The following is a 72089-nucleotide window of genomic DNA, read 5'->3' as shown; positions in this document are numbered from 1 at the left end:
AAGTATTCACTCAAATATTCTCATTCATCCATGTTCAATTATTCAATAGGTAATCTTGTTCTCCCACTTCCCATTTCATGTCATATTGCAGCATGCCTAATTTTTTATGGACTTAATCTGGTCATTGCTTGCAATCTTCTGCTGTGCCGCGAGTGTTGTTCATTCAGCAATGGGGAGTATGTGAAGACAGGTTTGGCTGAATTAGAACAGTGGTGCATCGAGGCAACTGAAGAGGTTAGCACGAAGCAACTAATTTTGACTCTTTACTTTTCTATTTTATGATCTTAACCTCAATCTATTGTGTGTGTACAGTACACTGGCTCGGCGTGGGAGGAACTAAAACATATCAGGCAGGCAGTTGGTTCCTGGTAACTTTCAGCTGTCATACATATTCAAATTCAATTCAATATGGATATTTATTGCGTTAGTGACCAACTCTCATTTGTTTGTTTCAGGTGATACATCAAAATCCCAAGAAGTCCCTTAATGAAATAACTAAGGAGCTTTGTCCTGTGAGTGCTTTCATAACTGTTATAAGAATATATATAAAAAAATATCTAATGACCCTTTTTAATAAAAAAATACAGAAGAAAACTTTCAATTGTATCAAAGTTCATACACACTATGCTTCTCAAAGTAGTCGGTATTGAAATTACATCAAGAAGTTGGACATAGATTATCTTTCTTGATATAATTTGATAGGTTTCCTGCCCAACTATTGAGAAAGACACATCAGTAAGGCCTTTTATCTATATATCATTTAAGATCAATGTTAGAATCTAGGAAGTTATCCACTATTCTATGAGGATGTTGTCCAGCTCCAAGTAATGACGTGCTTGCTTAGTATTTAACAGTCTATCTAGTGTGATAACTAGCTAATACTCATTTGTCTTATTGTCAGGGTGTTGCAAAAAGTTTGCACAAAGAGTGCCTTGCTAAAATGGAACCATCTAAGGCAGGTTTTAGTTTCTTAACCCTGTGTCCGCACCTTTTGGTATAGTTTGTAACTGTAGAAATTGAGTCATACCGCTAAGTAAAGAATAATCTGTTGTTAATTTGTAATGCAGTGTTTCTTTTCATCAGAAATTCTGAAAAACATAAACCATGTGTCAGCTTATGATTTTTGGCAGGTAAGCTCCCTCGGGAGACGTGTTTCCTTGTTATAAAATGTTTTTTTTTATGACAGACATTTGATGCAAATTATATTGTAATTAGATAATTATTATGTCCAATTACTGTTGTATACTACCAGTCTCAAAACGAGGTACACTGCATTTTTGTTTTAAATTCATTAATTTAATAATATATTATGGTCCTATCACATGTCATTCCATTGCTTTTGTCATTTATGTAATTTTGGGATAAAAATTGATTAGGATTATGTATTTATTAAGTTATTGAATGACCCCCTAGAAACACACATGATTATGGTCAATGTATTGTTACCATTACATTAAATGACCAATGCAAATGCAATTATATTGCTGCTAATAAGCCTCGTGGAGTTTAAAGTTGTACCTAGTCTAGTTCATCATAAGCCTCGTGTAGATGAAAGTTGTACCTAGTTTAGTTCATGATTTGTATAAATAACAATGTCTAATGGAATTTTATTTAGGAACTATAAACAATTTATGTAGCTTGTTCTTTTTGCTTAACTTAAATTTATTTGTATTTTTACCATTGCCTTGTTACATCCTTCTGTGTTATTGACTTGGTTGGCAATGCTTGCAGTGACTATTGCTACATTGAAAGATCTTGGATTCTTATGGTTTAGAGAATTTTATGTCATTCAGGTAATACTTATTACCTATTGGCTTTTACCACACGGTTATTTGAATTTCAAAGTTTATATTATGACCAAATATATGTAAATTGATATTTGTTTAGGTGTTGTTTAGAGAATAAAAAATAGTGGCTAGACCGGTTGGGTGAGTGGGCATTAACCTGAAAGGCTTAGATCAAAAATTAAGGAACAATTTAGATCGAGTGATGTGAAGTCTAGGTGAAGTGACTACATCGAATAATATGCTTGCATGATCCATTGGGGAATTATATTAATGACTTTTTTTTAACTTAATAAAAAGTATTAAGTTGTTGAGGGAATTATATTAATGACTTTTTTGTTAGCAGTGACAAGTCCATCAAAGCTGAGTTATGCACCATTCAACATGAAACTAGCCAACAAAAGAGCAATACTTCAAGTGGGATATTGGTTTCAACGGTCCAATTTTTCAAGCCAAGGTTGTTATTTTCCAAGGCTTCGCTTACATAAAATGGTCACCGTAAGCAACGTGTTAAGAATATCACATTACTAATATTATGGCTTCCCTCGAAACTTGTTAAGAATGGTGTGTTTGTAAGCAACGTGTTTTTGTGAATGGTGTGTTAGAATGTAAGCAACGTGTTTTTGTAAACTATGTAATTACTTGCTCTTCAATTCTGATTAAACAAAAACAGTTTTTTAAGAATTCAGTCCACAAATATGTAATTGCTCACCCTTAGTTGTTTATTATGTTGATTCTACTATTTGTCAATAATGATGTATTTTAGTAATTGTAATCATAGATTGATGTATTTTGATGTATACCGTTAGGGGAGCATATAAAAATTAGATTTATTTTTTTTATTTTAGAAGTACATTACCTGCGGATTTAGCTGCAAATTATAAATTCCTGGGGATTTATCTGGGAACTTACCAGCGGAATTTACTGCGGATTTATCTGCGGATTTTTCTGCGGAATTGCCTGCGGAACTTCCTGCCGAAAATATTACCCACGAAGGTTTTAGCTGGGGACGAAAATCCGCAGGAAAAACCGCAGCAAACATGTTTCCTGCGGAAATTTAGCCTAAATCCGCAGGTAAATCCGCAGGAAAATAGAGTATTTCTAGTAGTGGTTAAAAACAAAAACTTATTATATATTAAGTGAATGATCTAATGCATCTCGCGAAATCCAATTAAATCATTAATCAATATTTAATATTCAATAATAATTGACCAATATATAATTAATTAATTATTAAATGTATCAAAATATATTGAATTCATTAATTAATTATTTTAACAATTTTCCACGAGTTTTACTAGTTCTACCATATTTATAATGGAAGAAAAGTCCATCATAATTTTCATACAGTACTCATGATTCTGTAGATGTGCTCTTCTACATTGCCCAAGTCAATCTTTAATATTTTAAACTTAGAAATTGACTTGCCATTTGTCTTAAATATGTCATCAACTATCATTTAATTATTAATTTTTGGTTTAATAGTCAGATGGCTGAAATTTCATCTCTTAAATATGAATAACTTGAATGTCGCCCTTGCATTAAATATCCATGCTGAACTTTTAAAATATAAATTGAATTCATCTAACAGTTGATATAAAAAACTATAGAAACATAGTTTAAAAATGTAATAATATTTTATTTATTAAATTATTAATAAAATATAAAAATAATAATAACGGATGTATCTGACAATTAATTTCCATATATTATTAAAAATATTTTTTTTTAATTTCTTTTTTTTTTCTGATCATAAGACATAATAATATTTAAAAGGAGGAAAAATTCTTGCATGGACACGACCCTAAATTGATATTCTTAAAAACAATCAATAATAAGAAAGAATTTTTTAATTTATTTCAATTTTATTTTTTAATTAAATTTATGAGGTGGTTGAGATTATAAAAGAGAGATAAAATTCAATATTTATTTTTTGATTAATTAAAATTTTGTGATTAATTGTGTAAAACAATTTCTTAAATAATTTTCTAAAAAGGAGAATGATAAAAAATAGAAACCAACAATCTTATTATACTTCATCTCTCTTTCATGCACCACTATAGGTGAAACAGATAAGGACAACAATTTTCAATTTTGTAAAGAAAGGATATCGAAATAATGGATGACAACATATTAAGGTTATATTAAATATAAGTCATGTAAAGATGAAAGATTCACCCCTTTCATCTATGAGATGGTGGTGCTGACTTAGTGCTTCCTTTCTCTTTTTCTTTACTACACAATTAAACAATTCAAGCATAGCTGATAGAAGTTAGTTGATTGCTTAGTTAATATATCAATGTTAAAATAATGAAATAAAATAAAAAATCAAATCAAATCAAATTAAATTAAATTAAGATTTTTTAAATAATTAAACAAATAAATAATATAATTATGGGCGTTCGTAATGCAGTTTAGATCGATTTTGAGACAAAAACTTCTTTAATATAAAGAAAATTTTCCTTGTAGTTTAATTCGGTTTTGGATGATTAATTAAGAAAATTTAATTCAAACTAATATAATTTTTTGCAATTTAATTTAAATTAATTTTTAAATATTTAAATTATAAATTATAGTTTATTTATTAATATTAATATTATAAAAAGTTGAAGAGTGATATTCTTACTCCAAGAGTAAGTTATCAAGACTTACTCCCCATCATGACCATTGATTCTTCTCAATTTAATGGTTAAAATTAATAAGTATTATTTTTATCTCCACATTTAATTACTTATTAATTTTTGTTCAGGATTGGGCCGAACAGGCCCAGCTTTTCCTTCTAGCCGAGCAGGCTCAAAGCATTTGGGCCCATTTACTTGGTAGCCGTTACGAATTGCCCAAGCACGAAGACCACGCGTCACGCTTCAGCGAAGGATCCGGTCAACCTCCTCCGAATCCTGCGCCACGCTCATCCAGGACGTGGGTCACCTGCTGACTCAGCCCTAGCACAAGGGTGTTCTGGCAGTTTCCTAGCACGTGGACCTCCAACTGGATTTGGCCCAATTAGGAAACCTTGGCCCAGCGCTGGGGGCTATAAATACCCTCTTTCACCAGAGGGTCAGGTATCATATTCTTCACTCTCTAAACCTTCATTCTCTGATAGCTACTGACTTTAGCATCGGAGAACCTTGCAGGTACCCCCCCATCTTGCTCTTCAAGCCAGATTCTGCCGCCTTGACGATTCTTCTGATCAGGTACGATCAGTGGCGCCGTCTGTGGGAATCTTGCTCCCCCTTCTTTAACAAACAAAGATCAAAGCTAATCCATTCACAATCGTCATGGCTGACAACAACAACAATATCCCAAACCCTGATCCCTTCCTCCTGCAACAGCTGATCGAGGAGTCTACCCGCGAGGGGACAAATCGTCACCGGCGGGAAGGACAACAACATACTCCTGTCGCGCAGAGAAGGCCGAGGCATGAGACCTCACAACCCAGGAGGCAGCAAATCCAGAACATCCAGCAGATACACAGGCTCCAACAAGTTCAGAACGTCGAACAAGTTCCACCCGAGGGACACGTTCAGAACGGGGAAGACGAGCAGGCTCAACCCCAGAATGGACCTGAACAGGCCCAGAACGTGAACGAAACTGACGCCAGGGACGGACATGTTGCCTCCTCGTTCACCCATACCACCGACAGCCGAAGGGTCCATTATAAAGACGACCAAGAGGAGCAGGTCAACATTCTCGAGGACGCGGACCCCACAGCCGTCTTCCTACTCAAAGAACTGCAGAGGACCAACCGCCTCATCCACCTTCAGGGTGACCGCATCCACGAGCTGGAAAGGAAGCGACGATACCGTTCCCCCCCACGGAGGCACTATCGATCGCGTTCCTATTCCTCATCGCGCTCACCACCGAGGAGACATCGCAGACGCTCCCCGTCTTCTTCTCGCTCGCCGCCCAGGAGGAGCCGTCGCCAAAGGTCGTATTCCCGCTCTCCACCAAGAAAGAGCAGGAAAAATCAGAGACCTGAAACCACTGAAGCTAGGAGCCTCTCACCCGAGCAGGACCGCCGAGGCCCCTCCAAGGCTGTGTTGAAACCTCGCGAGCATTCTCCTCCAAAGGACAACTGCAAAGTTTCGGGAAAAACACAGACAAAGCCCAGGCGAGGCAGACATTCGACCTCCGCTGGACCAAGTGACGAGGAAGATTTCCGCAGTCCCTTGTCCGAAGACATCCGAAGAGTTCGTCTTCCACGAGGAATGGAAAAACCACCCGTCTTGGACCAATACGATGGAACCACTGACCCCGATGACCATATTCGGAGCATCGAAGCTGTCATGGACTATCATGTCGTCCGGGGATCCATCAAATGCCGCATCTTTCCGACCACCCTCAGGAAAGGAGCGATGACATAGTACAGGAATCTTCCTCCCAGCTCCATCCACTCCTGGACCGAGCTCAAAGAGCTCTTTCTGAGCCATTTCACAGCATCCCGTCGGCAACCGAAATCAGAGGCAAACCTCGAAGCAGTAATCCGAGGAACCAATGAGCCTCTCCGAGACTACCTCGACAGGTTCAACAAAGAAGTCGTCCAAGTACAGACGACAGATTACATGAAGAGGTACCTCCTAGAGCGAGGGATCCTCCCCAGAAGTGACTTCAAGAAGGCCACCAAAATCGATAAGGTGCACACTATGAACGCCCTCCTCCATAAAGCTCAAGCCTTCATCGCTTTCGAAGAAGGAGAGTCTGCTGCCATTAAAGCCTCGCGAGGCAATGATGCCGCTCGCAGCTCGAACTACGAAAACTCAGGTTCGAGACGGGGACATGAAAAAAGGAAAGACGACAGATCCCACGACGCGAAAGAGCGCCGAGGAACAGCTGGTCGCTTCAACGAATACACTCCTCTGAATGCTTCACGGGAGAAAATTCTGGCCGAATGCAAAAGCACCGACTTCAAGAATTCCAGCATCAGGCCCCTGAAGTCAAACCCCGCGAGGCCAGGAACTGACAAATCCAAATACTGCAAGTACCACAAGAGTCACGGGCATCTGACCGAGGAATGCATTCATCTTAAGGATGCCATTGAGACACTCATCAAGGAAGGTCGCCTTTCGAAGTACACAAAGAAAGGGGAACCTTCCCGGAGGGACGACCAACGAAATTCTGACGAGGGTAACTCACCGGATAACAGGCCTCTGCAAGTAGCCCTGTCAGTCACCCGTTCTGAAGACTTCGTGCCTTCAATCGGAATAACCACCGCAATTAGCTAGTGGGAAAGATTCCCGACCTCCATGGTCGTGTCTAATGGCGGGGATCCCGGTTCTCTCACCATCTGTTCAGTGAAAATAAAGTTCGATGAACTACTCAGCGCCAACACCGACCTTGGCCCTACTCTGCGTAAGTTCAGAGGAAAATCAGACCCAATCAGTTTCTACTTGGAGGAGATGCCCGGCGGAGCTCCGAACGCCACAATTCCCCTACTCGTGCGGGCAAGAATGGAAAATTTTAACGTCCGACGAGTCCTGGTCGACGAAGACAGCTCGGTCGACATCATGTACTCTCACCTCTTCCGGACACTCCAGCTGGACGACTCACATCTCACTTCTTATGTGGGTTCTGATCTCCAAGGCTTCAACGGAGCCACCACCAAACCTTGGCGTTACGTCGAGCTGATCGTCACCTTCGGGGAAGGGGAAGCTTCCAGACAAGTCAAGACCAGGTTTTTGGTGATCGACTGCATCATCGGACGCTCCACTCTGGCCGAGCTCACCGCCGTACCCTCCACTGTGCACCTAAAGATGAAATTCTACACGAGAACAGGACGAGTGGCCACAATCAACACCGACATTGAAGCTGCCAGAAGAATCTTCGACGCCTCCGTAAAAGGGCTACAACTGATCGCCCCTCCAGAAGATCAACATCAGACGACCAACTTCAGCTCAGTCGACCTCGACGCACGCTTTACAGAAGAAGAGCTGAAGATGGGCGAAGAGACACGACCGAAGACAGCTCACCCCGTCCGACCTGTCCTGGATGGGGACTTCGAGCTTGTCCCGCTGGGCGACAACCCCGACAAAGCGGTGAAGATCGGTAAGGGCATCCAAGACCTACCGAGGAAGCAGCTCGTGGCTTGCCTTCAAGCCAACGCCGACCTGTTCGCTTGGAGCGCAACAGAAATGCCCGAACTCGACCCCGAGGTCGCCTGCCACCATCTCTCCATTGATCCAGCCGCGAAGGCAGTAGTTCAACGTAGGCGTCGGCAGTCTCCCGAGAAAGCGGAGGCTGCCGAGAAAGCTGTAAAAGACCTCTTAGAGGCAAATTTTATTTCCGAGGCCAAGTATTCAACTTGGCTCTCAAACGTTGTACTAGTTCATGACCATGGCGAGGAGCGACAAACAGTGCACGACGTTCATGACCGAGTCGGGCAACTATTACTACAACGTAATGCCCTTCGGACTCAAATACGCCGGAGCCACGTACCAACGGATGATGAACAAGGTGTTCCGAGGAGAGATCGGCGATACTCTCGAGGTATACATGGACGATATGATCGTCAAATCTCGAGAAGACACCGATCACACCACCCATCTCGAGCGGGTATTCGAGCAGGCCAGATCCTGCAAGATGCGCTTCAATCCAGAGAAATGCACCTTCGACGTCCGAGCAGGCAAATTCCTCGGTTTCTATTTGACCAAACGAGGAATAGATGCCAACCCGGATAAATGCCGATCATTCTTAGAACTCCCCACTCCTAACAATAAAAAATCCATCCAAGTCTTAAACGGGATGCTCACGGCACTATCCTGTTTCGTCGCGAAATCCGCCCAACACGCTCTCCAATTCTTTAAGTTATTACGAAAAGAAGCGACCTTTGAATGGTCCGAGGAATGCGAGCATGCACTATCACATCTCAAGAAAGTGCTCTCCAAACCACCCGTCCTCTCTCGACCCGATGACAACGAGCCGTTATATCTTTACCTGGCCGTTTCAAACGAGGCAGTCAGCGCGGCTTTGATTCGAGAGATTGAAGACGGGCAGAAACCCGTATATTTCACCAGCAAAGCCCTACAAGGCCCGAGGTGCGATACCAGCAGATCGAGAAAGTCGCCCTGGCCCTAGTGATAGCAGCCAGAAGGCTGAGATACTACTTCCTCGCCCATACCATCGTTGTTCGAACAGACCAGCCTATCAAGCAACTCCTCAGCCGACCAGACATGGCCGGGAGAATGTTAAGGTAGTCCCTCGAGCTTTCCGAGTTCGACATACAGTATGAAAGCAGGAGGGCATTAAAGGCTCAGGCGCTGGCAGATTTTGTAGCCGAGATGACCTTGATGACCAACTCCCCGGCCCCCGCTGAGAACAAGTGGACCATCTACGTAGATGGCGCCTCAAGCAGCTCGGGGAGCGGGGCCGACATTATCTTGGATAACGACGAGGGACTCATCATCGAAGTATCCTTGGTCCTATCTTTCAACACGTCGAACAACCAGGCCAAATACGAAGCTCTCCTAGCGGGCTTGCGGCTCGCCGAAGATGTGGGCGCGCGGGAGGTCAAAATCTACACCGACTCCCAACTCGTCGCATCCCATATCAGCGGCGATTACCAAGCCAAAAATGACGTGCTCGCTGAGTACCTCACGCTCGTCAAGGATAAGATGAAAAATTCGTTAAGGCAGAAGTCGAGCATATCCCCCGAGAACACAACTCACGAGCCGACGTCTTATCCAAACTCGCGAGCACAAGAAAGAAAGGCGGAAACAAGTCGGTGATCCAGGAAATCCTATCAAGGCCAAGCATAGACAAGGGCGCACAACCCCTACCAGTGCTCGCTATCGGCGATGACAACTGCTGGATGACCCCGGTGTATAACTTTCTCACGAAAGACGAACTCCCAACCGATGCAAAAGAGGCTTCAGCAATCAAAAGACGAGCCTTCTCGTATACTATCATCGAGAACAAACTCTACCGACGAGGTTATTCCATTCCGCTCCTCAAATGTGTTGATGTTTCGCAAGCTCTCGAGATTCTTCAAGAGCTCCACGAGGGAATCAGCGGACAACATCTAGGCGGCCGGTCACTCGCGAGAAAGGCCCTCAGGGCCGGGTATTACTGGCCGACCATGCAGCAGGATGCCAGGGAACACGTCCAGAAATGCGACAAATGCCAACGTCACGCCGACATGCACTTAGCTCCCCCGAACAAGCTTAAATCTTTATCCTCACCCTGGCCCTTCTCCACCTGGGGAATGGACCTCCTCGGACCCTTCCCGATCGGTTCATACCAAAATAAATACCTGGTGGTCACCGTCGACTACTTCACTAAGTGGATAGAAGCCGAAGCGCTCGCTAAGATCACGTCCCAAAACGTTCTCCGTTTTTATAAGAGGAACATACTCGCTCGGTTCGGGGTGCCACAGGCGATTATAACCGACAACGGCACCCAATTCACGGACAGAAAGTTCTAAGAGTTTGTGGCCAAACTCGGAACGAAACAACACTTCACTTCGGTCGAACACCCCTAAACGAACAGGCAAGCTGAAGCTGCCAACTGAGTCATCCTCCGGGGACTAAAGAGGAGGTTGGGCGAGTCAAAGAAAGCTTGGGTCGAAGAACTACACAGTGTACTTTGGGCGTACAGGACGACCCCCCATTCGAGCATAGGCGAAACCCCGTTTAGGTTAACCTACGGCCCCGAAGTCGTGATCCCCGTGGAGATCCGAGAACCTTCTCGTCGGACCGAGTCACCTCTCGAGGAAGAGCTCAACGACGAAGCCATGAGGGAAGAACTCGACATGGTCGAGGAAATCCGAGCAGGATCTTCCCTCCGAGAAGCAAAGTTGAAACAACAGATAGCTTTACGCGATAACGCCAAAGTTATCAAGCGCGAATTCGAAGTTGGTGCCCTAGTGCTCCGCAGAAACATGAAAGACTCGCACGAGGGCAAACTAGCCCCGAACTGGGAAGGCCCATACCGAGTTTACGATAAAACCGAAAACGGCGCTTATTATCTCGAGAACCTTCTCGGCGAAAAACTTGCTCGACCTTGGAACGCCGAAAACTCAGACGCTATTACAGTTAGATACAACCTAACGCTCCCGGCCACTCGTAACGAACACGAGGGGAAACCGGATACGGACTCGCGCCATGGTGTAGGTGCGAATGCTCCACGACAGCAACAGTCGAAATTCCTTATCAGAAGGCGAGACCGACTACACAGCGAGTTTTACGACCAGACCCGCCGTGGTAGTACCTGCATGGCAGAACCCCAGCTCACGATGGGACCGTTCACACCGCGAGCACTTGGCCCCGACCGCGGTCTCGTGCTCGCTAATGGCGCACACCTGCTCTATGAACTCGGACCGTACACCACACGCCCAGGCAATAAACCTCGGCCGAGCACAAACATAAATATTCGACAATGAACATTGAATCAGCATAAATAAGCATTAAATCAAAGCATAAAATGCGGAATAGTATTAAAAACCGGCCAAACTGGCCGGGGATATCCAAATATTACAAAAATTACGGGTGCGCAGACCCCAAAAAATTATCCGGGCATCGCCCAACTAACAATACCTTGGTTCGCAGGCCACAAATATACTGGCACGCAAGCCAAAAAAGGAAAAGAAACTGATCAAACGTCGCTGTTGTCTTCGCCCGGGACATCCTGTTTGTCTTCCCAGTCCTCAAACTCGGGATTTGACTCGATACGCCCGTCCACGACTTTGTTGTAAGGACCGATTCCCTTCGTCACCAAGCGCGGGTTGAGAACTTTCAGTCGATCCACCGCGACCCTGAATCCAACCCCCAAGGTAGCAACACAGTCGATCTCCAGCTCCCTCACCTTGCCCAGGAGCTGAGAGCGGGTCACCAAAGCCTTTTCGTCTTCATCTTCCTTGGCAGCAGGGAGGTGAGACTTCTCCAGTTCAGCGACCCGATCACGCATCCTTTTCTCCTTGGCTTCCAAGGCCCTGACTCTGTCCTGCGCCTTGCAGAGGTCTTCAACAATGCCGTTTTGGATCTCATACTTGTCCTTATAATTCTCAAACTCGTGCTCCAGCTTGTCATACTTGGTCTGCAGAGCATCGTAATCCTTCTGAGGACAGACCCTTTGAGCATGGAGGGCCAAAGCCAAGGCGGCCACCCTCATCATCCCCTCCAGATCCTCAGACAAGTCCTTGTCCCGAGACGCCCTATCCCGTCTGACTATGTGCCTCACCTCCTCGCGCTCGAGCAGCACATGCTTCTTCCAGAAGAGTCCCCTATGCAAAGTTTAAGAGGGCAGGACTACGTCTTCATCAGAGGGGTTGTCGTTGATGAGAGGACGAACTTCTGGAGTCCCTTCGTTCTTTGTTTTTTTCCCGGCCAGGGAACCACCCAAAGTCGTCCCGACCGACGAAGGGGAGCCACCATCAGGAGCGCCCGCGGCAGCCGCCCTGACCTCCTCGACCCGTGTCCGCTTCACGGTCACCTTGGTAGCCGTTTTGTTCTTCCCTCTCATCTTCACGACCTTGTCATGCAAGTCGGCCATTTGTCCTGCAAAATAAAAGGAGTTAGTACCGAAGAGGTATTATCTAAACATGAAATAATTATCTCACCAAGTAAAATCATCGCGTCCCTATAACCCCCACACTCAAGGACAGCTTTGGTGTTGATATACCGAGGCTCCAGCATAGGACCTCCATCTTCTTCTAATAAAGGGTCCCCGTTGGGATAGGTGCATACTGCCAGCCTGAACCCATCTACGAAGGAAACGAGCTGCTGATACCCCCCCGTATCGCGCTCGTTAAGATCCTCATCCCGGAAGATATAGTAGTCAGTCCCACGCTCGAAGTGATCATATTGCCACTCCAACGGGAACCAAGCAGCTGGACCCATCTTTTTCACTCCGTCCTGGATATACTCTCGGATCTCGAACAAATGATCCTCGGCCTCAAGAGTGAGAGGTTTAACCATAAAGTATCGACCCTTGAAGTGCTTGATTGAGTCCTGATATATGGCGAACAGCTTCTTCGGCTGCTTGAAGGACACCCAACTCCATTTGTCGTCCGAGTCATGCAACCTCTGCAGATGAAACACCCTGAAGAATAGGGGCAGAGTTGCCTCGACCTCCAAAAATCCGCACACGATTTCAAAGGCCCTTAGAATAGCAAAAGTGTTGGGGTGAAGCTGGGACGGACACAAACGCAGCCACCCGAAAACGCTCCGCTGTAGATGAGTGAAAGGGAGCCTGAGTCCGACCTCCTTGAAAACGAACTCATACATAGTGTAATACGGTGAACTGACTTTTATAATCGAAATGTCGCGGTTAAGCAAGAGTCGCCACCGACTTTTATTTTATCCAAACAAATTCAGAAAGGCTAAAAGAAACAGAAAAAAACCTTTTAAAGAAATCTAAGTTCGGGGGGTAATTTATGCAAAGGGAAGGTGTAAGGCACCCTTCGCATCCATGGTTTTCCATGGGCTCTTAATTGCTTTGCTTGCTCGTTTGTCTTTAGAAAAAGTAGATGAAAGAAAAAAAGTGGATTTTAGCTCGTAAATGAGCGTAGCCAGTTTTTGAAGAATTGTGAGAAAGAATATGAAAATTGAGCATTGCAAGGCAATTAGGGGCAATTACCTTAAACTCAGATGATAGGTCTCTTTTTAGCCTTTCAGAATGAAAGGGTCAATCCTTGCCATAAGAGGGCAGGAAGCCTTTCGTTTGGAGGTTGAAGGGTCGTCGAGATATCATTCGCCCAAAGACTGACCCATGCCATAGAGAGACAGGTAGTCTAAAGGGAATGATCAGAATAGCCTTTGTTTGTAGGCAACCAGAAGATACCTCATCCTTATTCGTGGGCAACTTCCGAGGGTCGAGCTCATGACCTTTTATCGAGGCAACATGGCTGAGGTATCCTCGTATTCGAGGGACTGGCTATTCTGCACAAAATACGAGGCAACAAGGCAACAGGCAACAGGCAACATGCAACAGAGAGGGTTACCTAAAAGCGTGCGTGTGTGCACCAATCACGTGATTATATTCAATTATATTATCTTGTAAATTAGCGATTCTAAATTCAATTCATGGTTGTCACTCCCTATTTTACTAACCACGCAGATAATATAAGGCAAGAACAACAATAATATGGGGGAGGGGACAATGAAGCCAGCGGATCCCTTAATCAGGGTTTGACACAAGTAATAATAAAGCAGGAAAATATAAGGTTAGGGTTTAGGGTTACCAAACTCGTAGCTTTGGCGATCAACAAACCCTGAAAATGCAAACAAAAATATGGTGAGTGTATGGCTAATTCGAAGGTGAACAAGATTAACCCTAAAATAAAGAATAGATAAATTTAAAATAATAACATAAACAAAGGTACTTAGTTCTGATTTGATCTGATATGGTTGATAGGGCGCCTTTTAAGGTTAACCCTGAAAAGAAACAAGGCAGAGAAAAATGAAGGCGAAACAAACCCTTATATAAAATAAACCAAATAGGAAGTTAAATTAAATTAAGTAGAATACTTAACTTTGGGTTTTTGAATCAGGCGCGTAGTCGGAATTAATCATATTGCTAACCCTGAAAAGGCACAGAAAAGAAATAATCAGTGTAGGGCATGATTTTCGTAAACCCTGATTAGGGTACGAAATTAAATAAGAGAATATAGATGATTTAATTAATTATTGGTCTCACGACCTAATTAATTAAATCGGGAAAAGAAAATTAAATTGAATGTAAAAATATTTTTTCGGAATTTTTTTTGTGTTGAAACAAAATAAATATGAATTTTCAAAGTATTTTAATAATTAAATTAAGTTAAATAACTATTATTATGTTTATATATTAATGGTGTAAAAAAATAAATATTATAAATATTTAAAATAAAATAAATAAAGTGTAGATATTAATTAAAAGTTAAAAAATAAAAACTTATAATAGTTTTAATACTATTAAGAAAGAAAGAAAAAAAGAATTAAAATGCTATATATACATATATAAGAATTTAAAATAAAATAGAAAAGGATTATGTAATTAAAAGTAAAAAAAATTGGAAACTTAGCTGGTCGATCCTGTGTGGCGCACGCGTGAATTCATGGTGCACCTGCGTTGTCTGTAGCGTCGGATGGGACTTTAACGAGATCTAGTAGCTGAGATGGCGAAGGTACACGCTAACGCGTGTTGCGTGTTGCACTGGATCAATCTGCACACCTACCCCAATGCGTGCGCGAAATCATTTGAAAATGGCCAATCAGGTGACGACAACGCGTCATCTTCTCCAATGGATTTCTGCAGATGCGCTATTACAGCGCTTTTCTTTCCCACGCTATAAAAAGTGATACTTTTAACACCTGCGAAAATAGCGAACAGGCCAAAACATGCAAAGAAATTTTTCGCGATAGTCTCATTGTATTCGTATGATCCTCGCGAACCTATCTATGGCATTAATTCGGTCAAAAAACTCCTGCCCCCAAAAGCCCTAAAAGATCTTAAAAAACCCTAACATGGCATCTCTTTCAAGATAGCATAATAACGTGAATAACTTTCCAGAATCCATTAGCACACCATATAAAACACATATATGCAAATAAAAACAGTTAATGATGCGTGAATGAGCGTAATCGAACAGTTTTAAGTTTATACAAACCGTGATGAATTGGGGCTGATTCTGAGCGTGTGATTTGTTGTGAATGATCGAGACACCTTCAGAATTGTTCGGTGAGTGTGTTGGAATGCTTTAGACTCTTTGAAATGCCTCCAATTCCAAAAACCGATTTGAATTTCTTCTTCAAGATTGGTGCTCGAATTAGGGTTCTTGTGGCTGCTGAGTTCGTAACCCTTGCATCTGAATGGCTTTGCTACTTATAGGAGACTATTTTAGGTCAACAAAATCCCATCAAATCTTGATAATTGTTGTTTGGAAAATTTGATTGAAATATGCCATAAAATCTTTCAAATTTTGCCTTAATTGAATCAATCTATTCCCTTTTACCAACTGTACGAAAATTGATTGATTTTGGAGAATATTTGCTGATCAAAATAGATCCAAAACACATCTTCTATAAAATATTTGATTTTTTAGTAATTTACTTGATTTTAATCATTTTTAAATGAATTAAAAATTCATAATAAATCACATAAATCAAATAATTTCGTGGGAAATAGATTTTGGGTCTTTGTATACTTGGGAATCAAGATTGAACCAAAATAATTTGGGCCCATTTGCAAAAAAACTTCAAATTCTTTTAAATTTTTCCCTCCAAAATAGTCCATCTTTGACAAATCCTATCTCTCTCATTTTTTGAGGTATGGAAGTGTTATAAGACTTTTTAGAAACCTTAGAGTATCCTCTAACCAGTGTCTTTGGTCTCATATCAAAATCATTTTCCATGCTCCTTGTGTGTCCTTTTGAAAAAAGTGACTTTTTGTTGACTTTTGAAAATGACCTATAATGTTTTAGCCCATATCTCTCAAATGAAGCATTTTTAGACATGGCATGTGAGAGACAAAATTGTAGAGAATCAAATTTCCTTCAAAATGTGCTTTGGATGGAAAATTTCTGATATTCCATGTGAGAGTTATGGCTGGTCAAAGTTCAGTTGACTTTTCTTGTACAAAACCCTAATTTAGAAACTTTTTGATTTGTTGATTTTTGTTCTTTCCTTGATGAACCATGATCCATTTTTGATCAAATGGTGAATGATACTTCAATATGAGGATCTTGACAAAAAATCAGGAGTTTTGACTTTGCTTTGACCACAGTTGACTTTTTTAGGTTAAACAGTCGACTGTTGTCTTTTTGAGCTTTTGAATGACCAAAACTTTGAGATAGGCCTTGATACTTGTCATGGAGGTAATGTGGGATATGTTGAGCCATGTGAGATACCTTGGAGCCATTGATTCACTGATTCCCTTTTGAATTAACCAAACCCTAGTTCAGAGCCTTTGTACAGGAGAAAGTGTCTAGGAACTTCATGTATTGATTTGAATTTGTGCAAGAGAAATGGTATGGGCAAATTTTGGGGTATGACAGCTGCCCCTGTTCAATTATCTTAAACCTGAAGATGTAGAGTGGGTTGAGTGCCAGTCGGTATCTGAAGGTGGAAGATGATTGAACACTAGAATACCAAGAAATTTTCCCTAGCTGAATTTAGGGACTTTTGTCAGAGATGGGCTTTAAAGATGCCACCTAGATGTTGGGACTGAAGTGTTTGAGAAGTAGTTGTTTAGAGATGGGCTTAAAGATGCCATCTGACTTGATAAGCTCGAGAGTTAGAATGTGTCATACGTTAGACTGTTTCTAGTTTGCATCCGTAGATGTCTGGAAGGTCGTGCGTTAGGCTGAAGATAAATCGTGTGTTAGACTAATCTTGATTGCATCCTCAGATGTCTGGAAAAACTGTGCGTTAGGTTGGAGAATAAGTCGTGCGTCAGACTATTGAGATTGCATCCGTAGATGTCTGGAAAACCGTGCGTTAGGTCGAAGAATAAATCGTGCGTTAGACTATCTTCAATTGCATCCTCAGATGTCTGGAAAACCGTGCGTTAGGTTGATGGATAAGTCATGCGTTAGACTACCCAATTTGCATCCGTAGATGTCTGGAAGACCGTGCGTTAGGTCGAAGAATAAATCGTGCCTTAGACTATTCTCAGTTGCATCCTCAGATGTCTGGAAAACCATGCGTTAGGTTGATGGATAAGTCGTGCGTTAGACTAATCCGATTTGCATCCGCAGATGTCTGGAGTGCCGTGCGTTAGGCTTTGAATAAGATTCGAATCTTTGTAATGTACCTGTCAGATAATATTCACTTGGTAACAATGTAAGTTTTATGCAATGTTTATGATGTATGTAATGAATGAGATGGAGTTCTCAAAATAAATGGAACGCTTTGTATGTTATGTATGAATTATAACCGCCTGCAATGTATGAATATGCGTGTGATGTATATGATGCATGACTGATGTTGTTCTGAGAAAATAAATCTCTGTATCATTGTGATTTGATCTTGTTTTGAGGAGATGTAGCCGGGGATTTATGACTTCTGCTTGGGGATGAATAGTAATTTGATGGATCCTGACTGGGGATGAAAGATATTAGTAAGCCATGTTGGAGAAGAACAAAGTGTCGGCGGTGTTGAAGATGTCAACTCTGTTGGGGAGCCGTGTATTGGTCGGGACGAGTATGTTTGAAGATATCTTCTTGAAGGATTGCTCTGTGGGGATATGATCTTGTGAACTTGGCTTTGTGGGGAGACATAGGTGTCTTGACAGTTGCCCCCGGTATTATAGCACTTGTCATTCCTGGATTTGTATTGATTAGAACATGCCAATGAGTATTGATCGAAGATATCAAACTGGACTTGCATAGATTTGCCCCAAGAATTTTGGAAAGATTCTCCTCGCGAGGACTTCATGAGATATGCCCTATGGGTGACATGCCCCTAGTAATAAACTTAGGACGATACCTCTGACTGTTTTTGCTTTTAAGATTCTCGTAGTCTTGACTTGATTTCCCCAGATTGATCGGGAAATAGTTTGAAACCCACTTGGGATGTACGCCTCTTGACTTTTTGGCATTTGAGAGATTCTTGACCGGATTACCCCAGATTGATTGGGCAAAGCGTGTCGTGCCCCTTGTATATGTAGGAGACATTGCTTCTCGGAGTAATCTTGTCTGTCGGGATAGCTTTCAGTCATTAGTTGTACCCTATGCAAGTTCTTTCTGATGCTAACATTTGAAATTATGTAGCAGAATACGTTTAATAATGAATTCATGAGATGCAATGCATACGTTTGTCTTGATTTTTTTGTTGAAAAACATTAAAACAGGAGATGCAAAAGGGTGATATTTGTAAAAACGTGATATTTGTAACAATGTGATGTTTGTAAAAACTTGATATCAACTCAGCATTAGTGGTAAACCTTAAGGAGTCGGGATACCTTTGTTGTGTCAGTATGCTTTCGAACTAACCATGCTTCAATTAGGACTTTCAAGGGTTGTAACGTGGCTTGGTTCACGGTTTAAGAAACAAAAGATAAAGGCTCAAAATTTATTTGTACCCATCCCAATCTTCGTGATGTTCTTCGATCCTATGCTCAGTTAATTCGACTTATGCATTCAGGTTCCAAGAGACTTTTGGATTTGCACCTTTGATACTGATGATGGTTCACAAGCAAAGAGAGCTTAGGAGATGGCAGTCACTTCTTCCTTTTGGTAGTCACAACATTGTGTTGTTCAGGAAGTTCTTGACTTTTCTTTTTTCATCTTTTTGATATCCCTAACTTTTGCCTGAACTGTCTATTTTGAGATCACAGTCAGCGGGACGCCTTGATTTTTGCCTAAGTCTTCTTTTTGATTTTTTTGACTTAGCAGGCTTTTCATTGTATGTATGTTTTTCATCATTTTTTTTGAAAGATATTGACTGCCTTACTTAATGATTGATGGACCATCATTGGCTTTTGATTGACATCTTCAACACTTCCTTGATGTGTGTGGATGAACGCTTGTGATTGAAACCTTTGTTGAAAGGCGTATTGAATGATTCTCCTAAAATAGAATGCACAGCTAAATTAACTGAGAACTACCTTGCCCTAGGTTATGATCAAGGGTTTTAATTAGTACAAGAAAGAAACTTCTACTTCTTCGGCTCAAAGGGGTTGACGAGGGATTATCATCCTTATATCTCCATTGTTTAGGGATTGAAACAACGCCTGTACATCATCAGCATAGTCTGTTCAAAAGCATACTGTATGAGGTTGCGGTATCGTTTTCGTCATCCTCCCTCAAAAGGCTTACAGCTTAGCAGGAGTTGAATATCACAAAACATATGCAGAGTAAAGACATAATTAAAATGAGTGATAACGAAATAATTTATTCAAGACAAACATATGCAATGCACTGATAATGATTATTAAAACAGATAATGTCTATCATAATTCCAATGTTTAAACAAACAGGAAAAGAAATCGCAAATGAAAGTAAATCTAATGATCCAAAAAGTTCATCCTTCTAAACATTAATCGATCTTGTGGTGACCAGGAATGAAAGCAGTGATCACTACAAGAGTCTGGGGATGAGGGAATTCAATTTCACCAGCATCGATCATTTCTTGAATCTTGTTTCTCAATGTCCAGCAATTGTCAGTGTCATGTCCAGGACTATTAGAGTGATATGCACACCTTGCATTAGGATTATAACGAGAAGAAAAAGTACTAGGGTTCCTCGGAGGGTCCTTCAAAGTAATCAACTCTAACTTCAACAAGTGTCGTAACGCCTGAGCCAGTGTCATATTGATCTTTGTGAATTGACGCCTTGGTGCATCTGACTTGCATCTTTGTTGCGAAACTGGTGTAGAGATCAGAATTGTCCCTACAGATTGGTTGGGTTCATTGTGACCTTTCCGATTGTTCCCAGCATTAGCCCTATGAAGTTCCTCAAGTGAGTTGAAATCAGTGATCTTATCATCAATGAGGTCTTGGATTTTATTCTTCAATAGCCAACAATCATCAGTGTCATGTCCGATGCTGTCGGAATGGTAAGCACATCTTGCATTAGGATTATACTGATGAGACAAAGTGTTAGGATTCCGAGGAGGATCCCTCAAAGTCATTAGCCCTTTCCTCAGCATCTGTTGCAACGCTTCAGCCAAAGTCATGTTGATCTTTGTGAATTGTCTTTTAGGCGCGTTATGCTTACGTTGTGGTTGTGATGCTGATGTGGAGATCAGAGCTTCCCCAACTTGTTGGTTACGCATAGTATTAGCCATGTAAGGCCCCCCAATTGAATTGAAGTCAATGATCTTGTCGTCAATTAAGTCTTGGATCTTATGCTTCAATGGTCCACAATCCTCTGTGTCAGGGCCAGGACTATTCGAATGATAAGCACATCTCGCATGGTACTTATACCCAGGAGTAGGATTTGTAGGGATTGAATAGGAAGGTAATAAGGTTATCAAGTTCTGGTGAGCAGTTGTTGCAGAACTTGAGACATCGGCATGTGCAACGGAGTGAATGATTGCTCGGGTTTGGATTTCCATTTACCTTGACCATCTTGTTGCCTATGTTGATCCTTCTCCTTCTCAATCAGAAGTGCCTTTAATTCTTCTTGCCCTTTGGACAAATTTAGGATCAAGGCTTGAAATTCAGCATTCTGAGCTTGGAGATTCTTGACGGATTGTTCGAGATCCATCTTTCTTACTGAAATAAACAGCGGAAAGATGAGGTGTTTTGCTTTTATGAAAACGTATAATGTGTTGTTTATGAATGAATGATTATGCATATGCAATGTTTTCAAGGAATTAAAAGGACTTTTAACACACATTAAAAGAAAGAAAAAGAAAACACATTATTTATTAAATAGCATAAAAACTCATAATGTCATAATTCTTTAGTTACATCAATTTTGAAAAAAGAAAATAGATAATAAATAAAAGCCTAAACTCCAGGATTCTTGTCTTCTTGACGACGCCTCCTTTTCAGAACTCTGACTTCTTCTTTGTGTGCCTTGATCATTTCTTCTCTTTCTTGAACGAGCCTAGAAATTTCATTTTCCCATGAGTTAATTTGATCTGGGGAAACAAAATCTTCAATTTTCCATTTACGAGAAAAATAGTCAAGTAAAGTCTCTCGCTCTTTAGCATCTTGTGTCAACACCTCCTTTTCAGCTTTAACCTTTCATAAACGTCTCTCAAAGTCATCCCTTTCCCTCTTCAGTTGGTTAACAGTTGCAACAAGATCTTCGTTTGGAGTAGGGACATATGGCTCAAACGCGACTGGGACAGCACGAGGAGCTATCCTTGGTGCTATGGGTGTATCAGAAGGGTAAGGCATCCCAAAATCCATAACTCGATCATAAACCCATTGGAAATATGGGTCCCACGGCATGTAATTTCTTCTTCCCATATCTTTTGCACCAACTTTCTTTACGTTTGACCAGGCTTTGATGAAGAGATCTCTTTTTTTTAACTTGTCTGAATCATAGCTAAAGTATTCTGAACTGAGATACAAGGAGCGAGGTTTATCCTTCAAAGCGAAACCAAATTGATGTCGAGCTAGAATAGGATTATATGTTATTCCCCCACGAATACCAAGAAGAGGTATATTAGGGAATTCTCCACAACTATCAAATAACAAACTTCCTTCAAACTTCTTTTGGTACCAGATGATGTCGTCAAAAGAAAGCTTCATAATTCTTTGAGCCCAAGTTAATCCTTCTTCATTCTTTCTTACGGAGAGAGGTAAGCGCGAAATAAACCACTTATACAAAAGAGGAGCACATCCTAGGACACAACCTTTCCTTTTTGATACTCGGAAATGAATAGAATGTAACAAATCGCCAAGCAGAGTAGGAACTGGATTCTTGCTAAGGAAGATATTGATAGCAGCCACGTCCACTATCTTGTCATAATGGAAAAACAAGACTTGTCCATAAATTAAAAGAGACAACACAGCTTCCAAGGCATCCATACTTGAAGCTTTAGCAAAAATCTCTGCTTTTTCATAGAGGAAATCAAGGGGTAATCCAGAATACTCTTTCTTACTAATCCAAACTTTCTCAATCTCTGATCTTGGCAAGTGTAGGGCAGCAGCGATGACTTCCCACTTAGGCTCTTCTTCTTTACTAGTATAAGGAATTTGATTAAGCACAGGGAGTCCCAGCAAGTAGGAGAATTCTTCCAAGGATGGTACTAACTGAAAATCTCTATAAGTGAAGCAATGTAGTAACGGATCATAGAATTGAACCATGGTGTTGAGAAGGACTTCATCCACATTAGTTCGTACCAAGCTTATAAGTGTGTTGAGAGAATCACTGAATTTGAGAGAACCAGAGATGTTGTCACAGAAAACCTTCAATGGTGTAGGTACTTTCTTGAAATTGAGGAAGAACGGTTTACGACCTTTGGTTTCCATCTTTTAAACAACCTACAAAACAATATATGGTTAAAAAATCCCCAATTCCTTGAAATGGGTTAGCCATGCCATGGATGAATGATGCATGTATGCATGATGCACAAACACAAATAAGTCACACAAATCACACAATTTGGCTTAAGGCTTGCATGGAGTCTGATTAGGTGTCCTTCCCAAGGGCATTTCTATGGATAAGGAGATTTCAGCAACGGGTTCTACCAAGTGACCCAGAATTGTCAGCCCTCCTAAAGCACCCTCGAACATGATACATACATACCATGCAATGATACTTTGAGAAAGAACCTATCTGAGCTGTAGTATCGAGTAACGACTATGCTCTCAACATACATCAAGAGTAGTCCCCCCACTACGTTCCTAAAGGTCAGGATGGGTTAAAGGTAACTAAAGGTCCTTAAGCTCCGACTCACCCACAGACATCGGCACGAACCTCCCTCATACAAGAGAAGCATGCAAACACCCATGGAGGCCTAACTTAAGCGTGAACTCTCATATTGACCAATCCTCCACATACATGAAGGAGGTCGCCATGACTATGCCACTTCCTATCTTAGATGTACTTGAATCCGGGAATAGGATTCGTGCTTCAATTTTCCCAAAACAGCCCTGAAAAATAAAACAAGCAAAACAAACAATAGAAAACATTTAAAGTGAATCCTAAACTTTTAAGGTAACCCCTCTTTTATCGAAATTAATCCCCAGCAGAGTCGCCAGTTCTGTAATACGGTGAACTGACTTTTATAATCGAAATGTCGCGGTTAAGCAAGAGTCGCCACCGACTTTTATTTTATCCAAACAAATTCAGAAAGGCTAAAAGAAACAGAAAAAAAACCTTTTAAAGAAATCTAAGTTCGGGGGGTAATTTATGCAAAGGGAAGGTGTAAGGCACCCTTCGCATCCATGGTTTTCCATGGGCTCTTAATTGCTTTGCTTGCTCGTTTGTCTTTAGAAAAAGTAGATGAAAGAAAAAAAATGCGTAGCCAGTTTTTGAAGAATTGTGAGAAAGAATATGAAAATTGAGCATTGCAAGGCAATTAGGGGCAATTACCTTAAACTCAGATGATAGGTCTCTTTTTAGCCTTTCAGAATGAAAGGGTCAATCCTTGCCATAAGAGGGCAGGAAGCCTTTCGTTTGGAGGTTGAAGGGTCGTCGAGATATCATTCGCCCAAAGACTGACCCATGCCATAGAGACACAGGTAGTCTAAAGGGAATGATCAGAATAGCCTTTGTTTGTAGGCAACCAGAAGATACCTCAGCCTTATTCGTGGGCAACTTCCGAGGGTCGAGGTCATGTTAGTGTATCGAAGGCAACATCATTTTAGGGTCTCATGACCTTTTATCGAGGCAACATGGCTGAGGTATCCTCGTATTCGAGGGACTGGCTATTCTGCACAAAATACGAGGCAACAAGGCAACAGGCAACATGCAACAGGCAACAGAGAGGGTTACCCAAAAGCGTGCGTGTGTGCACCAATCACGTGATTATATTCAATTATATTATCTTGTAAATTAGCGATTCTAAATTCAATTCATGGTTGTCACTCCCTATTTTACTAACCACGCAGATAATATAAGGCAAGAACAACAATAATATGGGGGAGGGGACAATGAAGCCAGCGGATCCCTTAATCAGGGTTTGACACAAGTAATAATAAAGCAGGAAAATATAAGGTTAGGGTTTAGGGTTACCAAACTCGTAGCTTTGGCGATCAACAAACCCTGAAAATGCAAACAAAAATATGGTGAGTGTATGGCTAATTCGAAGGTGAACAAGATTAACCCTAAAATAAAGAATAGATAAATTTAAAATAATAACATAAACAAAGGTACTTAGCTCTGATTTGATCTGATATGGTTGATAGGGCGCCTTTTAAGGTTAACCCTGAAAAGAAACAAGGCAGAGAAAAATGAAGGCGAAACAAACCCTTATATAAAATAAACCAAATAGGAAGTTAAATTAAATTAAGTAGAATACTTAACTTTGGGTTTTTGAATCAGGCGCGTAGTCGGAATTAATCATATTGCTAACCCTGAAAAGGCACAGAAAAGAAATAATCAGTGTAGGGCATGATTTTCGTAAACCCTGATTAGGGTACGAAATTAAATAAGAGAATATAGATGATTTAATTAATTATTGGTCTCACGACCTAATTAATTAAATCGGGAAAAGAAAATTAAATTGAATGTAAAAATATTTTTTCGGAATTTTTTTGTGTTCAAACAAAATAAATATGAATTTTAAAAGTATTTTAATAATTAAATTAAGTTAAATAACTATTATTATGTTTATATATTAATGGTCTAAAAAAATAAATATTATAAATATATAAAATAAAATAAATAAAGTGTAGATATTAATTAAAAGTTAAAAAATAAAAACTTATAATAGTTTTAATACTATTAAGAAAGAAAAAAAAAGAACTAAAATGCTATATATACATATATAAGAATTTAAAATAAAATAGAAAAGGATTATGTAATTAAAAGTAAAAAAATTTGGAAACTTAGCTGGTCGATCTTGTGTGGCGCACGCGTGAATTCATGGTGCACCTGCGTTGTCTGTAGCGTCGGATGGGACTTTAACGAGATCCAGTAGCTGAGATGGCGAAGGTACACGCTAACGCGTGTTGTGTGTTGCACTGGATCAATCTGCACACCTACTCCAATGCGCGCGCGAAATCATTTGAAAGTGGCCAATCAGGTGACGACAACGCGTCATCTTCTCTAATGGATTTCTGCAGATGCGCTATTACAGCGCTTTTCTTTCCCACGCTATAAAAAGTGATACTTTTAACACCTGCGAAAATAGCGAACAGGCCAAAACATGCAAAGAAATTTTTCGCGATAGTCTCATTGTATTCGTATGATCCTCGCGAACCTATCTATGGCATTAATTCGGTCAAAAAACTCCTGCCCCCAAAAGCCCTAAAAGATCTTAAAAAACCCTAACATGGCATCTCTTTCAAGATAGCATAATAACGTGAATAACTTTCCAGAATCCATTAGCACACCATATAAAACACATATATGCAAATAAAAACAGTTAATGATGCGTGAATGAGCGTAATCGAACAGTTTTAAGTTTATACAAACCGTGATGAATTGGGGCTGATTCTGAGCGTGTGATTTGTTGTGAATGATCGAGACACCTTCAGAATTGTTCGGTGAGTGTGTTGGAATGCTTTAGACTCTTTGAAACGCCTCCAATTCCAAAAACCGATTTGAATTTCTTCTTCAAGATTGGTGCTCGAATTAGGGTTCTTGTGGCTGCTGAGTTCGTAACCCTTGCATCTGAATGGCTTTGCTACTTATAGGAGACTATTTTAGGTCAACAAAATCCCATCAAATCTTGATAATTGTTGTTTGGAAAATTTGATTGAAATATGCCATAAAATCTTTCTAATTTTGCCTTAATTGAATCAATCTATTCCCTTTTACCAACTGTACGAAAATTGATTGATTTTGGAGAATATTTGCTGATCAAAATAGATCCAAAACACATCTTCTATAAAATATTTGATTTTTTAGTAATTTACTTGATTTTAATCATTTTTAAATGAATTAAAAATTCATAATAAATCACATAAATCAAATAATTTCGTAGGAAATAGATTTTGGGTCTTTGCATACTTGGGAATCAAGATTGAACCAAAATAATTTGGGCCCATTTGCAAAAAAACTTCAAATTCTTTTAAATTTTTCCCTCCAAAATAGTCCATCTTTGACAAAGCCTATCTCTCTCATTTTTTGAGGTATGGAAGTGTTATAAGACTTTTTAGAAACCTTAGAGTGTCCTCTAACCAGTGTCTTTGGTCTCATATCAAAATCATTTTCCATGCTCCTTGTGTGTCCTTTTGAAAAAAGTGACTTTTTGTTGACTTTTGAAAATGACCTATAATGTTTTAGCCCATATCTCTCAAATGAAGCATTTTTAGACTTGGCATGTGAGAGACAAAATTGTAGAGAATCAAATTTCCTTCAAAATGTGCTTTGGATGGAAAATTTCTAATGTTCCATGTGAGAGTTATGGCTGGTCAAAGTTCAGTTGACTTTTATTGTACAAAACCCTAATTTAGAAACTTTTTGATTTGTTGATTTTTGTTCTTTCCTTTATGAACCATGATCCATTTTTGATCAAATGGTGAATGATACTTCAATATGAGGATCTTGACAAAAAATCAGGAGTTTTGACTTTGCTTTGACCACAGTTGACTTTTTTAGGTTAAACAGTCGACTGTTGTCTTTTTGAGCTTTTGAATGACCAAAACTTTGAGATAGGCCTTGATACTTGTCATGAAGGTAATGTGGGATATGTTGAGCCATGTGAGATACCTTGGAGCCATTGATTCACTGATTCCCTTTTGAATTAACCAAATGCTAGTTCAGAGCCTTTGTACAGGAGAAAGTGTCTAGGAACTTCATGTATTGATTTGAATTTGTGCAAGAGAAATGGTATGGGCAAATTTTGGGGTATGACACATAGCAAAGCGAGGACCAGGGAATTGCGAGCAGATCCACTGATGGGACTTGGGCGCGAAGGCACCCCAAGAAGGCTCCTCGTTGGGATCAAGATCTTCGAGGACATTAAAGGCCTCTTTGGGATGCGTCGAAAAGTGCGACGCGATCATCCTCGGAGCGACGGCCACCCATTCCTCAAGCTCCCTGGGGGAGGTCTCAATGACTGGAACTCCCTCATCCTACGAGAAATCAATAGTTTCGTCCCCGTCGGATATGTCGAAGACGACATCATCCTTGTTTTCATCAGCCATTAACCTAAAAAGCAGAGGAAATAGTGAATTTGACTTGTCAAATCCACCCTTCCACCGCAAGTCAAGTGAAAGGGCGAGGAGAGAGGACGAGGAAAAACTCTCCCAGGTCCATCAGGTCCGACCAACTACCATCGAACTACGTAAGAAAAATGTGCTCACAAGATAAGGTGATCACCCCTAACGATGGTCGGCAAACAAATCTTTCCGTCTAACACATATCCTAATCGAGGCACGCAACCTCTTTTGCTCGTCGCATTTAAAATCTCCTCGTCTAATTCAAAGTGTAGATGTCTCACTCAACTGTTCTCGCTCGGCTTACTCAAGTCACTCTTGGCAAACGCATAGGAAAAAATAACGATTTCATGAATCCACTCGGCACACTCATTTACCTCGCTCGCTGCACTCATAACTCTTGCTCGCTGCACTCAAAACTAGAACGCAAATCTTAAATAAACGCAAAGGAGAAGACGAGGAACTTACTTGAGAAAGCAGAGGAGAGATGCACGAGACGAAGAGGAGAACTGTGAGCGAGTCTTGGAAGTTTTTAAAATGCTAAGTAACAAATGAATGACCCTCTCACTCTTTATATAGAGGAAGGAGGCCAAAGGGTGTCATGATGGCCTAGGAAACCTAGGAGGCACAATCATTGCCTACACCCCCAAGGCGGCTCTAAGCATGGGAAAACACCAAGTGTCATGAAGAATCTTGGAAAACCCCAAACGGCGCAGCCAGCACTTATACCCAAAACGGCGCTGCAATGATGGTAGTCTCAACAGTCGCCACCTACATCTTCCAATCATGGGGAAGTTATTAAACTACTCTAGAACTAGTAGACCTCAGACACTAGATATGATAATGACTTACTTGGGAGCTAGTCTAGAAAAAGTCCAACAAGAGATAGATGATAGCGGAAGAGGTCATGCTAGGTTTTTATTCCTGTTGAATCACTACAAACACCACATGGGTGCAACTATAGATGCTGATAGTGATGATGCACATATTACATACCATAGGACATGTGCATTGAGGTCATACATCTTGGTTTTGGCCTTTACTTGTATTAACTTCATAATATATAATGTTTCATTTGAACCATCAACATCCACTAGTATTTTCCACTTCTTTTCCATATGCATCCTCGATCATCTCTCTTAGAGGGAATCAACAATCTGAGCCATTCTGAGTTACTCTTGACCGCATCGCGCTGAATGATATTTTCCTTATGCCGTACGCCAATCATTGTAAGACAAATCCCTTGGAAGTGACCTTTGTACTCTAAATGGATGTCATGTGGGTCTCGACTTATGTACCCTATCTACATGAGTGAGTCTTGTGACAATTTGGGTATATATGTTAGGTATACACAAAGACTCAACTGTTGTTGCTATGTTGATGATGTTTTTATAGTGTAGTATACTCATCTGGTTCTAGAGGATATATGTCTTATGTTAGTTTCTCCTCCATGGAGTAAGATAAATGGATACATTCAATGATTTTATAGAATATAACATCTTTATAAGACACTAGATGTAGAATGAAACCCCTAAGGCCAGCTCATCGGGATATTGTTGAGGAGAAGCATGCAAGGGTGTACCATATCATCGATGTGTTGCCAATATGTCGCATTATTGTGGATATTTGGGAGAGAGGTCATATCTAAGAGCGAGTTTGAGGAAGGCATTTATCGGTCACCATTTCTATTAAGTTTTCGTTGTTTATCCGGCAAAAATTCATCATTTCGGTAACACATTCGGTTGTTTTATTGCTTTAATGTTAAGTTTATCATGCTTATTAATTTATAGTAATGCATAGCATTTTGTTTAAAGTTTATGTCAAAAGAGCATTTTTATTCCTTTGTTTGGTAGTGTTAGTGTTTCAGGTTGATGTGTTTGATCAGAGGAAACAATGGACGCAATTAGGGGACTCTGGAATGCGGAGAGATGGAAGTTTATGAAGAATCCGGAGGTTAACACGGGCACCCGTGTGAAAAAACACTGCCCGTGTGGAAAATCCAAGGGAAAGCACAAAAAGACATCAAGACAGTGGAAAAACACGGGCACCCGTGTGAAAAAACACTGCCCATGTTTTTGGGCCTGATACAGAATTCCAATCCACGTGAATCGGAAAATAAACACGGGCACCCGTGTAAATAAACACGGCCCGTGTAAATGGATGCGGACAGAAACTTCACTTTTTGATCTATTTTACTCTGTCTTGTATTAAGGGTACTTTGGACTTTTTGTTGACACTGAAACTGATACTGAAGCTACTTAAACGAAGTTTATGTAAGGAGAAAGGGACTTTTTGACAGATGGGAGAAAAGAATACAATAGAAGATTGGAGAAAGCAAGGGTTTGGGAGAAAAGAAGATCTTCATGAACGGAAGTAATTGAAGATTCAATCTCCTCCAATTTCTTGTAATGTCTTTATTCATTATGTTGTTTTCTTTGAATACTATGAGTAGCTAAACCCCCAAATGCTAGGGGGTGTCCCTAATTAATATTTGTGATGATTTTGAAATCCGAATTTCAATAACATATTTATCTTTCACGTTCAATTTAATGGTATAAGGTTTTTAACGCTTTCCTCTTTGGACCAACAGGATTGATTTATGAGTAACAATTAGGATGGACCTCCATTGTTAGGGTTTTTATACCATTATACTATAGTAGATATCACCTAGGACTAGGGATACTCTATAGTAACCGGAATATTCTTGATAATAATAATGCTTGATTTCATCACTAATTTCGAAGGACTTTGGAATTAGGATTGAATGTTCAAAGGTTTGCCCACTAAGGACTTAGGGGCAAACACCCTTAAGAACCGGTAATTGATAAGTTGGATTTTGTTATGAAACAAGGGTTTAGTATTGTTACATGTTAATGCACACACCTATCCTGGCATGTTACTCATATTTGGCCAAGTAAATCTTTTATTCTTATTTACAATTTTTATTCTTCAAACCAAAACCCCAAGACTTTTGTTTCATTGAATTGAAACATAACTTTATATCACCACACAGTCTTTGAGATCGATACTTTTGGATTTCCCATTATTACTACGTTGGCATATTAGTACACTTGCTAATTTACCGATTAAGTTTTGGTGCCGTTGCCGGGGATTGCCATAGTATAGAGTTTTTTTTTGGTTCAATTAAAATTTTGTTGCTCGTCAACTAAAATTTTATTTTCAGCTTTATTTTTGTTATTTTTTTTAATTTCAACTAATCTGCTCTAATCTTTGTATGCGAGGAAAGTCCTCAGCTAATTTATATTTTAACGCAGAAAACCTGAAAGATCTTTGCACGCTAGGCTTAGAAAAGCTAAACAAGCAAGACTGACAGAGTCAACCGTAGAACCCTTAATTCCAGAACCAGAAAAAGAGGAAGAAGCTTCAGATCATTCTAGTTATTTAAATACAGGGTCAAAATCAGATACAAAGTCAGAGACAGAAACACTTATGGGGGAACCTCAAGAAAGGCTCCTTGGAGACTATGGCGTTGCGAATACACCGGGTGGGAGACTAACAATTTTCAATCAACCGATTAATGTTCCTAATTTTCAATTCCATCCAAGCACCATCACTCAGATCGAAAGAAAGCCTTTCACCGGAAAGGTTAATGAAGATGCAAACAAGCACTTGCAGAGATTTTTGACCATGAGCACCACTCTGAAAATTGATGGTCATACTGAAGAAGCAAAGAAGCTAAGGATGTTTCCTTTCACCTTAGCCGAAGAGGAAGAAGAGTGGTTCTATTCCCTCCCAGCGGGCAGTATCACATCGTGGAAAGAGATGGAAAAGGCCTTCCTGAACGAGAATTTTCCAGCGTTAGTATTTCTACTAAAAAGGTATGAAATTCTGAACTTTAAGCAGAAGGAGGGCGAACCTTTGGGAGATGCCTACAAAAGATTCAAGAGGATCCTCGTAGCATGCCCAACTCATAACATGGATCATACTGAACAGATGCAAGTGTTTGTTAATGAGCTCAAAATAAAGACAAAGCAGTTGATCGATACTGCATCCGATGGCTCAACTAATTTCTCAAAAGCCACTGGTATTAAGAAGATCATTGAAGCGATAACTGCAAATGAGCATCTAGAGTTGTATGATAGATTTACTAACAAACCTGAGGGAATAATTGATATGAAGTTGGAGACTTCTAAAATTCGGGTTGAAGATGCGATAGCTGCAGAAGTTGAAAAGAAATTGAAGGCTATGAATATAGGTACACAACATGTGGCTCAAGTTCAACAAGCTCAACCTGTCAGTTGTGAAATTTGTAATGGCCCTCACCAAACTGTATACTGTGTTGCTACTCCCAAGCAGATTGAAGAAATCAAATTATTGAGGCAAAACAATCCGTATTCTAACACCTATAATCCAGGGTGGAAGAATCATCCAAATTTTGCTTGGAAAGATCAACGACAACAAGGCACCCAGAAGGCAGATTGGGAAGTGGCAATTGAAAGATTGGTTGGGCAGTGCTCTCAGTTCCAAGAAGAAACAAGAAACAACCACAAAAACACTACCGCCTCAATTAAATATCTGGAAGTTCAAGTGGGACAAATAGCACAACATCTCACTCTACAGGCACAAGGTACCTTTCCGAGCTCAACTGTGAAAAATCCGAAAGACCAAGAGAAAATAAATGTTGTCACAACAAGAAGTCAGAAAGCTGTAGATTTTGAAAAAGAAGAGGAAATAGATGACAACTGGGTCATTAAGGTAGATTTAGAAACAAGAGAGAATCCAAAAGAGCCCGAAGTTGTGGTACCATCGGTGAAGCCACTTGAAGAAAAAAATAAGAAAGATGCTAAACCGGTGATCAAGCTCCCTTTCCCCTTCAGAGTGACAAAGAAAGATTCAAAAGAGAAAGACTTCGAGAAGTTTGTTGCCTTGTTTAAAAAGTTAGAAGTCAATCTCCCCTTCTTTGAAGCACTGGAGCACATGCCGTTGTATAAGAAATTTATGAAGGAGGTGATTGCTAAAAAGAGATCCGTGGGAGGAGAACCAGAAATTGCAACTGAAAAGTATGGTATAGTTTCGCCAACAAGGAAGATCCCCATCAAGAAGAAAGATACTGGAGCAGTGGCGATACCATGCACCATCAAGAATAGAATGTTTAAGAAGATGCTCATTGATTCTGGTTCTAGTGTGAGTTTAATGCCACTATCTATCTTCAAAAAGCTTGAATTGGGAAAGATAAGCGAAAGTGAGACAAAATAAAAAATCGCTGATCACACCATCGAGAAATCATATGGGGTAGTTGAAGATGTATTGGTGGAGGTTGATAAGTTTGTATTCCCTTTTGACTTCCACATCATGGACATTCCTGAAGATGAAGAAACTCCTATCCTTCTTGGGAGACCTTTTTTGTTAATAAGTCGTTGCAATTTCGACATTGAGAAAGGGACACTAACGGTGAAATCATTTGATGAAGAAGTAGCCTTGAAGATGTTAGAAGTCAAGAAACAAAGTGCAGGTATACATGATCAAGCTTCTGTTGGTATGATCGAAAGTAAGGGAGAAGACAAAAGTCCTAAACATCTCCAAGAAAAAGTTTCAAGAATAGCCTCTCGGGTGGAACCAAATTATGTAGCTATCAAAAGTCCTAAGAAGGCTAAAGGGGTCAAGAAGAAGGTGGAAGAGAAAGAACAAGTTGAGAAGAAGAATGAAGAAATTGATTGGAAGAGAAAAGTGGTCCATGCTTTTCATTTTCATGAGTTTTTAGTTGAAGAGGAGAAAAGCAACCAGGTTTGGAACAGGAAGTAACCTCCTTAATAAAGGGTAGTTGACCGTCAAGCCAGGCGACGTTAAACGAAGCGCTTCGTGGGAGGTAACCCACACTTTTAACAAACATATTTCTCCTTTTGTTTTGTTTTATTTCAGGTAATGAAAAGGGGATTTTTCTGGTGAAAGCTTGAAAGCGACAGCTGGAATTGATGTACCCTATGTGAGTCCTTTCCGCAGTTGGGCTAAAACATTGAGGTCAATGTTTAGTTCAGGTGTGGGGGGGTTTCTTGCATTGCTCTTGTTTTTGTTTTTAATTTTTTTTTAGCATTACTATTCGTATTTGGTGTACCATTGTGTTACAAAGCGACAGATAGTTGTTGGATGAATCCGAGATTGATAGCTAATGGATGAAAGATACTCCCCATACTTGATCTCCCGAGGCACCCCGGAAGTTGATGCAGCCATGAAATGATAAAATTAAATGTTGGACGCGATTTGGTAACACCGGACCGAAATGGTTGTATGGTATACCCGAGTCGGGAAAGAAACCACATGACACTAGGAGGCTTCATAGCTTGTAAGCATAACCAATATGGTGAGAGTACAAAGGCCAAACACTAAAATATCATCATGAGATTTCAATCAGGTATAACTTATCACTCTGATTTTGCGTATGTTCTTTTCGCACAGCACAACATGAGGACACACACTGAGGCATGTTGTTTGTTTAACCCTTAGCCTTTCTATCCATCCTCTAATTTATGTTTATCTTTTGTGAACCCCCGTTGAGCCTTAGCCTTTTTGTTTGAAATAAACCCTTGTTCACCCGTAACCATACACTTCCTACCTTATTCGGCATGATTGCTGTAAAGTATAAAGTGTGAGAAAAGATAAGTTTGGGGTGGTAACACGTAGAGAAAGGGTAAGCGCTAAATAAAATAAAATAAAATAAAAAGATAAGTAAAAAATAAGAGGCATGCAAATGTCCTAACAAAAAAAAAGAGAAAAGCACTTGCCGTGACTAAAGAACCCAACATGCTCATTGAAAATTGAGTGAAGAAAAGTCAAAGTTGAATAAAACCCCAAGCTATTAGTTAGGCACAAAAGTGAGAAAACATCAAGAATTCTGAATCCAAACCCCTTTGTTATCCATTTATTTGTCTATCCTACCGTACCTAAGCCCCGTTACAACCCAAAAGACCTCATAAAGTGTGTGGAATCTGTGTGTGTAGTGAAGATAGAATACATTCAAAATTAAGAGTTGATATTGCATACCTTGGTACTGTGAGTGCAAACACTTTATCCCCAAGAGATATGGTGAGAGTGTGAAAACGTTTGTAGGTAAAGAAGTCCTCTGATGTGAAAGTGTGGTAGATAGTTCGATTCAGGAAGCCAGACGCTTGATAGGGAAGGAAGGAAGCGAATTGCGAAAGACACAGGCTGTGTTGTGGAAAAGAGAAATTCGTGGGTGACCTCTGTTTGGTCTCAATACATCACTTGAAGACAAGAAATGAGATAAGTTTGGGGTTGTGATCGGTCACCATTTCTATTAAGTTTCCTTCGTTTATCCAGCAAAAATTCATCATTTCGGTAACACATTCGGTTGTTTTATTTCTTTTATGTTAAGTTTATCATGTTTATTAGTTTATAGTTTTGCATAGCATTTTGTTTAAAGTTTATGTCAAAAGAGCATCTTTATGCCTTTGTTTGGTCGTGTTAGTGTTTCAGGTTGATGTGTTTGATCAGAGGAAACAATGGACGCAATTAGGGGACTCTGGAAGGCGGAGAGATGGAAGTTTATGAAGAATCAAGAGGTCAACACGGGCACCCGTGTGAAAAAACACTGCCCGTGTGGAAAAGCCAAGGGAAAGCACAAAAAGACATCAAGATAGTGGAAAAACACGGGCACCCGTGTGAAAAAACACTGCCCGTGTTTTTGGGCCTGATGCAGAATTCCAAGCCATGTGAATCAGAAAATAAACACGGACACCTGTGTAAATAAACACGGCCCGTGTAAATGGATGCGGACATAAACTTCACTTTTTGATCTATTTTACTCTGTCTTGTATTAAGGGTACTTTGGACAATTTGCTGACACTGAGACTGATACTGAAGTTACTTAAACCAAGTTTATGTTAGGAGAAGGGGACTTTTTGACAGACGGGAGAAAAGAATACAATAGAAGATTGGAGAAAGCAAGGGTTTGGGAGAGAAGAAGATCTTCATGAACAGAAGTAATTGAAGATTCAATCTCCTCTGATTTCTTGTAGTCTTTATTCATTATGTTGTTTTCTTTGAATACTATGAGTAGCTAAACCCTCCAATGCTAGGGGGTGTCCCTGATTAACATTTGTGATGATTTTGACTTCCGAATTTCAATAACATATTTATCTTCCACGTTCAATTTAATGGTATACGGTTTTTAACGCTTTCCTCGTCGGACCAACAGGATTGATTTATGACTAACAATTAGGATGGACCTCCATTGTTAGGGTTTTTATACCATTGTACTATAGTAGATATCACCTAGGACTAGGGATACCCTATAGTAACCGGAATGTTCTTGATAATAATAATGTTTGACTTCATCACTAATTTCGAAGGACTTTGGGATTAGGATTGAATGTTCAAAGGTTTGCCCACTAAGGACTTAGGGGCAAACACCCTTAAGAACCGGTAATTGATAAGTTGGATTTTGTTATGAAACAAGGGTTTAGTATTGTTACATGTTAATGCACACACCTACCCTGGCATGTTACTCATATTTGGCCAAGTAAATCTTTTATTCTTATTTACAATTTTTATTCTTCAAACTAAAACCCCAAGACTTTTGTTTAATTGAATTGAAACATAATTTTATATCGCCACACAGTCCTTGAGATCGATACTTTTGAATTTTCCATTATTACTACGTTGGCAGATTAGTACACTTGCTAATTTACCGATTAAGTTTTTGGCGCCGTTTCCACCTGCATAAACTGTAATTTTTTTTCAAAATATATATTTTTTCATAAAAATAAAAATACTTGATATTTTTCTTTAATCTATATTTAAAAAAATTCTAATAAATCCCTTATTTTAAAATTTTAAAAAATAAATAGTTAATAAAAATATTGAAAATAAAAATAATAAAATAAATCTAATAAATTGAGGTCGGGTAAGAGTAAAATTAATAAAACGCATTTTATTCATACCCTAATAAAATAGTGAATGCTAGCGTCCTCCATCTCCACCCTAATATAGTTTAAAATTAGAATTTTCTTTTTAAAAATGTTTAGAATCCGGCCAAAAGTGGGAAGTGTCTCACAGCTGTATGGGTCAATTTCAACAAATTCCAGACAAAGTGTAACGACAATTTTGACAAAGTACGTGACGGCGGAGATACCGATTTGCTTACAGCAGCAAATCCCACAATCACACAATCACGCTCATATAATCTGTTTTTTCTAAGCCAGATTCCCGTGACACCATTTTCATGTCCTTGCTCACCGAGACTGCGACTCACACTCCACGACAGCAACAACAACACCAACAACGTCTCTTTCCTCTATCGCCAACTAAAATTTATCGTTTTAGTTTTATGTACCATATTGCACCATTTTTCATCTTTCATTTTCAAATGACTTGGAAACACGGTCCACTGTTATTACCCCACGTTTGGAACCCTCCCTCCATAATTTTATGTGGTTTTTAGAAGCTATTATTGATAGTTTTTATTTACGATAATTTTTAATAAATTTCAAACATAAGCTAAGTGTGCGGTGGTGTTTATGCTGTGATACCATTTTCTCCGGTGTTTTAAAAACCGGACCGGACATCAAACCAGTGAGGGTACTGGGTCACTGGTTTATTGGTCGAACCACTGAGTCACTGGTCGAACCGCATGATTAAATCGGGTTAAACCGAATAACTCAGTTGAATAGACCGGTCGTTATAACAAAATTATATAGATATAAATTATGTCGAACCGGATGATTCAATCCCGTACTTAATTTTTTTTAAAACATCATATCATAAAAAAATTCATAAGTTCATAATTTAAATTCAAATTTTACACATAGGTATCACACACAATCAAATATTACATAATTATAAAATATAAACAAAAGTTTAATCGCAACATAATTTAATTGAATAATTTATAACAAAATAATTTCAGTGTCTACTAAATTTAATTTATAAAAAAAATTATTTTCATGTTGGGATCTCCTTCTTCAATATCAAAATCATCTGTAACAAAATCAACCGCATCTACGACCATTTTTTTTAAATTTTTTTATTTTATTTTATTTTTTAATTTTTAATTAAAGTAGTCAAAATGACATTGTTTTAATTTTTTAAAATAAAAAATTTTAAAAAATTAAAAAATGCATTTAAACCACCGGTTCACAAAAACCGCCGGTTTTCCCGGTTTTAGCGGTTCACACCGGTTTTGACTGGTTCCCACCGGTTCAATGACATTCCTGATCCAGCTATTGAACCAGACCGATTACCTGGCCGGTTCCCGGTTCAACCGGTCCGACCGGCCGGTCCGGTCCGGTTTTTAAAACACTGATTTTCTCAGAGACACAAATCAATTACAAGCTGTTTTATTTTATCTAAATAATAATAAATTTCTTTTACGTGAAAACTTCAAGTATATGAGATTTGTTGTATTTAGTAGCAAAAACCTTATCTTGTATTTTGCTTTATTATCAATTTTGAATTTTAAATGTGCCGTTTACTTTTTGTAGATAATACTAAATTCCTTGTTACCCCACAAGTTTGTTAGTTTATTAATTAGCTTTTTTGTTTGTTTTGTTTTTATGTGAGCAGGTATTGTCTTGGAAAGGTTTTGAAGATAACAATTAAATAGTAAAGTAGAAAGAATAAAGTCTCCTTAATAAAGAAGTAAGAATAAAATCAAGTGTCTTCCAATTAGTAGTGATACACAATATTTAAATCAAGTTGTAGATATATTATAATCAAACACAAGAATTTGAATATCTAAAGATTCGAATTTGAAAATGTAAATATAACAAGACTTAACAAGACTGAGTCTAAGTCTTGAGGTTTTAAGGCAAGGTGCATATAAAGTATTTTAAATTTTTAATCTATTTGTTAAAAAAAATTAAAATTAATTAGAGCAAGTCTTTAAACGATTAAGGAGTTTATTTATCAATTAGGAAGAACAAATAGATTAATTAAATAATTAAGTCTTTCTTCTAATCAATTAAAACAAAGTTTAACACCTCTTAATTATATAAGTGTGACGTTGAAATTCAAAATTATTTTTTAAAACTATTATAACTAATATATTTCATGATTATACATTCATCACCTAAGAAATATAAACTTGATTCGAAACATGTACGAAATTAGTTTTTTCATCGATTATACTCAAAAATTGAAAAAATATATAATATTTTTTATAAAAATATGATAAAATATGACATGTCCGAATTATACCTTAATTTTTTATTAAATGAGACAAAAAATTTATTATAAAATACATTATTTATAATAGTGTAATCTCTTCTGTCCTTATTTATTTTACTTTATTTTTATTTTAGTTCTTTTTCTTTTTTTTATTTTAGTTTTAGGTCGTTTTTTCTTTTTAAAATATGAACTAGATGATGGAATAGTAATGTTTTTGTATGGTATTTTGTTTTTTTTTTTAATGGCACAATTAGTTGTAAAAGATCGAGATAATGAAATTGGACCATACTACTATGGCAATTTTCTTATATCCCTTCTTAAAATAGTTGGGTATTGTACCTAATATTATTAATAGATCAACTTTTAGATAATTATATATTTTCCTCAGATTCATTTAATGACATTTTTAGTTCAATTTTTGTGCATTTTAGATTTTACTTTTGAATTTCAATATAATTGAAATACATTAACAATGTAAAAAAGTTTTACACCGTCAATGACTTAGAACCGTTAAAATTTTATAAATATTTGACTTTTCCTTTAATCTCATATAAAGTATTACTTGTGACTGATTGTGATGCAGTGACCGTGTAAAATATTTTACACTGACTGTGTAAAGAAGTTTTACACCGTCAGTGAATCACAATCGTTAAATGTTATAAATATTTGACTTTTTCTTTAATCATATATAAAGTATTACTTGTGAGTGATTGTGATGCATCAATCAGGTAAAGTATTTTATACTAACACTCATAACAATTAATCTCTTTACTTTTTTTTGAAGGTGGCTTAGGTTCCAATTGCTTTCATTTAATTCTGATAATTTATTTTATTTAACTATGTGAAACACTTATTTTTCAATTTGTTCTTAGGTTTTCGTTATCTATCCTCGCTCTCTATATAATTTTTATAGGGTTAAATATATTTTTGATCCCTATAAATATCTCTAATTTTGACTTTTAATCCCTAAAAAAAAATCATATTTTAGTCCTTATAAAATTGGTTTTGCATGACTTTGTAGGGACTAAAGCATGATTTTTTTTTTATAAAGACTAAAACTCAAAATTGATAATTTTGTAGGGACCAAAACACACACACATACACACATATATATATATATATATATATATATATATATATATATATATATATATATATATATATATATATATATATATATATATATATATATATATATATATATATATATATATATATATATATGACATAAGAATTTGTTTAGACAATTCACAAATCGTCGTCCTCGCAATAGCTACGTTTGCCCCCAATTTCAAATGAAGTTGAGATATCAATCTTATTTTGCAAAATATGTTTACAAGAGAATAGTAGCAATACGACCCTACAAATTCAATGTTTGATGTTATTCTAGCTCTTTCTCTTCCATTGATCTTGAGATCGATCAAGTCACCAACAATACAAATTTGATCGTCTAGTTACCGCTACTCCTTGGACCGAACCACCGTTCTTAAAAGATTTCACTCGGTTAAATCTAAATTGCAAATTGTTGTCACCTAATAATACCAATTGATCATCTGATTACCATTACTCCTTCGACAGAATCACATTCTTCAAAGATTTCACTCAGTTGAATCCAATTGCGATTTATCGTAGCCTAAGATTTCAAGACGATCCTCCAGATACTGTTACTCCTTTGATAGAACCACCTTCTTCAGAACTTTCACTTGGATGAATCCGAATTGTGAAATATTGTGCAAAACCTCTAAATCAACACCTTGATCTTGGAGACCCTAACTAGTTTTTCCCAATGAAATCCCAAAGATTCTCAACCCAATTTACAATTCAACAACCTATGTTGGACATTATCAATCTGAATCTAGATGGCAGCCAACAATAATGATTATGTGTAATTGTTGTGTGTATGCATAAATGTGAGATTTAAGATGAAGAGAACTCTATGTATGTTTATGGTGTCATTAAGTTTGAAATAATGCATGTGTGAGGTTTTTATATGTGTGCAAGATGGATGCCAAAACAAAACTAGAGGTTTAGAAAAGAATGCAAAATTTCAAAAATTTTAACGCATGTGTCGACTCATCTTAGCAAATGTGTTGACAAGTGCAAGTCATGAATCGACTCATAACATAAAATTTTCTACTATGTGTCGACCTAAAGAGCCTTGTAAGTCGACACGTGTAAATAGAAGCTACAGACTTTAAAAAGAAAGTACATGTGTCGACTCATACGACGAATGTGTCGACTCATAGAAGAAAATTTTCTTCTATGTGTCAACCTGAAAGGCTTTTCATGTGTCGACACATGCATTACAAAGCCTACAAGCTTTATAACACATGCACTTGTGTCGACTCATAGATCGTATGTGCCAACACATAAATCTATTTTTCATTTAAAACTTTATTTTTAATGCATAAAACCTTTTCTAAATGCATTATAAGCTTCCTAATACTAAAATGAACTTTAAGACTCAGAGATACCGCCGAATATACAGAAATGCTAAAGTTTTCCTAATTTTGACATCATGCAAAACATCTCTAATGGGATACTGCACTCACATACTCCCTCGTTTTTATGATGATAAAACTTGTGATGATGCATTTCGTGTCTTCATGAAGGCTCCCCCTCATTTAAGCCCTCTCATTTCTCTTAATTAACAATAACAACAATTGATCAGAGGTTAGAGAGGACATGATTTACCTGACTTGTAGACTACGCACGAAGCTACGAGAAACCTAGAGGGGAGAATCCTTTCTCATTGTGTACGCTTGAAACGCAAAATAAATGCGAGAATGATCTTCTGCTCAAGTATGCTTATTGTTATTATCTTTGTTGTGTATACCTCTCGTCTCCTTCTTCATGCATTCTCAGATTGTTACGCTTGCGTTATGTTCATGAGCGGTTCTTTTGCAGATTACAATTGAAGGGTGAATTCGGTCATGATGATGATGAAGATTTTTGAATGAGATTTGATGATGTTGTTGCAGAATTATGAATTCGCATGAAGATTCATAAGGTTTAAAAATGATTAGAGAGGGAGGGGATTTGGTGATAGCGATTCTTCTCCAGAATTGGTGAAGGATCGATATTATGGTGACGATTGAGTGAAGGATAGAAAAAAACTTAGAAAGGGGGGGTTTGAATAAGTGTGACTTTAAAAACTTGTAAGATAAAAACAATGAACACAATTATTTTTATCCTGGTTCGTTGTTAACGAAACTACTCCAGTCCACCCCCTTAGAGTGATTTACCTCAATTGAGGATTTAATCCATTAATCCAACTGATTACAATGGTTATCCACTTAGAAAACTTCTAAGTCTTCTAGAGTATACAGATCACAAGTTGATCACTCTAGGAATCCTTCACTTAGAAACCTTCTAAGTCTTCTAGAGTCTACTGATCACAACTTGATCACTCTAGGAACCTTTTACAAACAATGTAAAATAATGTTTACAAGAGTAAGATTGCTTCTAATAAAGCTATAATCACAACAATGATATTTCTCTTAAGTTCTAAGCTTAACACTCACTAAATATTACAAGAGTTTGTGAGGTTGAAGATGAAGTTCGTGAGATTTTATTTTGACAGTGTTTCACCATTTTGCACAAGTGTTCTTATTTGCTTCTGATCAGAACTTCTATTTATAGGCGTTGAGACAAGATGACCGTTGGGTTGTATTTAATGCTTTGCGTGAAAAGTACAACGCTGCATTTAATGTTTCACACTTTTGTCAACTACCTCGAGCATGCTTTTGCTGCTTTTACTGACTTTTCCTTTTGTAGCTTCTAACGTTCCTTTTGTAAGTCAGAGATTAGACTTAGTAGCCTGTCATCTTGTACTTTCTTCTGGACTCATATTTGTAGATAAACAACGTTTGAATTTCAGAGTCAACAGCTTGGTGCATAGCATCTTCTTGTCTTTTGACTTTGAAGAGCTTAAGCGTGATACCATTCAGAGCTTCAGGGCTTCTGCTTTTGACTTCGTTCTTCTGATGCTTTCAGTTCATGTTCTGATTCTGATTGACCATCTTTTGATGTCTTGCTTGAGCATGTTCTGATGTAGCCATCCAGAACCTTCTGAGTCAGTTGCTTCTGAGCGCTGATTTGTGCATACTCTTTATGTATTTCCTGAAATGGAAAATGCAAAGGATTAGAGTACCACATTATCTTATACAAAATTCATATATAATGTTATCATCAAAACATAGAATATTGATCATAACAAATCTTGTTCTAACATTGAGGACATGCCTTGTTGGTTATGGTGAAGGGTGGGAGAATGAAGAAACGATCCAAGATTCAAGAGAATGAGGGAGAATGGTGATGAACGATGATGGAAGATGGAGCATTCATATCGATCTAAAAAGAGTTTGTTACAAGTGAGTTTTTTTATTCCGTTATCGATTCGGTTATAGGCTAGTTTTTCCTAATTTTGTGTTAAATGAATGCTGAGTTGACATTTTTCTGTTATCTTTTTCCTCTTGGTCTGAACCGGTTTTCTCTCGCTTTATTCTCCTGCATATTTTTGGTGCAAGGTTATATTGTTTGGACAAGTATGATTTAAGGTCTATGCAGGGTTTGTGTTATGTGCAGGTTGTGGACCGGCTTAGCGTTGCAAAATTTTGATGCCAGTCTAAAGTTGTCGTCTGGTTTACAATTTTTATTCTTACGCAGCAGGTTGTTTTCTTCAGAATTTATGGTGTGGTATATTTGTTTACGATGTAGAAGGTTGAACATGACGCAAGCATGGATGAGAGTGTAGCTTTTAGCTTAAAGATGGTAGCATGGAGACAATGGATTTTTCATGGATTGGAACTAGATTTGAAATATTTTAAGATTAGGCCGTGTAAATGCATAATTCGTAATTTGTAATGTTCAATGGAATAGCATGATGATTTGTGTGATTCTTTCAAGGTGTAATGGAATGGGATCTTGTGAGGACTTAGAATTATAATGGTTCTTTGTTTATGACTTATAATTGTAATGAACCTTGTATTCCATGCAAAACCCAAATATTCCAAGTAATTTTCTCTTTCAAGTCATCATAGAAATTCCGATCCTCTTTAATTTTATATTGTTTAACAGATCCTCAGATATATTGAATGAACTTGAATTAATAGCCTTTAATTCAAAACAATCTATGCACATGAATTTTCTTGGTTTATTCTTTAATGATGGACAAAACGTGTGCTTGAGATTCTTGATACCAAAAGAGAACCTCAAACTAGAACCTTGAATCATTATGAATGCTTTAAGCTTGAAAATTATGTCCCAATAAAATCATATGAATCTTCTTCCAACCTAGTAAACTTAAAACCTTATTCCTTTTGACAACTTTGAACAATTAGTAGAAGCGAACCAAGTAATTTGATGAAGAAGAAGTTCCTGAATCAAACCCTAATTTCTAACCATGATGGATGTAGAAATAACTTGAATCGACCTAGAATGAAGATGGGAGCCTCAAAGTAATATTAAAACCCTAGCTATTTAAATTCCTTAATCCCATGCTAGATTTATTGATCAATGAATGCATGAGTCATGTTAATGCCCTAATGGAAAGATTTACATGAGTGCAAAGCCTAAGCCAGTTAGAAATAAAATTAGGATGGAAAATTTTGGGGCGAAACAATGGTTAGTACTCATATTACCAAAAGGGTTCATTCTTTCAGTGGCAAGTCCAAGCCCAAGGTTCCTTGGTTCAATGGAAAAATCTGGAAACAAGGAATCAATTTTCTTCCATTGCAATGAATTAGTTACATGGTGAATTTTTCCATCACACACTCTTTCATCTACATGTAATATATTATTCTTTGCATCATTTACATTAACAAAAATTCTCTTGAACCTTTGAATTATTGGTAGGTACCATATCACCTTTGAAGGAATACCCTTTCAAGTTACACCATCATCGTCTTCAACACCATTGTCCTTCTTCTTGTAGCGTGACTTCCCACACCCCATGCACTCCTTCAAGTTTTCATACCCTTTCCTATATAATATGAAATCATTACGACATGCATGTATTTTGACATAGTCCAAACCCATTGGACACAATATCTTCTTGGCCTCATAACTACGGTGCTGTAATATTTTACCTTTTGGAAGCATTTTTTTCAACAATTAAAGCAATTCATTGAAACTTCTATCCGTCCACCACCTCTTGACTTAAGATTAAATATTCCTAACATTTCCGACAATATTGAAAAAAATTTACATCCTGGATACAACGAATCTTCCATGTCTCTCTGCAAAGTATATACCACATTAGCTTTCTTGAAAGCATCTACTCCAATATAATGAATCATGTCTTCTAAAGTATCATTTATAAATTCATCATCTTCAACTGTATGTGAGAGACGTCTTTTTTTTGTCACTCTACCATGCCATACCCATTTAGTGTAATTTTGAATAATCCCATCTCAACCTAAATGATTAAATATATCACACTTAAGATGTTTTTGCATATTTCGACAAATTTTACAAGGACACCAAAAAAACCCCTAATTGTTAGGAAGGTTTTTTTCCGGCGAAATCAAGAAATTATATCACTCCATTCTCATACTCTTTACTTCATCTATTAGCTTTCATCCAATTACGATCCATAATCACATAAAGCTTTTGAAAATAAAAATAAAAATAGTACACAACCAACAAAAATGAACATTCAATCTCTTTAAAAGAACAATAACAACAAACAACTAAAAATACTTGCATAACAATAATAAAGTAAATTGTATATGTCTAAAAAACCATAATAATAAAAACAACAATGACGACGACAACAACAATGACGACGACAACATCAAAGACATAAACAACAAGAAAAACAACAATAATGGAGAATTTGTACATACCGAAAATGTGATGAGAGACTTAAAGAAAAGTGTTGGTTTGAAGTCCGATATTCCTTCCTCCTTGGAGAATAATGGTGTTCTTTCATTCGCTGGAGAAGAATGGTGTTCTTTCGTTCGCTAAGGCTCAAAAAGTGAAATGAGACTTAACTTTAATTCTGAAGGAATAAAAAATCTATAGAGTTTTTATCTCGGTTTTCTTAAAAACCGAGTGAAAATATCCAATGTAAAATTTATAAAAAATAAAGGCCCAATTATGGTTCTAAATGAATTAAAAAATTTAAAGAGTTATTATCTTAGTTTTCTAAAAAACTGAGGAAAAATATCCGACGTAAAATTTATAAAAAATAAAGGCGCCTTTTTGGTTCTAAATAAAGCAAAAAATTGGAGGAGCTGGGAATCAAAGCTCAAACCCTGAGAAACTTGTTATGTTGGTTTTGTGAAAAACAGAGGGAAGAGATTAAGTTTTGTCATGAAATGACGCGTTCCTTGTCAATTAACCTCGATTTTCCAATAGTTGAGATGCAAGCTTTGTCATGAAATATATTGTTTGCAATATTGTTGGAATGTTTAGAATTTTTCCAATCAAACTATCACACACATTTTTATCCACATCTATCACATCAAGATAATGCCTTACATCGAGACTAGACTAATATGGAAAAAAATTCTCTCAACAGGCCCTTTTTTATTATTTCCAAAGACAACAATAAGGTTTTCTTGTTGTTGATTAACTTCATCCTTTACTAAAGGTTTAAGATCCATATCAAACTTATGCTCTCCATTAAAAGCCTTTCACAATCTATGATAATGATGATTGCATTTTAGAAATTTTAGATGCCCAAGGTAAATAGTCTTTTTTCTAAACTGAAGTTGGTGAAAACATGTATATTCACATATAGGACACGCTTTATGTCCCTTGACAGAATCTCCAGCCAAATTACCATATGCAGGAAAGTCGTTGATTGTGCAAAATTACATGGAACACATCTTAAACTTTTCACCTAAATACGTATCATCAACGTCACACCTTTCTCCCACTAAAGTCATAAATCTTCAATTAATGAACTTAGATAAATATTTAATTAGGTTGTTTCCAAGTTGTTTTGGTCCATAAATCATCAAAAATAATAACATATACTTGCATTTCATGCACAACCAAGGAGATATGTTGTAAATCGTGAGAAGAACATGCCACAAATTATGGTTAGTACCCAGATTATAAAGTCTAAGGTAATCCTAAGCTTGAGGTTTCTTGGATCAAGGCCAAAATTTAGAAACAACGAACCAATTTTAATCCATTGGAAAGAAACAGTTACAAGGCAAATTTTCTATCACATTTTCTTTCATCTGTATGCCATCTAATATTCTTTGCATTATTCTAATTAAGAAAAAGTCTCTTGAACCTTGGAATTATTGGAAGTATCTTAACACTTTAGAAGAAGGACGCTTCTTACTAATATCGTTATAGTCATCACCACTGTTGCCATTCACCTTGTAGCACCATTCACCGCATTCCAAACATTGATCCAATTTTTATACTCTTTTGACATATATACTCTAAACCCATTGGATACAATATATTCTTGGCCGCATAACAACGATCTGAAATTTTGTTATCATCTGATAGCATTTGTTTAAGCAAATCAAGCAATTTCGTGAAACTTTTATCCGTCCAGACACTTTCTGCCTTCATATTAATTTTTTTTAACACCACAGACAATCGTGTAAAACTTGTGCATTCCTTATATAAAAATGCATCCTTGTCACTACATAAAGGATCATAAGTATGAGCTTTCCTAAAAGAAGATTTTCCAATATCGCAAATCATATCATTTAGTTGATCATCCATATATTCATCAACTTCATGTCTTTGTAAAGTCGTATTTCAAATCTTATCCATTTCACCATGCCACATTCATATTGTATAGTTTTGAAAAATTCCATCATAACACAGGAGATGCAATTTTTTTCCTTTTTTTTATATTCCTGTAATTAACACAAGGATAATAAAATATACCATTTTCAAGAACTCATTTCTCATACACCGGACCTAATCTATCGGCTTTCATCCTACTACGATCCATAATTAAATATATAATTTATATCAAAAGCTTGTAGAATCATTTAACAATACTATGATGATAGGCTTTTCCAAGTATATGTTTTGATGAAGACAACTAATATGCGTTGGTATCAAGAAAGGATGAGCATAAGGAACAAATGGCTATGGATCAAGATTGCAACTTTGATGAAGATTAGCTTTGATTGATTGATCTTCAAACTCAAAATTGGTACAAGTAAACTTTATGCATTCATATACTTTTGTGCTAAAAAATCATATACACTTTCATTCAAATGCATGCCCAAACTCAAAATATTCAAGGCTTTTAATTTCTCATTTCAAAATCATATTTCGTCAACTTTTGTGTTGATGTAACCGATTACCTAAACCATGTCCGGTTACATTATTGACAGTAGCTAACAAATTTCATTAATGGGCATTTTTCACTTGATGTAACTAGTAACATCCTTTAGGTAGCCGATTACATGTGCTTGATTTTGAATTTTTTGCTATAATGGAACCATGTAACTGGTTACCTTAATTCATGTAACCGATTACATATTGAACCAATGCCTTGTTTCACTTTGCTTCAGGTCCAAACGTGAATAACTTTGCAACCCTTAAAAATTGCATTGGTTGATCATTTTACACTCTTTCTAAAGGGTGTAAATACCTCTATAAATACCACAAACTTCAAATTTTATTCCTGACCTCTTTCATTACAATTATCATCTTTTTGTCATATATTTTCATACAAGTGTTTCATACTTGAATTTTTATTGAAACTATTTCTACACATTGTTCCATACCAATTCAGAAAAGTTTCTCATTCATTCATAAACACCCGAGCACTATTATATCATTGTAAATTATTTGCTTGAAAGAGAAGATCAATCATAATGATTTATATATGTTTATCAACTTATTTACATAAATGATTTCCAGATTATGTTTGTAATTGCTTGTTGTCCAGGATTGTTGAAAACAAGAGAGTAGAAAGGAAACGATTGTTTTCTTGTTCTACTTGTTTGGTTGTATCTTGTTGTACATGATTGTTGGAAAGCAAGAAGTTGAAAGTGAGAGGATTGTTCTCATTTCAACTTGATTATTCCAAGAGGATTGTTCTTGGTGGTTTGGTTGTTAGAAGATTGTAGGATAAGTCTTGGGATTAGGTTTGTACAAATATCTAACAATAGTGAAACCTCTTACTGCGCAAGGGGACTAAAATACTCTCGGATTATGCAACGAAGCATGATATCTCCTTGTGTCCTTTATTTTTCTACACGTTACTACGTTCATAAACTCACCATAAACCAGCAAAAATAATTCAAACATCACTAAAAATCGATAAAAAATTTAAGCTCACTCAATAACTTACAAATACAACAACACGATAAGAATAAAACAATCTCGATATCACTCAATCAAAATAGTATATAACATTCTCAACAACATAAAAAGAATCCCAATATCACTCAATCATAACAACACTAATGTGAGTGACACACTAATGCTACACATACAACATATTTATATGGTTATACGTTGCATACACATATATACAACAAGACTCTCACATATGCTTATAGCTACCTACATTCGTCAACATACACATAAAACTTATATGATCGAAACCTAAAACTAAAACCTAAAACACAACATGAATGGTGATAAAAGTGATGAAATAGAGAACATACTGTAAATTAAATAAGAGGAAGATACCAAAGAATGATTTTCGTCTGAGCTAGTTTCTTGAAATTTGGATGGTTCCAAGAAAAAAATGAAGGTGATGAGGATTGGACGTTCCAAGAAATGATAAAGGTGATAAAGTTTGGACCCGATTTTGTGTGTTTCGCTACCACTTCCGTCTGTTCTTTGCTAGGGAACTTGTGTTATGAAGGAAATAAACTAAATCTGATATGTTTTAATTTTAAAGAAACAGATTTTACCACGAATGCAGAGACCAACCACATTGAAATATATTAATTTTAGGCAACATATAACCATTGTTGACAAATACAATCGTGGTGGAATGTTTTTTTTTATATAACTGTAGAAATTAAAGGACACATCCTACTTGTATAGAAATTTGGATGGTTCCAAGAAAAAAATGAAGGCGATGAGGATTGGACGTTCCAAGAAATGATAAAGGTGATAAAGTTTGGACTCGATTTCGTGTGTTTCGCTATCGCTTTTGTCTGTTCTTTACTAGGGAACTTGTGTTATGAAGGAAATAAACTAAATCTGATATGTTTTAATTTTAAAGAAACAGATTTTACCACGGATGCAAAGACCAACCACATTGAAATATATTAATTTTAGGCAACATATAACCATTGTTGACAAATACAATCGTGGTGGAATGTTTTTTTTTATATAACTGTAGAAATTAAAGGACACACCCTACTTGTATAGAAAAATGGAAAAATGTTAGTGTTGAGATTCGAAGCATGTAAACCTTAGTATATCACCATAATTAATATTATGGAGCGTAGTGAAAAGTTTTTTTTATACAACTCTCAGCCGCTAACATTTTTTATTTATTTTTTAAAAGTTTTTTTGCTCACCGTGGTGATAAAATCAAGCTTTCATGGGTTCGAACCTCAGCGTCCTAAATTTTTTATTCCTTTAACGTTAAGGTGTGCCTTTTCTTTTTTATTTAGTTTCTAAAAAATAAATAAAAGGGATATCACTTCGGTTGGTAATGGTAACCATTGTGAAAAAATTTACCTATATATAAGCAAATAAACTCTCGCTTCTTGACAGTACCGTCGTATCCTTGACAACAAAATCCTAGCACCATTATTTCTCATCTTCTTCATCATTAGCTTTCCTGTTCTACAAAATAATTGTCAATCTTGTTCTTCATTCATGAATATATTCTTCTTCCTTATTCTCTCGTTTTCGTGTCAGTTGTTATTATGTTTCACATGATTTTCATAAGATCTTTTACCTTCTTCATCGTCATTAGCTTTGTTGTTGTTATATGTTGTTGTTGATAAATGTAGATAAAAGTTTGTTGACATGATTTTTTCAGATTCGTCTTCACCACCTTAACAAAGCGCATGCGTGACTATCAATATATATGGTTTGCGTAGTTCTGGAAAAAAATATAAGAAGTATGAAGTTATTGTGGAAACTTCATCCATCTTATATTTCTTTTTCATAGCTTCACAAACTAGATGAACTTCATAATTTGTTCTAGTTCCATGATCATTTTCAATAAAAGGTGCGTTCTTGAAGCAATTTAATATATCTTGTGATATTTTATGCTGTTAGTGTTTTATTTCTAAAATGTATGTTTTTTAAGTTGTTGCATGTATTTGTGGGGTTGTTGTTGTTATTGACAAATGTTCTCAAAACAAGAATAAGACATTGCCAAGTCACAAAAAAGAGGCTTCTTGTGACTTTCCAATGTTATGTAGATTGTTGTTTCATTAACCTTTCACTGAAAAATACATTCATTTAAATTGACATAAAAACTTAAAATCTGAAAATTAAGCTGTATTTGAAAACCAAATTATATAAATTAATGTTGTCTGAATTGTCATCATAACAATCATGATGATAAGCGACGACAATGAGGTAGACCCAGCCAATAACTAGATTTTATCAAAATTAAACTATAAGAGAAGATATCGATGTGTTAAAGAAATCAGGTCATTGAATCACATTCTAAATGCTAAAGAGCGTGAAATAAATGATGAGAAACATGCAATTCGAAAAACAATTGTTTGTTTAAGCTGGTTTTCAAGAATAGTTTATTTTTTAGATTATATAATTCTTCACAATTTGATTGGTTGTATTTCTTTAATGAGGTGTATGGAAAAACAAGCAATCTACGTGATATATAATACACTATGGGTACTTAACATAATGATTATCTAATGTATCCTTGATGAATTGTAAGTTATATTCTAAAATGTTGTTGCTGAGAATCGAACCTAAGACCTTTAGGCCTATCACAACAGTTGGATTAATTAACGGTTGTGATATCGCACACGCTTTCTATAATACAACAACGGTCCCAGGACTGTGATCGTAAGTAACACATTTACGACTACACTCTACATATCAATACCTGAACCCGCAGCTACATGATTATATGTATTTTTCAACCGTTGTTAAATTAGTTTTCCGTAATAGTGAGAGAAACTTTGAAGAAGGTGGTTGCTTGAATGTAAAAGCATATTTGAGAGTCAAGATACCCTGACGAGAAGCATGTTAAATCAACTGATCCCTTCCAACCTCAATGTTGAGTAAGTTAATCCCAACAATTCTGGTTTTTATGAGTAAGTCTCTCCAAGATGTAGGAAATTTCCAGGTGTCGTTATGATTTTAAGAGGCAATGATAACATTTAGATTGATGTTGGACAGAACATCATTACTAGTCAAAGAGTTGAGCAGGGATTCACCGCACCATCTGTCCTTCCAAAAGTTAGTACAAATTTTTATATGAAACAATTTTTTGTTAACAAATGATTAAAGTTATTATTATTTAATATCATCGATATAAAAATGTGAACAATTATAATACATTAACTATACATTTTATGTAAAAAAACTATATTCTTACATTTTAATTTTTTTGATATATTACTTTTGAAAATGAGTTATTATAGAAGTCATCAGCACATAAACTTTATACGTAAAATAAATATTTGTTTCTTATTGATCAATTATTTAAAAATTTATATTTTTACACTACTTTAAAATAGTGACACCAATCTCATTTTATGGCCATTTTAAAGATTGTACTGCATTTTCAATTACCAGTGCTTTGCCATTGATAAATATAAAAAAAAGGTGTGCGACAAATATTTATCCTTGATAAAATAGACAAATCACTAATATTTAAGTAGACAAGTTTTGAACTACAATCAAATTACTTTAAATTTATAAAAATATTAAGCATAATAATTAAGTGCGGGTAATCAAAATTGAACTATTTTTTTATTTTTTGTGGGTAATGAAGTTGGCCCTACTATCATTTAATATGAAGTATGGGCAATAATCTAGAATATTTTTATATAACAGTAAAGGGCAGTCCAAAACTTGAGAAAGAACTAGAGAAAGAGGATAATGAGTGGAGAAGGAAAGGTGGTTTGTGTGACAGGTGCTTCTGGTTATATCGCTTCATGGATTGTCAAGTTCCTCCTCCAACGTCGTTACACCGTCAGAGCCACCGTTCGAGATCTAAGTCGGTGCTTCTTTTTTCTTCAACTTCTTTCTCTTTATATAAATTCATCAGATTCTTGTTCTTTTTGTTTTAGCTATTCGGTTATCCTTATGAATGAGTGGTTTTATTGGTGTGCAAGCAGGTAATCCGAAAAAGGTTGACCACTTGACTAAACTTGATGGTGCAAAGGAGAGGTTGCATCTTTTTAAGGCTGATCTTTTGGATGAAGGTTCCTTTGACTCTGCTATTGAAGGATGTGATGGTGTGTTTCATACTGCTTCACCGGTTCGTTTTGTCGTAGACGACCCACAGGTTCACTCCTATCTATTAAATAATCAATGTATAATTATTCACAAATAGTTGAATGTGGTGTGGTTGTAAGTGTATCATCGGTTTGGATTTCTATATTTCAGGCTGAGTTGATTGATCCGGCGGTGAAGGGAACTCTTAATGTTCTTAAAGCATGTGCGAAATCACCAACGGTGAAACGAGTTGTGTTTACTTCTTCTGTTGCAGCAGTTGCATTAAACACAAGGCCGAAGAATCCCGAAGTTATAGTTGATGAGACATGGTTTTCGGATCCAGATTTCTGTAGGGAATCTCAGGTTATCATTGTTTTTCCTATTCAGAATGAAAACCTGAAGCTCTTGAATCTGGCACATGCAGTTTCTGTAGGGAATCACAGTTGCATTGAATGATGTGTTTTTTCTTGCCAACTTCTGTTTATGTTTTCAGTTATGGTACCCGCTTTCAAAGACTTTGGCTGAGGCTGCTGCATGGGAATTTGCAAATGAAAACAAGATTGACATGGTTGTTATTAACCCAACAATGGTTGCAGGACCTCTCTTACAACCAGAGGTTAACGAAAGTGTTCAACCAATTCTAGACATAATCAATGGTAATTCTTTCCTGACATAAAAACTTATAAGACCCTATCTAACTATGATTTAACTGTGTCAAATTTTACGTGTCTGTACGGTAATTTGTCTTGCACCCTGAAATTTGTACAGAAATAAATATTTAAAAAATAGTTCTTTTAAGTATTGATAATATTGTCCTGCTCACGTAGTTGTTTCTTATATTTTTTTGTTAGTGTAACTATTGCTTTGATTAAATAATAATAATGAACTTTGGCAATCTGTGACATATTAATTGTCAATGTCAATATGTCATATTTATTGGAAAAAAAATTGTTCTGTGGCACCGCAACTGCGATCGGGAGGAGGCTGAAACCACTTGATATCAGAACTGACATCCGGACCAGACTAAACCGGTGGTGATAAAAAAAAAAATTGTTCTGTGGCATAGTAATTCAAATCTTTGAATGCAGGTATACCATTTCCAAATAATGCTTATGGATGGGTGAATGTGAAAGATATTGCCGACGCACATATTTACGCATATGAGATTGCTTCTGCTAGTGGAAGATATTGTTTATCTGAGAGAGGGGTACACTTATCAGAACTTGCTAAGCTATTACATGATCTGTACCCAACATTCCAAATTTCAGACAAGTAAGTTCAATTGATAAACTAAACTAAGAATGCATCTAAAATGTGAGTTATACAATTTAAGCCATTAAGTTAGTTTATATATAGAAACTCAGTAAGTATTGAATTTTCAGAATTTATTATCCTAACTAATATATTTTGTAAACGATAGGTATTTTTATATAGAGTTACACAAATTTAAATTTATCACAGATTAAATTGGATTGTATCTTATACAACTTATGAAACTGCGCACTCTCTTTACAATTTTTTAAGGTGTGAAGATGAAGAACCGTATATAGAAAATTATCAGATTTCCAAGGAAAAGGCAAAAAGCTTGGGGGTCGAGTTTACCCCTTTGGAAGTCAGCCTCAAGGAGACTGTGGAAAGCTTCAGAGAGAAAAAAATTATCGACTTTTAATCCGCCATGACATCCCACTTAATCAATAAATACATGACAAGATGTTAGTGTCATTTGGTCTATAAATTGGAAGTGAATTTCAACAGCGGAATAACACTTATGATTATTGTTGTTGTGAATAGAAGTTGACAACTTCAACCATATTCACTTAGTTGTTATTATAAGTTATGTTGTTGAGAAGGAATTGCCATTATAAAATAAGGCGTGTAAAGTTTGTATTTAATCAAAATGGGTGAATATTGTTCTGCAATGGAATAAAGTTTTGATATTGAGTTTAGAGGGCATGCATGTAAACCGGTTTTGTGTTCATGTAAGCCAATATTCTTGCTTTTTTATTCATTGTACCTTTATAATTTCCTTGAATTAGAGATGTTATTTTTTATGAGACCCTTGTCAGGATGAACCGTAAAGACTTAGAAGTTAAAGACTCAGAAATTTTGATAAATAAAGCTCAATTTAAAGAAGAGATTTCTACTAGTGAGATTAGCAAGATAGAAGATAATAAGGCTCCCCATTTTAGTTCTAAGAAGGGTCAACACAGTGGTTCCAAACTATCAGTTATAGGGCGAGGAGGGAGTTTGTACTACCTCAAAGATATGACTGTGTTGGTCTTATTTATTATGTAAAAGAATGATACTTAAAAGAGAAATGCTATATGGACACTGGATTGTACACTTACACCGTACATTTGGACAATTAATGTATACTCATCAATTTTTAAATAATTTTCTGCTTGCCTTGACAATTGTACAACACAAAGAGAGAGAGGTGTATACGGTGTAAAAAGCATTGGGTGTAGGAAGAGAGTGTAAACATATCATTTCTCTACTTAAAAACTTGGAAAACTACTAAAGGATGAATATCATGAATAAATCATAAAATCTGTGAGTTGTTCTTATTTAAATCTATTTACTTGAAGAAGGTGGTTGAGTAGTTTAAAATGCTCGAGGATAGCATCGTCAACACTCCTTTGAGTCATCATACTAAACTTTCAGTCATGCAAAGTCTTGAAAAATTGATGAAAAGGGGATTAAGATTATTCTCTATGCAAATAATATTGGAAGAATCATGTGTGGGATGATTTGTAGTAGACCATGATTAGGGTAACACCCTTCTAACCCAAACATATTTCGCCTGTATTCTTACGAAAAATAAAACACAAGGGTGTCACATCTTCATGTAACAAACGATCCTGCTCCGTAAGACGGGTTGCAAAGCACTTATTTATAAATAGAATCTTTGGTACTTATTTATCAAACCATTTCAAACTTCACAGCGGAAATAAATAATCCTTAAAACTCCTCCACAAATTAACCAAATACCGAGGAAGATAGTTCAAACATCAACAAAATCACCACACTTCATACTTATAACAACATGATTATAAAAGTAATACAAAATTCTTCAAAATAACAAAAGTATTCAAATTTCACACACAATTGATCTCAAACCCAATGTTACATATCAGAGCAAGATCCACTGGACTCAACAGAAACTAAACGAGCGCACTCTAAAGCTACCTCCTAAGCTACTTGCACTAAACTTGATCACCTGAAAGTTACCCACGTTTCGAAGCAACATTTCAAAGAAGAAAAGTTGAGTAAATCCTAATCATTGTAAAAAAAAAAAGTAATACATATAGTAGCCATGGCATAGGGATAGCAACATAACATCATCTACTACATCTATAGCATAACAGCAGTTACTAGTATTCCACGTCAAATCACCACAAATCAAGAATCAAATCAAACACATCACTTAATTTAAATATTGTGCAATGCCAAAGATAATGAGATGCAACATGATTAGACTCATGCATGTGATACCAAAACATCATTGATGACTTAGTCATCGTTATCTCTAAAGATCCCCACCAATAGGATCGGTTCCCGCTTGGAACCTGAGCACTTCATAAAATTGCACTCAATCCACACTATGGGATTGAGGCCATCACTGGATCATATCGCCCTTCGTACATCGCTGGATCAATATCCTGCAAAACATCACCGGACTATTCGTCCTGACAAATTCTATGAATGCATGATGCGCAACAACACACAAAGATACGACCACAGCTAGTAAAAACGCATCATCATTCATCACTAAGTGCTTTTTTAGTATATAATCACTAAGTGGATCACAATATAACTCCTAGAAATATGATTCCTATTATTCATTTTATTTTACTAAGTTATAGATTATAACCATAGCTTCACAATGCTTTGAACGGTATGTCAATCGGAGTCCTAAAACTCAAGTTATGAATTTTACAAATTTTTCTATTTCAGGCAGCATTCGCTCAGCCAGAGGATATATTCTCCTGGTGAGTGAAATCAGTAGCCTCTGCATCCACTCTCCTACTCGTTCTCCTGGTGATTGGGTCGATTCTTCCGACGAATCCATGCAAATAGGATTTTCCTGTTGCGATTTCTTGCATAGAACCAGTCCCAATTCTTACGATTCCAACATATTATATGTCCTAAAACACCCTTTAAACACCAAATTTCAACATCCAATAACATCCCTATGTATTCTATATTATGGGTACTATTCTATCACAATTTAACACTTCTAATTCATTAGTATTTATCACTTTATCATATAATCCTCATAAGCCAAAAATCCAAAACAATCCTACAATTACCTAACACTTAAATCGATTATAATAATCAAGATAAACTCCCCTTACCTTAGATTGTAGTTTGCTTTTGAATCCTCTTCGGGTTAACTTGAACTCTACCTCTTTTCCTCTCTGTGCCCTAACTCCTCTTCACAATGTTCCCCCCAATTATTACGATCGAATGAATATCTCTCTTCCCTTTTTTCTCTTTTTACCCCTAGGACCCCTAATATGGCTTTCTTCTTTCTGCCTTTACTTAGCCCCTTGAATTGAATATCTTGCCCTTATCATCTCTAACACGAATATTATTCTATTTCACTAATTAAAATAATCCCAACTAATTATTCTAATTATTCTCAAATACTTAATTCTTAATAATTCTCATAACTCACATGAACATCGTATAAATCACCAAAACAACACATATCATCATTGTAACACCCCTCTAATAACCCGCGGCAAATAAACAATTATTAAATCAGAGTAACATGTAGAGAGGCATCACAATTCATAAATAATGAGAACACACGTCACTATAAGTCATGCATTACTGAAAACACCTGAATCATAACTCATTAATCAAATTCATGTTCTACGCAGCGGAAATATTTCATCAAATCCACATTATCACTAATGTATTAGACTTCAATCCAAACAAATAAACATAGAGTTACAATCAAAACTCCAAACAAGCGTTCCCAGTGTTACAACTATCAGAGCACGACACCTGACGCTAACTAAAAACACTGACTCATGAGCTAATCCTCACCGAGTCGAACAACCGCTATCCTCAATCTGAAAATTACAACATGTAAGGGTGAGTCTCGTCATAATTAACAAATGTTATAAGGTTATAAGCAATAACACGTCACAGTTGCATCATTCACCCAATTGTTTCATAAACAGACAATCGAAACAAATCAAATAACAACCAACACATCATCAACATTTACAACACTGGAATACCTCCAATCATGTTATAAATTATGCATATGAATGGACTGACACTATGCATGTGGTACCAACATCATCCAATGGGAATAACCCATGACCGATCCAACATCATCAAGATACGGCCCTGCCAGCACAGATTCCACACAATGGGAATCATGCCCTTCACTGATCCAACACACCCTTATGGATACAGTATCATCAATGAATGTGAATGAACGCAACATATATAACATACTTATACCATCATCATCATTATCATCAATATCATCATCATCATCAAGTATGTTCATATATATTAACACCATTCAATCACAATTCTATCATCATCATATAGAAAACATACATGTATCTGCACCAATCATCATCACCAATAAGAAATAGCACACACGTATTATCATCATTCTAAAAACAATCAATCATCATCATATAGATTATCCTATAAGGTTCGTTTAGCTCAAAACGGCACATTAAACGGACCAACGGTTAAAAAGTTATGCATCTTTGAACTTTTTAGAAAATATCTCAAAAACACCAACAGCACGCGGCGCTATCTCCAGTTCGCGTCGCGAACTGAGCGTCCCAAAAATTCATTGGCTCTCTGCCAAGCAGTTCGCGGCGCACACATCCACACGCGGCGCGGAACGAGAAAAAGTTACGCCTTCGCGGCGCGAACGCAGGTACGCGGCGCGACCTGAGCGTATCACAAATTCCTGGTATTCTGCCCACCTGTTCGCGGCGCCATCCCTGTGCACGCGGCGCGAACCGGCGATTTCAGAACCCCAACCTGCAGAAAACAGCATTCTATGCATTCCAAACACCCCCAATACATACCAGTGCGAACATAGACACATAGATTGCCCAAACAACACAATTTACGTCACATAATGCGCCAATTACGCATAAATTGAGACTATAACAACACAGACATCACAGATTCACACATAGAGATCAAACATCATACAATTGACACAATCCCTAAACCTATCATATGACTCAATCGATCTGAATTCTACATCTATTCAGCATTATCAACCACTAACCCGATAATAGATGATAATCAGACAAGTCCCCCCTTACCTTAGACAATTCTTGATTCTTGGTCTCTCCCTCTACCGTTCTCCTTCACGTTCCTCGTTCCTCAGACTTCTTTCTTTCACGCTCTTTCTTTGTTCCCAATTCCAATGTTTATGAAATAATAATAAAATTAGAAAAAGGTTTACAGAATCACCCCCCCCTTCTTTCTCTATTTCCACATATGGCCCAAAAGCCAAAAACCTCATTTATTCATTATTTCCACAATTTCTTTAATAATTCTAATTATTAATTCAATAATAAAATTAAATTAATATTAAAATTATACAGGCGTTACAACTCTCCCCCACTAAAAGAGTTTTCGTCCTCGAAAACATACCTTAAGCAAAGAGTTCCGGATAGGAGTCTTTCATCTGGCTCTCTAGCTCCCAAGTAACATTCCCTTCAGCTGGTCCTCCCCAAGCTACTCTGACTAAAGCTATTTCCTTGCCACGCAATTGCTTCAGCCTTCTATCTTCAATCCTCACGGGCAATGTTTCAACCGTTAAGTTGTCTTTTACCTGTACATCATCTACTTGGATCACATGGGACGGATCTGGAATGTACTTCCTCAATTGAGACACATGGAACACGTCGTGCAAATTTGCAAGCCTCGGCGGCAAATCGACACGATACGCCAATTCTCCCACCTTTTCAGAAATTTGGAACGGTCCAATAAAACGCGGAGTCAACTTCCTTGACTTCAATGCCCGACCAATTCCTGTCATAGGAGTAACTCTCATAAACACATGATCTCCCTCTTGGAACTCAAGTGTCTTCCTCCTTTTATCATAGTAACTCTTCTGACGACTCTGAGAAGCTCTCATCTTCTCCTGAATCATCTTAATCTTCTCTGTAGTCTGTTGTACAATTTCTGGTCCAATCACAACACTCTCACCAGATTCATACCAACACAACGGCGTCCTACATCTCCTACCATACAAAGCCTCAAACGGAGCCATACCAATACTCGAATGATAACTATTGTTGTAAGTAAACTCGATCAAAGGCAGATAGCTATCCCAAGTACCTCCTTTTTCCAGCACACAAGCACGTAACAAATCTTCTAACGAATGAATTGTCCTCTCAGTCTGTCCATCCGTCTGTGGATGATAAGCAGAACTCAACCTCAGTTTAGTACCTAAAGCCTTCTGCAAACCTTCCCAGAACTTAGACGTAAACCTCGGATCTCTGTCTGACACGATACTTGAAGGAATACCATGAAGACTAACTATCTTCTCGATATACAACTGAGCTAGCTTCTCCATCGGATAATCCATTCTCACCGGTATAAAATGTGCAGACTTCGTCAATCTGTCTACCACGACCCAGATAGCTTCACAATTCTTGCCAGTCCTCGGCAAACCCGACACAAAATCCATTGATATGCTATCCCACTTCCACTCAGGAATAAACATCGGTTGCATAAACCCAGACGGTTTCTGATGCTCGATCTTTGACTTCTGGCAAATTAAACAAGAGTACACAAACTCGGCAATTTCTTTCTTCATTCTCGGCCACCAAAACAACTTTTTCAAATCATGATACATCTTGGTAGCACCAGGATGAATACTCAATCCGCTACGGTGTCCTTCCTCTAAAATACGTTTCCGGAGTTCAGTAATATCAGGGACACAAACTCGATCACCAAACCTCAGTATACCATTTTCGTCAATTCTGAATTCACCACTCTTGCCTTGATTAATCAAAGTCAACTTATCTATTAACTCAACATCATCTTTCTGACCCTCTCTGATCTCTTCAAGAATGCCACTAGTTAACTTCAACATACCCAATTTAACACTAGTAGGAGTACCTTCACATACCAAACTCAAGTCTCTGAATTGTTCAATCAAATCCAATTCCTTCACCATTAGCATAGACATATACAAGGTTTTCCTACTCAATGCATCAGCAACAACGTTTGCCTTACCCGGATGGTAATTCAAGCCAAAATCATAATCTTTCAGGAATTCTAACCATCTTCTCTGCCTCATATTCAACTCTTTCTGGTCAAAGAGATACTTCAGGCTCTTATGATCACTGAATACCTCAAATCTCGAACCATACAAATAGTGTCGCCACAACTTCAAAACAAACACTACAGCTGCCAACTCCAAATCATGAGTCGGATAATTCCTTTCGTTTACTTTAAGTTGTCTCGACGCATAAGCAACTACTTGTTGATTTTGCATTAACACACCACCTAAACCCATTAGTGACGCATCACAATAAATCACAAATGATTCTGTCGGATTCGGCAAAATCAAAATAGGAGCACTAGTCAACCTTCTCTTTAGCTCTTGGAATCCTTCTTCACACTTTGCATCCCAAATAAAAGCTTGTCCCTTCCTGGTTAGTTTAGTTAACGGCAATGCTAACTTTGCAAATCCTTCAATAAACTTTCTGTAATAACCTGCAAGGCCAAGAAAACTACGAATCTCTGACACTGACTTCGGAGCTTTCCACCGAGACACGGCTTCTATCTTTGTAGGATCAACAACAATACCATTCTTAGAAATCACATGTCCAAGAAAACTAACTTCTTCTAACCAGAATTCACACTTCGACAGTTTGGCAAAAAGTTGCTTCTCTTTCAACAGTTCTAACACAGTTCTGAGGTGTTCGGCATGTTCTTCCTCATTCTTAGAATATATCAGGATATCGTCTATAAATACCACCACAAACTTGTCGAGATAAGGATGAAATATCCTGTTCATATACTCCATAAAAACACCAGGTGCATTAGTAACTCCAAACGGCATTACAGAATACTCATAATGTCCATACCTTGTTCTAAAAGCAGTCTTCTGAATGTCATCATCTTTCACACGTATCTGGTGATACCCAGACCTCAGATCAATTTTTCTAAATACCCGCGCTCCAACCAACTGATCCATCAAATCATCAATCCTCGGCAATGGATACCGATTCTTGATAGTAACCTTGTTCAATTGTCTGTAATCTACGCACAGCCTCATCGAGCCCTCTTTCTTCTTTACTAGTAACACAGGCGCACCCCACGGAGAAACACTAGGACGAATGAATTTCTTCTCCAGTAATTCTTCTAACTGCTTCTTCAGTTCGGCCAACTCAGATGGTGACATACGATACGGTGCCATCGACACTGGGCTAGTTCCCGGAATTAAATCAATAGAAAACTCCACTTCTCTTTCCGGCGGTAATTCATTCACATCTTCAGGAAAAACTTCTGGAATTTCACACACCACAAGTAATTCGCTACTCGCCACATTTTCTTTCACATTCATCAATGCGAACAACATAAATACTGTTGCACCATCTCCGATAGCCTCATTCACCTGCCTAGCTGTCATTTCCAGATTATCAGCACTAACCTCTTCAGGAAAAATTACCGTCTTCTCAAAATAGTTGATATGAACACGGTTGAACTCCAACCAGTTCATCCCCAGGATTACATCAAGTTGTTTCAATGGAAGGCACACTTAGTCCATTCCGAATTCTCTACCAAAAATGTCAACCGGACAATTCAAGCATGCAGACGAAGTAGTTACTGAACCCGACGCAGGAGTGTCAATAATCATACTTCCATTTATGTCAGATATCTCAAGATTTAACCTCGTAGCACAGTCCAAAGAAATAAAAGAATGAGTTGCTCCAGTATCAATAATCGCAACTAAAGGTGTGCCATGAATGAAACACGTACCTTTAATCAATCTGTCCTCTAGAGTAGTCTCTGACCCGGTCAAAGCAAAAACTTTTCCTCCCGATTGGTTCTTCTTTGGCTTAGGACAATTAGGACTGATGTGACCCTCTTCACCACAGTTGTAACAAGTCACAACCCTCTTCTTACAATCAGCCACAACATGACCCACTTCCTCACACTTGAAGCACTTCTTCTGGTTCAGCTTACACTCATTCCTACGATGTCCCATCTCACCACAATTGTAGCATCTGATGCGAGCACTGGAATCTCCCCCACTGGGTTTCTTCCAATCAGCAGGTTTACCTCTACCATATGGTTTACCTCTGGTCATAGGCTTCTTCCCCTTTCTGTCAACCAACTCGCGAGAGTGAGATAACTTCAGCTTGATGCTATCTTCCTCAAAAATCCTGCTACAATCCACCAGGTCAACAAATCTCCGGATTCTCTGGTACCTGATACACTGTTTGATCTCATCACGAAGACCATTCTCAAACTTGACACATTTCGAGAATTCACTGGCTTCGTCGTTGTTGTAGTGCACATAGTACTTTGCCAGTTCCACAAACTTGGCAGCATACTCTGGTACAGTCATGTTACCTTGAACCAACTCTAAAAATTCCACTTCTTTTCTGCCCCTGACATCCTCAGGAAAATACCTCCTCAGAAATTCCCTTTTGAATATAGCCCAAGTAACCGCTGTACCGCCGGCATCCAGTTCAACTTTGGTTGTCAACCACCAATCATCAGCCTCTTCAGACAGCATATGAGTACCAAACCTCACCTTGAGATTCTCAGCATAATCCATGACTCGGAAAATCCTCTCGATCTCCTTGAGCCATTTCTGAGCACCCTCAGGATCGTGCGTGCCTTTGAACAATGGAGGATTGTTCCTCTGAAAATTCCCCAGTTGCCTATCAGCACCAATCCCTGCTCCTACAGTCCCTCCTCCAAGCACACCAGCAATCATGCCCAGAGCCTCAGCAAGAGCATCATCGTTCCTTCCTCCTCTTCCAGCCATTTGTTCTGCTTAAATACAACAATCCAGTCAGAACAAAGTATCGACAAATAACTCGTATTAGTCGTATACACAGGAAAACTGACACTGACACTAAGACTCTGGTCACAACGACCGACTATGCTCTGATACCACTATTGTAACACCCCTCTAATAACCCGCGGCAAATAAACAATTATTAAATCAGAGTAACATGTAGAGAGGCATCACAATTCATAAATAATGAGAACACACGTCACTATAAGTCATGCATTACTGAAAACACCTGAATCATAACTCATTAATCAAATTCATGTTCTACGCAGCGGAAATACTTCATCAAATCCACATTATCACTAATGTATTAGACTTCAATCCAAACAAATAAACATAGAGTTACAATCAAAACTCCAAACAAGCGTTCCCAGTGTTACAACTATCAGAGCACGACACCTGACGCTAACTAAAAACACTGACTCATGAGCTAATCCTCACCGAGTCGAACAGCCGCTATCCTCAATCTAAAAATGACAACATGTAAGGGTGAGTCTCGTCATAATTAACAAATGTTATAAGGTTATAAGCAATAACACGTCACAGTTGCATCATTCACCCAATTGTTTCATAAACAGACAATCGAAACAAATCAAATAACAACCAACACATCATCAACATTTACAACACTGGAATACCTCCAATCATGTTATAAATTATGCATATGAATGGACTGACACTATGCATGTGGTACCAACATCATCCAATGGGAATAACCCATGACCGATCCAACATCATCAAGATACGGCCCTGCCAGCACAGATTCCACACAATGGGAATCATGCCCTTCACTGATCCAACACACCCTTATGGATACAGTATCATCAATGAATGTGAATGAACGCAACATATATAACATACTTATACCATCATCATCATTATCATCAATATCATCATCATCATCAAGTATGTTCATATATATTAACACCATTCAATCACAATTCTATCATCATCATATAGAAAACATACATGTATCTGCACCAATCATCATCACCAATAAGAAATAGCACACATGTATTATCATCATTCTAAAAACAATCAATCATCATCATATAGATTATCCTATAAGGTTCGTTTAGCTCAAAACGGCACATTAAACGGACCAACGGTTAAAAAGTTATGCATCTTTGAACTTTTTAGAAAATATCTCAAAAACACCAACAGCACGCGGCGCTATCTCCAGTTCGCGTCGCGAACTGAGCGTCCCAAAAATTCATTGGCTCTCTGCCAAGCAGTTCGCGGCGCACACATCCACACGCGACGCGGAACGAGAAAAAGTTACGCCTTCGCGGCGCGAACGCAGGTACGCGGCGCGACCTGAGCGTATCACAAATTCCTGGCATTCTGCCCACCTGTTCGCGGCGCCATCCCTGTGCACGCGGCACGAACCGGCGATTTCAGAAACCCCAACCTGCAGAAAACAGCATTCTATGCATTCCAAACACCCCCAATACATACCAGTGCGAACATAGACACATAGATTGCCCAAACAACACAATTTACGTCACATAATGCGCCAATTACGCATCAATTGAGACTATAACAACACAGACATCACAGATTCACACATAGAGATCAAACATCATACAATTGACACAATCCCTAAACCTATCATATGACTCAATCGATCTGAATTCTACATCTATTCAGCATTATCAACCACTAACCCGATAATAGATGATAATCAGACAAGTCCCCCCTTACCTTAGACAATTCTTGATTCTTGGTCTCTCCCTCTACCGTTCTCCTTCACGTTCCTCGTTCCTCAGACTTCTTTCTTTCACGCTCTTTCTTTGTTCCCAATTCCAATGTTTATGAAATAATAATAAAATTAGAAAAAGGTTTACAGAATCACCCCCCCCTTCTTTCTCTATTTCCACATATGGCCCAAAAGCCAAAAACCTCATTTATTCATTATTTCCACAATTTCTTTAATAATTCTAATTATTAATTCAATAATAAAATTAAATTAATATTAAAATTATACAGGCGTTACAACTCTCCCCCACTAAAAGAGTTTTCGTCCTCGAAAACATACCTTAAGCAAAGAGTTCCGGATAGGAGTCTTTCATCTGGCTCTCTAGCTCCCAAGTAACATTCCCTTCAGCTGGTCCTCCCCAAGCTACTCTGACTAAAGCTATTTCCTTGCCACGCAATTGCTTCAGCCTTCTATCTTCAATCCTCACGGGCAATGTTTCAACCGTTAAGTTGTCTTTTACCTGTACATCATCTACTTGGATCACATGGGACGGATCTGGAATGTACTTCCTCAATTGAGACACATGGAACACGTCGTGCAAATTTGCAAGCCTCGGCGGCAAATCGACACGATACGCCAATTCTCCCACCTTTTCAGAAATTTGGAACGGTCCAATAAAACGCGGAGTCAACTTCCTTGACTTCAATGCCCGACCAATTCCTGTCATAGGAGTAACTCTCATAAACACATGATCTCCCTCTTGGAACTCAAGTGTCTTCCTCCTTTTATCATAGTAACTCTTCTGACGACTCTGAGAAGCTCTCATCTTCTCCTGAATCATCTTAATCTTCTCTGTAGTCTGTTGTACAATTTCTGGTCCAATCACAACACTCTCACCAGATTCATACCAACACAACGGCGTCCTACATCTCCTACCATACAAAGCCTCAAACGGAGCCATACCAATACTCGAATGATAACTATTGTTGTAAGTAAACTCGATCAAAGGCAGATAGCTATCCCAAGTACCTCCTTTTTCCAGCACACAAGCACGTAACAAATCTTCTAACGAATGAATTGTCCTCTCAGTCTGTCCATCCGTCTGTGGATGATAAGCAGAACTCAACCTCAGTTTAGTACCTAAAGCCTTCTGCAAACCTTCCCAGAACTTAGACGTAAACCTCGGATCTCTGTCTGACACGATACTTGAAGGAATACCATGAAGACTAACTATCTTCTCGATATACAACTGAGCTAGCTTCTCCATCGGATAATCCATTCTCACCGGTATAAAATGTGCAGACTTCGTCAATCTGTCTACCACGACCCAGATAGCTTCACAATTCTTGCCAGTCCTCGGCAAACCCGACACAAAATCCATTGATATGCTATCCCACTTCCACTCAGGAATAAACATCGGTTGCATAAACCCAGACGGTTTCTGATGCTCGATCTTTGACTTCTGGCAAATTAAACAAGAGTACACAAACTCGGCAATTTCTTTCTTCATTCTCGGCCACCAAAACAACTTTTTCAAATCATGATACATCTTGGTAGCACCAGGATGAATACTCAATCCGCTACGGTGTCCTTCCTCTAAAATACGTTTCCGGAGTTCAGTAATATCAGGGACACAAACTCGATCACCAAACCTCAGTATACCATTTTCGTCAATTCTGAATTCACCACTCTTGCCTTGATTAATCAAAGTCAACTTATCTATTAACTCAACATCATCTTTCTGACCCTCTCTGATCTCTTCAAGAATGCCACTAGTTAACTTCAACATACCCAATTTAACACTAGTAGGAGTACCTTCACATACCAAACTCAAGTCTCTGAATTGTTCAATCAAATCCAATTCCTTCACCATTAGCATAGACATATACAAGGTTTTCCTACTCAATGCATCAGCAACAACGTTTGCCTTACCCGGATGGTAATTCAAGCCAAAATCATAATCTTTCAGGAATTCTAACCATCTTCTCTGCCTCATATTCAACTCTTTCTGGTCAAAGAGATACTTCAGGCTCTTATGATCACTGAATACCTCAAATCTCGAACCATACAAATAGTGTCGCCACAACTTCAAAACAAACACTACAGCTGCCAACTCCAAATCATGAGTCGGATAATTCCTTTCGTTTACTTTAAGTTGTCTCGACGCATAAGCAACTACTTGTTGATTTTGCATTAACACACCACCTAAACCCATTAGTGACGCATCACAATAAATCACAAATGATTCTGTCGGATTCGGCAAAATCAAAATAGGAGCACTAGTCAACCTTCTCTTTAGCTCTTGGAATCCTTCTTCACACTTTGCATCCCAAATAAAAGCTTGTCCCTTCCTGGTTAGTTTAGTTAACGGCAATGCTAACTTTGCAAATCCTTCAATAAACTTTCTGTAATAACCTGCAAGGCCAAGAAAACTACGAATCTCTGACACTGACTTCGGAGCTTTCCACCGAGACACGGCTTCTATCTTTGTAGGATCAACAACAATACCATTCTTAGAAATCACATGTCCAAGAAAACTAACTTCTTCTAACCAGAATTCACACTTCGACAGTTTGGCAAAAAGTTGCTTCTCTTTCAACAGTTCTAACACAGTTCTGAGGTGTTCGGCATGTTCTTCCTCATTCTTAGAATATATCAGGATATCGTCTATAAATACCACCACAAACTTGTCGAGATAAGGATGAAATATCCTGTTCATATACTCCATAAAAACACCAGGTGCATTAGTAACTCCAAACGGCATTACAGAATACTCATAATGTCCATACCTTGTTCTAAAAGCAGTCTTCTGAATGTCATCATCTTTCACACGTATCTGGTGATACCCAGACCTCAGATCAATTTTTCTAAATACCCGCGCTCCAACCAACTGATCCATCAAATCATCAATCCTCGGCAATGGATACCGATTCTTGATAGTAACCTTGTTCAATTGTCTGTAATCTACGCACAGCCTCATCGAGCCCTCTTTCTTCTTTACTAGTAACACAGGCGCACCCCACGGAGAAACACTAGGACGAATGAATTTCTTCTCCAGTAATTCTTCTAACTGCTTCTTCAGTTCGGCCAACTCAGATGGTGACATACGATACGGTGCCATCGACACTGGGCTAGTTCCCGGAATTAAATCAATAGAAAACTCCACTTCTCTTTCCGGCGGTAATTCATTCACATCTTCAGGAAAAACTTCTGGAATTTCACACACCACAAGTAATTCGCTACTCGCCACATTTTCTTTCACATTCATCAATGCGAACAACATAAATACTGTTGCACCATCTCCGATAGCCTCATTCACCTGCCTAGCTGTCATTTCCAGATTATCAGCACTAACCTCTTCAGGAAAAATTACCGTCTTCTCAAAATAGTTGATATGAACACGGTTGAACTCCAACCAGTTCATCCCCAGGATTACATCAAGTTGTTTCAATGGAAGGCACACTTAGTCCATTCCGAATTCTCTACCAAAAATGTCAACCGGACAATTCAAGCATGCAGACGAAGTAGTTACTGAACCCGACGCAGGAGTGTCAATAATCATACTTCCATTTATGTCAGATATCTCAAGATTTAACCTCGTAGCACAGTCCAAAGAAATAAAAGAATGAGTTGCTCCAGTATCAATAATCGCAACTAAAGGTGTGCCATGAATGAAACACGTACCTTTAATCAATCTGTCCTCTAGAGTAGTCTCTGACCCGGTCAAAGCAAAAACTTTTCCTCCCGATTGGTTCTTCTTTGGCTTAGGACAATTAGGACTGATGTGACCCTCTTCACCACAGTTGTAACAAGTCACAACCCTCTTCTTACAATCAGCCACAACATGACCCACTTCCTCACACTTGAAGCACTTCTTCTGGTTCAGCTTACACTCATTCCTACGATGTCCCATCTCACCACAATTGTAGCATCTGATGCGAGCACTGGAATCTCCCCCACTGGGTTTCTTCCAATCAGCAGGTTTACCTCTACCATATGGTTTACCTCTGGTCATAGGCTTCTTCCCCTTTCTGTCAACCAACTCGCGAGAGTGAGATAACTTCAGCTTGATGCTATCTTCCTCAAAAATCCTGCTACAATCCACCAGGTCAACAAATCTCCGGATTCTCTGGTACCTGATACACTGTTTGATCTCATCACGAAGACCATTCTCAAACTTGACACATTTCGAGAATTCACTGGCTTCGTCGTTGTTGTAGTGCACATAGTACTTTGCCAGTTCCACAAACTTGGCAGCATACTCTGGTACAGTCATGTTACCTTGAACCAACTCTAAAAATTCCACTTCTTTTCTGCCCCTGACATCCTCAGGAAAATACCTCCTCAGAAATTCCCTTTTGAATATAGCCCAAGTAACCGCTGTACCGCCGGCATCCAGTTCAACTTTGGTTGTCAACCACCAATCATCAGCCTCTTCAGACAGCATATGAGTACCAAACCTCACCTTGAGATTCTCAGCATAATCCATGACTCGGAAAATCCTCTCGATCTCCTTGAGCCATTTCTGAGCACCCTCAGGATCGTGCGTGCCTTTGAACAATGGAGGATTGTTCCTCTGAAAATTCCCCAGTTGCCTATCAGCACCAATCCCTGCTCCTACAGTCCCTCCTCCAAGCACACCAGCAATCATGCCCAGAGCCTCAGCAAGAGCATCATCGTTCCTTCCTCCTCTTCCAGCCATTTGTTCTGCTTAAATACAACAATCCAGTCAGAACAAAGTATCGACAAATAACTCGTATTAGTCGTATACACAGGAAAACTGACACTGACACTAAGACTCTGGTCACAACGACCGACTATGCTCTGATACCACTATTGTAACACCCCTCTAATAACCCGCGGCAAATAAACAATTATTAAATCAGAGTAACATGTAGAGAGGCATCACAATTCATAAATAATGAGAACACACGTCACTATAAGTCATGCATTACTGAAAACACCTGAATCATAACTCATTAATCAAATTCATGTTCTACGCAGCGGAAATACTTCATCAAATCCACATTATCACTAATGTATTAGACTTCAATCCAAACAAATAAACATAGAGTTACAATCAAAACTCCAAACAAGCGTTCCCAGTGTTACAACTATCAGAGCACGACACCTGACGCTAACTAAAAACACTGACTCATGAGCTAATCCTCACCGAGTCGAACAGCCGCTATCCTCAATCTAAAAATGACAACATGTAAGGGTGAGTCTCGTCATAATTAACAAATGTTATAAGGTTATAAGCAATAACACGTCACAGTTGCATCATTCACCCAATTGTTTCATAAACAGACAATCGAAACAAATCAAATAACAACCAACACATCATCAACATTTACAACACTGGAATACCTCCAATCATGTTATAAATTATGCATATGAATGGACTGACACTATGCATGTGGTACCAACATCATCCAATGGGAATAACCCATGACCGATCCAACATCATCAAGATACGGCCCTGCCAGCACAGATTCCACACAATGGGAATCATGCCCTTCACTGATCCAACACACCCTTATGGATACAGTATCATCAATGAATGTGAATGAACGCAACATATATAACATACTTATACCATCATCATCATTATCATCAATATCATCATCATCATCAAGTATGTTCATATATATTAACACCATTCAATCACAATTCTATCATCATCATATAGAAAACATACATGTATCTGCACCAATCATCATCACCAATAAGAAATAGCACACATGTATTATCATCATTCTAAAAACAATCAATCATCATCATATAGATTATCCTATAAGGTTCGTTTAGCTCAAAACGGCACATTAAACGGACCAACGGTTAAAAAGTTATGCATCTTTGAACTTTTTAGAAAATATCTCAAAAACACCAACAGCACGCGGCGCTATCTCCAGTTCGCGTCGCGAACTGAGCGTCCCAAAAATTCATTGGCTCTCTGCCAAGCAGTTCGCGGCGCACACATCCACACGCGACGCGGAACGAGAAAAAGTTACGCCTTCGCGGCGCGAACGCAGGTACGCGGCGCGACCTGAGCGTATCACAAATTCCTGGCATTCTGCCCACCTGTTCGCGGCGCCATCCCTGTGCACGCGGCACGAACCGGCGATTTCAGAAACCCCAACCTGCAGAAAACAGCATTCTATGCATTCCAAACACCCCCAATACATACCAGTGCGAACATAGACACATAGATTGCCCAAACAACACAATTTACGTCACATAATGCGCCAATTACGCATCAATTGAGACTATAACAACACAGACATCACAGATTCACACATAGAGATCAAACATCATACAATTGACACAATCCCTAAACCTATCATATGACTCAATCGATCCGAATTCTACATCTATTCAGCATTATCAACCCCTAACCCGATAATAGATGATAATCAGACAAGTCCCCCCTTACCTTAGACAC

At 37.9% G+C, this 72089-nt stretch overlaps 2 protein-coding genes and 2 long non-coding RNA genes across 5 annotated transcripts in view; all 4 read left to right on the top strand.

The window, feature by feature from the left end:
* The window catches only part of LOC131617156 (uncharacterized), a 1664-nt gene extending 709 nt beyond the window's left edge, over positions 1-955 (top strand). The window contains exons 2-6 of one of the 2 annotated variants that reach the window (XR_009288455.1): positions 1-234; positions 313-368; positions 456-512; positions 703-735; positions 902-947. The exon at positions 1-234 is cut by the window's left edge and continues 22 nt beyond it. This is a non-coding gene — a long non-coding RNA (uncharacterized LOC131617156). Of the gene's footprint in view, positions 235-312; positions 369-455; positions 513-702; positions 736-901 lie in introns of both variants that reach the window. The other variant, XR_009288456.1, reaches the window with a different exon arrangement.
* Positions 956-1065: 110 nt separating this feature from the next.
* LOC131617155 (uncharacterized) lies at positions 1066-2488 on the top strand. Its single transcript, XR_009288454.1, has 3 exons — positions 1066-1130; positions 1732-1793; positions 2131-2488. It is a non-coding gene; the product is annotated as an uncharacterized LOC131617155 (long non-coding RNA).
* A 2574-nt stretch (positions 2489-5062) lies between these two features.
* On the top strand, positions 5063-6148 carry LOC131618952 (uncharacterized). The gene has a single exon (XM_058890099.1). It carries the CDS (start codon positions 5063-5065, stop codon positions 6146-6148), a length of 1086 nt encoding a protein of 361 aa, XP_058746082.1.
* Positions 6149-52510: 46362 nt separating this feature from the next.
* Positions 52511-54844, top strand: LOC131617154 (phenylacetaldehyde reductase-like). The gene is made up of 6 exons (XM_058888510.1): positions 52511-52677; positions 52799-52968; positions 53070-53261; positions 53392-53554; positions 53987-54170; positions 54423-54844. Exons 1-6 carry the CDS (start codon positions 52560-52562, stop codon positions 54565-54567), a joined length of 972 nt encoding a protein of 323 aa, XP_058744493.1. The 5' UTR covers positions 52511-52559; the 3' UTR covers positions 54568-54844.
* The last annotated feature ends 17245 nt before the right edge of the window (positions 54845-72089 follow it).

Source organism: Vicia villosa, linkage group LG7, assembly GCF_029867415.1.
Source record: "Vicia villosa cultivar HV-30 ecotype Madison, WI linkage group LG7, Vvil1.0, whole genome shotgun sequence".
Taxonomy (NCBI): Eukaryota; Viridiplantae; Streptophyta; class Magnoliopsida; order Fabales; family Fabaceae; genus Vicia; species Vicia villosa.
The sequence above is the reverse complement of the archived record's forward strand: the minus strand, read 5'-3'. Positions and strand labels throughout refer to the sequence as shown.

Coding starts and splice junctions, on each gene's coding strand:
- LOC131617154 (XM_058888510.1), top strand. CDS start 52,560: ATGAGTGGAGAAGGAAAGGTGGTTTGTGTGACAGGTGCTTCTGGTTAT. Junction 52,969..53,069: donor TTGTCGTAGACGACCCACAG/GTTCACTCCTAT, acceptor TCTATATTTCAG/GCTGAGTTGATTGATCCGGC. Junction 53,555..53,986: donor AATTCTAGACATAATCAATG/GTAATTCTTTCC, acceptor CTTTGAATGCAG/GTATACCATTTCCAAATAAT.
- LOC131618952 (XM_058890099.1), top strand. CDS start 5,063: ATGGCTGACAACAACAACAATATCCCAAACCCTGATCCCTTCCTCCTG.